At 38.1% G+C, this 70,475-nt stretch overlaps 7 protein-coding genes across 7 annotated transcripts in view; 3 read left to right on the top strand and 4 right to left on the bottom strand.

The window, feature by feature from the left end:
* The window catches only part of LOC121785920 (autophagy protein 5-like), an 8,653-nt gene extending 5,236 nt beyond the window's left edge, over positions 1–3,417 (bottom strand). The window contains exons 1-3 of the mRNA XM_042184404.1: positions 3,319–3,417; positions 1,029–1,092; positions 1–175 (exon numbers count right to left, since the gene is read on the bottom strand). The exon at positions 1–175 is cut by the window's left edge and continues 70 nt beyond it. Coding sequence (XP_042040338.1) covers positions 1–56 — 56 coding nt within the window. The 5' untranslated portion in view covers positions 57–175; positions 1,029–1,092; positions 3,319–3,417. The remainder of the gene's footprint in view (positions 176–1,028; positions 1,093–3,318) is intronic.
* Positions 3,418–33,594: 30,177 nt separating this feature from the next.
* On the top strand, positions 33,595–36,283 carry LOC121786015 (protein REVEILLE 1-like). Its single transcript, XM_042184521.1, has 6 exons — positions 33,595–34,029; positions 34,352–34,477; positions 34,569–34,680; positions 34,765–34,826; positions 34,996–35,355; positions 35,437–36,283. Exons 1-6 carry the CDS (start codon positions 34,018–34,020, stop codon positions 35,992–35,994), a joined length of 1,230 nt encoding a protein of 409 aa, XP_042040455.1. The 5' UTR covers positions 33,595–34,017; the 3' UTR covers positions 35,995–36,283.
* A 978-nt stretch (positions 36,284–37,261) lies between these two features.
* LOC121785933 (UTP--glucose-1-phosphate uridylyltransferase-like) lies at positions 37,262–42,877 on the top strand. The gene is made up of 21 exons (XM_042184418.1): positions 37,262–37,419; positions 37,524–37,571; positions 37,947–38,038; positions 38,199–38,289; positions 38,816–38,876; positions 38,953–39,030; positions 39,110–39,160; positions 39,270–39,343; positions 39,694–39,766; positions 39,859–39,916; positions 40,033–40,079; positions 40,154–40,219; positions 40,666–40,698; positions 41,375–41,427; positions 41,569–41,644; positions 41,732–41,788; positions 41,919–42,002; positions 42,093–42,191; positions 42,266–42,370; positions 42,460–42,531; positions 42,622–42,877. Exons 1-21 carry the CDS (start codon positions 37,337–37,339, stop codon positions 42,646–42,648), a joined length of 1,428 nt encoding a protein of 475 aa, XP_042040352.1. The 5' UTR covers positions 37,262–37,336; the 3' UTR covers positions 42,649–42,877.
* Positions 42,878–43,580: 703 nt separating this feature from the next.
* LOC121786563 (homeobox-leucine zipper protein HDG11-like) lies at positions 43,581–46,385 on the bottom strand. Its single transcript, XM_042185207.1, has 10 exons — positions 46,273–46,385; positions 46,075–46,192; positions 45,765–45,956; positions 45,264–45,692; positions 45,068–45,160; positions 44,795–45,004; positions 44,524–44,707; positions 44,185–44,450; positions 44,018–44,107; positions 43,581–43,922 (listed from the first exon to the last, which is right to left on the bottom strand). Exons 1-10 carry the CDS (start codon positions 46,383–46,385, stop codon positions 43,581–43,583), a joined length of 2,037 nt encoding a protein of 678 aa, XP_042041141.1.
* A 7,910-nt stretch (positions 46,386–54,295) lies between these two features.
* Positions 54,296–57,765, top strand: LOC121786168 (isocitrate dehydrogenase [NADP], chloroplastic). Its single transcript, XM_042184728.1, has 16 exons — positions 54,296–54,449; positions 54,888–54,931; positions 55,039–55,148; positions 55,236–55,273; positions 55,355–55,432; positions 55,508–55,561; positions 55,649–55,750; positions 55,901–55,992; positions 56,089–56,192; positions 56,345–56,413; positions 56,505–56,620; positions 56,744–56,778; positions 56,923–57,065; positions 57,173–57,295; positions 57,395–57,484; positions 57,573–57,765. Exons 1-15 carry the CDS (start codon positions 54,401–54,403, stop codon positions 57,474–57,476), a joined length of 1,239 nt encoding a protein of 412 aa, XP_042040662.1. The 5' UTR covers positions 54,296–54,400; the 3' UTR covers positions 57,477–57,484; positions 57,573–57,765.
* A 178-nt stretch (positions 57,766–57,943) lies between these two features.
* On the bottom strand, positions 57,944–65,010 carry LOC121786167 (aarF domain-containing protein kinase 1). The gene is made up of 16 exons (XM_042184727.1): positions 64,741–65,010; positions 64,578–64,661; positions 63,850–63,990; positions 63,682–63,752; positions 63,256–63,349; positions 62,608–62,685; positions 61,062–61,128; positions 60,706–60,791; positions 60,567–60,617; positions 60,207–60,254; positions 59,910–60,030; positions 59,609–59,789; positions 59,186–59,323; positions 58,984–59,096; positions 58,368–58,427; positions 57,944–58,288 (listed from the first exon to the last, which is right to left on the bottom strand). The coding sequence occupies exons 1-16, from the start codon at positions 64,900–64,902 to the stop codon at positions 58,176–58,178; spliced, it is 1,608 nt and encodes a 535-aa protein (XP_042040661.1). The 5' UTR covers positions 64,903–65,010; the 3' UTR covers positions 57,944–58,175.
* Positions 65,011–66,027: 1,017 nt separating this feature from the next.
* Positions 66,028–66,864, bottom strand: LOC121786866 (MADS-box protein FLOWERING LOCUS C-like). The gene has a single exon (XM_042185471.1). It carries the CDS (start codon positions 66,862–66,864, stop codon positions 66,028–66,030), a length of 837 nt encoding a protein of 278 aa, XP_042041405.1.
* Between the last annotated feature and the right edge of the window lie 3,611 nt (positions 66,865–70,475).

Genomic DNA, 70,475 nt, shown 5'->3' with positions numbered 1-70,475 from the left:
CCGCCCCACACATACTGCTGCGCCTCCGTTCCTGCGCTTTTGCTGCCCGTTATCATTCCTCTGTCACCGAATGAATTGGATTCCGCAAATCGGGTGTCGCAGATCTCTTTTTCCTTTCACTATTTCTTTTCTTTTCTTTTTCTTCTTTACTTCACCGACTGAATTTGCGACAGTCCTGAAGTCGAAAGAGTGAAGAAACAGTTTTTCTCTTTTTTTTTTAATTAGATCACCATTGAATATAAATATTTCCACTCAAGCCCCTACTCCTTGGGTATTTTGCTGTTTGCACCCTTAATGCTTATGTTCACCATTTGTTTTGGCGCCAAAATCACGACTTATTATTACTCCTTCCGTGCTATAAAAATATGTGCATTTAAAATGACCCAGGAACTAATGTATAATTGATAAAGTAAGGGAAAACGAAAGAAGGTAGTTAAAATAGTGTTTAACGAGTTGTAAAGAGGACCATATGTTGTAAATAAATTGATGTATATGAGTAATGAGTTGAGGATAACTTTTCATAAATGGAACGTCCGTATTTTTATGGGACGAACATAAATGAAAAGGGCACATATCTTTATGCGACGGAAGAGGTATTATTTTATTTTTTTACTCGTCCTAGATCAACCCACAGCAACGGACAACCTTTAGTAAATACTACATCTGTCTAATTCAAGATGTCCACATTTTCCTTTTCGTTTGTCTCATTCATAGTTGTAAATAAATATCTCTCTTCTAATTAAAGTACTCTCTCTGTCCTGCAATAAGAGTCATATTTTGCCATTTTCATCTGTCCCTGTACCACCCCCACTCGATCGTCCGCTGGCCGAGTAGGCGATGTCACAATTTCGGTACTGTAAAGTATGGCAATTTAAAATTTTCATTTTCTTAACCATTCGAAACCAAATATGCATATCATTAATTAATATTTACAACTACGGCGGAAGTACCTTGGTATAAAATTTAGTGCTAAAATGTCACAACTAACAATTCAAAAGATCTATCACTAATAGAGCTCAGTGACCCACCAAGGATGCAGCGCTGAGACAGACATGAAGAAACATCAACTAGTACTCTCTAGTGCCGTCTAACCTGTAGCACACTCAACACTTTAGCCAAAAATTCTCTTCCAACAAAATCATGTACAACTTAAAATTCTAAAAAAAATTCTTATTATTGTTTTATTTACCAATTATTACCACAACTATCATATTATTAACTTATAAATTCTAACATAAATTGGCCACCATATCTCCAATACCAACACATGCCCAAAAACAACAATAAACAATATCAATCGCAGAACATATCAACAGTTATCAACATTTACATAGCATCTAGTATTCGACATGATAACCAAATACCAACATTCATCACACACTAGTACATATAGCACATATACAGTTCAATCACATTTTCACATATCCAAACATATATAGCCCCATTCAGTGCTTCGTGATAGACTAGGGTACGCGGACCAGATCAAAATCAGATGCAGACAGATAATCAAATCACCCATGAGGGTGTATTTCAGACAGATCAAATATCAAAGATCGGGTATCAGATAGATTGGATGACAGACGATCCTCGCTTCGGTTATCCAGAAGACGAGTGATAATGCAGCGTTGTTGTCCTATGGCATGCCAATTGTACCCACAGAACACACTCAAGCACGGGGCGTAAGTCCAGTCAAATATACTTTATTTCCAACAATTTCCAACATCACACATCGGTACAGAAAGATATGACATCATTACAGCTAACAGATAGATAGGCATCATCACCGATAATCGTATTTATGTACATCTCATCAGCATATATTTATATCACGTTCACTTTAACGTCCATTTCCACATTTATCTAATCTAGTTTGCAATCACAATGATATTTATTTTCTATTCAAATTCTTATAATTATTTATCACATAATCATGTACATTACTCACTTTTTACATTTTCTTACCAAATCATTCAACAATTCATCGTACTTTCATATTTAGTTCATGAGTCTTGTATCATACTATTTAATCATAATTAACCGAGTTCACAAGTCACATATTCGCATATAATCACATAAAGCACATAAGGTCATTTAATCATCACATTAAAGCACATAAGAGAAATTAGGCCTGAGTATGCTACTTGACAGGCTTATGAGCATAAGCTCTTTTATCACATTCCCGTTTTAGTCACTTCGCACCATTTTTCTCTTCCGATCCTTTTCTTCCCTTTCGGTCATCGCTGAGAAGCCTCTCGCTTTATTTACTAATCACATGCAACTCATATTAATCTCATGACCATTCATTTATTTGATAAACTCTATTATAGCTTTATTTCTCTATTTAGTCTCATTTCTTATAATCTTCGACTTTCGATTCTACCTTTCTAATTATCAATGGATAACTCTCTTTATACCTCATTATCATCCTTAAGTATGCATTTACACTTTAACCCTATTTATCTAATCCTTTCCCCTCTTTGTAGAAACTAGTACTATTCACATAGTACCATTCACAACTTATTTCCACCAATGTTATAAATTCAGTAAAATACCAAATGACTATAATAAATTCTAAGATTAATTATACACATTCTATATACCATAATTTACAACATATATCAATTTCATACCTTTTCGTACCATTTAATTATCCAAATATATTTGTTAAACTCTCTGTTACTATTCACAGAAAGTATGTACATGTAATTAATATTTTATCAATACCAATCTTATTTAGTAAATTCTCAATAATTCACATTAACATCCATATTCATTCCAAATCATATTTCCATGATCAAGTCATCTCAATCAACTCACTAACAACAACAATTCAATTTCCCCTTAATCTTGATCATTTTATCCAGTATTAGATTATGCTTCAATCATTAAATTTTGTCTCATTTCCATGCTAAATCCACTCATATACTCACATTTATTCATTAGTCATCACAATATTCAATCCTTAAGCTTCAATATTCCAATTGCTTTTCTAAAATATACCAAAAGATATAAATTCTAATAAATTCACTTCACTACATCTTCCCTAGTATCCATTTCTAACATAAATTTTACCATTTGACAGCACCAATATAAGGATCTATAAGCTAGGGTTTCTATCCCGTAAGGAACTTCAAGCATAGATTCTAATTAAACCATTCTAAGGGCAAAAATTGACATTTACGTCCCCCCTATAGATCATCAAATTTGAAAAATAAATCACTTCCTAATTCTTCTCAAAATGAACGAAATGCGGCAGCCTAAAAACTCAATATTCATCCATTTATATGCTAAAAATAGGATAGGAAGATGAGGAGCTACCTTGAAAACCTCCAAATTTCTCGTTTACTTCAACAATTTGACAAAAATGAGTGAGAATGGAAGAAAAGAGCTTGGGCTTCCTCCTATGGTGGAGCACGGTTTTTTTTTTTCTTTGAGAAAGAAGGTGAATAGTAGCTTGGGATGATATTTATTGCAACTTTCATGGTACAATTACGATATTTTAATTTGTTTCTCAATCTTACTCAAATTACAATTACAATACGTAATTATAATGGTACAATACCTCTAATTAACTTTCAATAATAATTCTTAATTAATTTGGCCTTTTCGCCCTCGAAACAATCGCCGAAAGCCCTGATTTATTGATTTTCTAATCGGAATAGCAATTTCCACATAGACCCCCTTTTTCTTTTTTTCTTTTTTAGGTATTGCAGTCCCACAATAATAGTCATATTTTACTTTTATTATAAATGGTACGTAGACCCCCACATTCCACAAACTTGGGGGATTGCTATGATTATGTATTGTACCCCTACTACAATATTCTTTATTCTATGTTCATGATAAAGCTAATTTCATGCATCGGTCTAGGGGTTTTATTTCGTGAAATTACTGGGTCTAACGCATGTTTTAAGCCAGGTGTGTGAAGGTTTTCGCTAGATCCATGAAAAGAAGAGGACGCTTGCATAGTCCTAGGAAACTGGCGAAAGAGCGGACATTATGAAAGAAGTTGCTTGACGGAGGAAGCCTCGGAGTTGAAGGGTAGAATAGGGATTTCTACGAAGACTCTAGAAGGCTACGTCCGCATCTATAAAAGGAAGAAGCATGCAAGCTGGAGGGATCTTCTCGGTGGAGGCCTCACGAACAGCCTGTTGCTTAGTTCACTTTTCACATACTTGGTTCTAATTCGCGGAGGATCTCGGGTTCGCGCTGGGGTTCACATTTAGCTTTCCGATAGTGTTTGTGGGTTGTAACACCGTCCTTCTTTGGGGCGAAGAAACAATTTATTTCTGTTTTTTTTTTCGTTTCTGCTGAATTCGCCGAGCTTCGCTGTTCGAAGCTCGGTCCTCTTTTGTTTCTGGATATTTCTCTACTTTCATGCAAGTATCGTTTTCGCTTACGTCGATCGTGATGATTTCTGTCGATTGATTGTGTTTACTTGAATTCTGGAGTTGGATTGTTGGAGTTGGTTGTTTTCGTGGTTATTTTCTGGATTATTGCAGGTTAATGGTGAGATCTGGAAGAATGGAGTTTGTTTGTGGATGAATCGGGGTTTTGTTTTGCTGATGTTGTGGAGTTGTTTGTGATTGTTGGAATTTGGAGTTGATCGGAGCAGATCTGTGAGAATCGGAGTTATGGAGTTGATTTTGTTGGTTGTTGAGTTCGGATGGCTTGGATCCGGAGTGGATTAAGCGTCTGAAGTGATTCTGAGCAGGAGTGTTTTAATTTTATGCCTAGCTTACGTGTTTTCATTTCATTTCGCCTAGTTTATGTAGATCTGATGTATTTCCGATTCATAGCAAGTTTCCGGCGTCCAAATCTTTATATTATGTTTGAATCTAGGAGTGTGCTCTGTTTTCTTCATCTGCGAGTTTAGTTTAGTTGCAAAGTTGCATGTCGTAGTTAGTTGGAGCAAAGGTTGGTTATCTGCAGCTTTTTACTGTACTTGCTATTTCTGGAAATATGGTCCCCACTGTTAGTTGCTTACTGTTTAGCTAGATTAGGTAGTCGTTTACTTAGTCTAGGGAGTAATTGTGTCTTTCGGTATTGATGTCTGATTCCAGTAAGTTTTCTGTGTCCTAGGTCTAGCGTTTACATTTCTTGCCTAGATCTAGTGGTAGTTTAAATCTCAAACCCTTTGTGTGGCAGCAGCCGTTTGTTTCCATAGTCTCTTAGCACTACTTTGCGAATCCATCTCTGTGGGATCGACCCCACTTCCCTATACTAATTCATAGTATTCGGGTTGAGGGATTTATTTTTGAAGGGGAGTCGAGTGTGTCCAACGACAAAACACTGTAGTTCTCTAGAGTTCCTGGACCCAGTGATCCAGCGGATTTAAGGAGCGTTGTGTCTGGACCGAGCTTTGCATTAATTCTCATATGTGCACACTCGCTTACTCCTGAGTCTAGTCATTCGACATTAGAGTCGAGCGAGACCCACTTCAAATGGCGCCGTTGTCGGGGATGGATGGCGTGCTTAGTGTTAGTGTTCACAGTCTGTGGTGTAAATAGTTTTGATTTGTTTTCTTTCTTTTTTGTTTGCAGTTTATGAGCATAGGCTCAAGATCTACCTACTGGAGCAACTCATCTGGGTGGAAACACGGCCAGTTTGATTGGCGGGTTAAGGATACAGTCTCTACTGTGACCACCAGATCAGGGTTCACCACGGGAGGTCCGTTTCCGAGTGAATCCACTAGCGACGAATCTTGGACGTCATCAGGACGCGAAGATCCAGAATCACCACCCGAATCAGAAACAGAGTCAGAAACAGGGGAAGCAGAGGAAGTAGTCATGGCGCAGGTGGTAGACCCGGATCCAGAAATCGGCTCTCTCACGGCCCATTTAGATGGAGAACCAGCTCAAGCTATAGTGATGAATCCACGCCAGAGGACTATCGAGATCAAGACAAACGTACTCGGCATCTTGCCGACGTTCTCTGGGCGTAGAAATGAGTGTCCGTATGAGTTCTTAAATGAATTCAGTAAGTTATGTGGTATTCAGAAGAGGCCGAATGATGCAACAGAGGAGGATTATCGCCTACGAGCGATTCCGTTTACCTTGAAGGGGGAAGCTAATACGTGGCTATTGAGGTTGCCTCCGGATTCTATCCGCACGTGGAGGGACTTCAAGTTAGAATTCTTAGATTATTTCTTCCCATCCAACAAGACGAATGCACTTAAGAAAGAAATACTAGAGTGTAAGCAAGATTACGATGAATCGTTGAGTCAGTATTGGTCGAGATTTAAGGGGTTGTTGGATGCATGCCCGAATCACCGAATGATAGAGGCAGAGACCTACTCTCTGTTTTACGAAGGAGCCACTCCCGAGTCAAATGACTTAATGAACTCCTCGAGTGGAGGAAATTTCACAAGAAAAAGGGGAAGTGAGGCAAGAGAGATCGTAGGGAAGTTGATTGACGCTAAGAAGGCGTACGATAACCCTAGGAATGCAGTGAGAAGAGGATCGGTGCATGCTGTGAGAGAACAAGAAGATGACAAAGTCGAAGCAAGGATGGATAGGCTCGAGAAGGCTCTTTTGAACGCGATTGAAAAGGCGATTCCACTGGTTTCACAAGGGAAGGAGAAAACTCCTGGTCCAGGAGATAATCAAATTCAACAATATTACGGGACCCAGGAAGGAGATTATCAGGCCCAAGTCAATGCAATGGGAAGTTGGAATCCCGATGGGAGCTGGAATCCAGGGAGACAGAGAGATGCGCCCTGGAGAAACCATCCAAATTTCAGATGGACTGACAATGAACAGAATCAGCCGGCACCGCAACTAAGTCAGCAGTTTGCACCTCAGCCCGAAAGACAAGGTAATTGGTCAGGAAGGAATCAAGAGGGGCAGGGCAACTGGAGTAATCGGAACCAAGGAGACCACTCGAGCTGGGGAAACAGGAATCAGAGCAGTCAAGGGAACTCTTATGTACCCCCACTCCACAGGAATTTTCAGAACAATTACCAAGGCCAAGGAAATCAATACAATAACTCTTCAGGCGGTCAAGGAAACGCTCGTCAGAATCAAGCAAGTGGACCGACTCTAAGTATCGGCCCAGGACCCAGTCAGCCACCGAAACCACCAAAAAGTATCGATGATATGGTGCACGACCTCGTCAGTTCTCAGCAACATATGCAAAACAACCTGCAATCGAACAATGACGTAGTGCACAAGCTTCAAGATGCTCAACAGGAGCAGAAAGCAGCCATGGATATGCTGGCTAAGCAATGCCGTTTGGCCTGTGCAATGCGCCAGGCACTTTTCAGCGGTGTATGATGAGTATCTTCTCGGATCTTTTGGAGGACTGCATCGAGATTTTTATGGACGACTTCACTGTGTACGGGAATTCATTTGACTCATGTTTGGAGTTTGGATATAGTATTGAGAAGGTGCCAGGAAAAATATTTGGTTTTGAACTTCGAGAAATGCCACTTTATGGTCCCTGAGGGAATTGTCCTTGGGCACGTAGTCTCGGAAAGAGGTATACAGGTAGACCAGGCAAAGATTGAGGTGATCTCAAAACTGCCTTACCCGACGAATCAGAAGGAGGTGAGAGGATTCCTAGGGCATGCAGGATTCTATAGGAGGTTCATAAAAGATTTCGCAAAAATTGCTCAGCCACTCACCCACTTGTTGCATAACGATGTTGATTTTGTCTTTGATGAGGAATGCAAAAAGGCTTTTCAGTTGTTAAAAGACAGGCTAGTATCTGCGCCTATTATTAGAGCGTCCGACTGGAATCTACCCTTTGAGATTATGTGTGACGCAAGCGATTATGCCGTGGGAGCGGTGCTAGGTCAAAGAGTTGATGGAAAAAGCTATGTGATCTTTTATGCTTCAAAAACGCTGAATCAAGCTCAGAGAAATTATGACACTACTGAAAAAGAAATGCTGGCGGTAGTATACTCATTTGAGAAATTTCGCCCGTACTTGCTTGGGTCGAGGGTGATAGTCTTCACCGACCACGCGGCTATAAAGTACCTGTTGGTAAAGAAAGAATCCAAGCCGAGATTAATCCGATGGGTGTTGCTTTTGCAGGAATTCGATTGGGAAGTCAGAGACAAAAAGGGAACAGAAAATAAAGTAGCAGATCATCTGAGCAGGATATTTCAAGGGGAGACCGAGGAAGCAATACCGGACGCATTCCCAGAGGAACATTTGTACTACGTAAAAAAAATTCCTCGGCCTATCAGCTGGGAAGAGATTATGGTGTTAACAGGTCCAGGGGATGCCGAAAAAGGGAAATGTCATCAAAACGCTGAGCCATGGTTCGCAGACCTGGCAAATTACTTAGTCACTGGAGAGGTGCCCAGTTCGCAAGTAATTTCCCGGGCCCAGAAGATGAAATTGAAAAGCGAGGCCAAGAACTATTTCTGGGATGACCCGTATTTGTGGCGAATGGGAGCCGACCAAGTAATTCGGAGGTGTATTCCGGAGTGGGAACAGAGGGATGTGCTGAATCATTGCCATGCCCTAGCTTGTGGAGGTCACTTTGGACCTAGGAAGACCGCAAGGAAGGTGTTAGATAGTGGTTTTTACTGGCCTACATTGCATAAGGATGCGTTCGAGTTTTGTCAGAATTGTGAGAGGTGTCAACAGACTGGGGGAATCTCCAGAAAAGATGAAATGCCGCAAGTCCCGGTGATCGTTTGTGAAATTTTCGATGTTTGGGGAATGGACTTCATGGGTCCATTTCCATCTTCATACGGGAATACATACATACTAGTGGCAGTGGATTATGTTTCGAAATGGATAGAAGCCAAGGCGACCACATCTTGCGAAGCTAAGGAGGTATCGAAGTTTCTTAGAGCTAATATCTTCAATCGGTACGGAGTGCCCAGAGCTATAATATCTGACAATGGGACGCATTTCCGCAACCGGACTATTGAAGCTTTGATGAGAAAGTATGGCGTCCACCACAGACTGTCTACACCTTATCATCCTCAATCTAACGGCCAGGCAGAAATATCCAACAGAGAGATAAAGGCGATACTGGAAAAGACGGTTAATCCGTCTAGAAAAGACTGGAGTAAGAGGCTTGGAGACGCACTATGGGCTTACCGGACGGCGTACAAGACGCCTATTGGGATGTCACCATATAGGCTTGTGTTGGCAAAATGTGTCACTTGCCCGTGGGAGTAGAACACCGAGCATATTGGGCGGTCAAGGAGATAAACATGATACCCGAATCTTGCGAGGAAGAGAGGAAATTGCAGCTGCAGGAGTTGGAGGAGCTAAGGCTGGAGTCATATGAATCGGCAATGTGGTACAAAGAGAAAACAAGACTTTGGCATGACAAGAACCTGCGAGTCAAGGAATTGCAAGTTGGGCAGAAAGTTCTCCTATTCCAATCCCGGCTCAAGTTGATGCCTGGTAAGCTGAAGTCCAAATGGGTCGGACCATACACTGTTGTGAGTCTTCGTGCAAATGGAGCAGTAGAGATCCAGGGAAGTGCTCCAAACTCTACTTCATTTCTTGTCAATGGCCATAGGGTGAAGGTATTTAGGGATAATTCGGAGATGTGTGTAGTGGACGAAATGCCACTACGCGCACTCCCTGATATCGCCTAATCGGTCTGGGAAGTGAGTGTTCTTAGAGAATTTCCTAGGTCCAGCATCCAAGAAGTTTTAACATGTCCTGACCTAGGGAATCTTGAGAACACTTGAACATAAAATGTAAATATTTAATCGCTTTATTTAAAATCAAGAAAAACCCAAACAAATCAGAAAAAAAAAATAATCTTCCAAAAATATTTTCGAAATACTAGACTCCTTAAGGAATGTTTTTGATACTGTCATACCCTAGACCCGGGGAGTCTGGCGTTTCATTTTTTTTAGTTTAATGTTTTTCTCTAAGTGTGATTTTGCAGAAGGAAGTTCTTGGGCAGGAAATTGAGAAGTAAAATTTTGGAGGGAGTTGGCACCGGTTCAGATTTCAAAAGACACATTTATGGGAGGCGTACAGTCGCTAGCGTCATGCCTGCAACCCGCCTGCAAAAACCGTCCTCGCCCATACTTATCGGATAATAACCGTGTTCTTTTATTTTTACTTACTTACTCTCTCTCTCTCTACATCCCAAATTCTCTAGGTTTTTTTTTCTAACCCTAATCAAAGAAGTTTCCGTCCAAGTCTTTGTCAAAAAAAAAAAGAGATTTTGTGCAGAATTCTCCATGGATAACAAGCAAAGTGCCTGGAACACCTCAGGATCCGCCGATTCAAGTGCGGCGGCGTTTATGGCAGACATGCTACAAAAATTTGGGGGACCAGAAAAGGCGATGGAGGCGTTTGCCATGTTCGAGGCTGTAATGGGGAAGTCCGTACCAACCGCCTCAACATCCTCCGCACCACCACCAGAGACCGTTCAAGAAACCACCGCTGAGCCGGAGGCCGTCGCAGAACCCACTGCCGCCGTTTCAGAACCAACCGCTGCAGAAACTCGCGAAGACGAAGCAGATCTGGCCGCGGGGTTGGAGTTGTTGGCCGTAAGTGCACCCAGGTTAGGATCTGCCACTGAGGGGGAAACCCCTGTTTTAGAGGATAGAGTGGTTGGTGTTTCTGAGGGGGAAACCCCTGTTACTGATAGCCGTGTTGAGGAGGAAACCCCTGTTTTGGAGGAGTTTGTTGAGGGGGAAACCCCTGTTCATAGAGTTGAAATTCCAGAGGGCAACGAAGCCCTAGATGCTGAAAGAGATGAGGAGGGGGAAACCCCAAAAGTGGTTGGGGGCGACGAAGCCCTACTTACTGAGGAAGATGTCAGAGAAGGGGAAACCCCTGAGAAGTCTGCGGATACAACAACCCACGTTGGAGAAGGTTTGGAGGGGATAGAAACCCCTGTTTATTTTTCAGGGGCAACCCCATTGTTGAACAAGGAATGAGAAGCCCTCGGTGCTGAGAATGTCCAAGAACCCGTTGATGTCGAGTTGGATTTGATAGTGGATCTGACTGATGTTCCCGAAGGGACCGATTCACCGGTTAACGCAAGGGAAGCGCGGAGACAGGCTCGTCGGAGCCTGCTTGATGAGATAGATGAAACCGTCCAGCAGACGGAGGAAGAAATGCTAGGTCCAGAAGCCACAGCACCTGAGCAGGCAGAATCTCCCAGACCGAGCAGAGGGGAGAGTAATGCAGAGGAACGCCGCCACGCGGCCGAGAAGAAAAGGAAGGGGAAAAAAATTGCTCCTTCCAAGACCAAGAAGGCGAAAGGGAAATCCACTGAATCCCCACTTCCTCGACCTGCCAAGGTACCATACGCTGCAGAGCCCGAGGATTCTGCTGGGTCTAGTGACTCTGAAGAAGAACAAGAAGAGGAGCTCAACTTTGAGCCAACTGAGATCTGGATTACAAGAGAGCTCCTGGACGAGATGAGAAAGTTTGACGACCCGAAACGCGCAACCATCCACAAGGAGAAGAGTGCCCAGGGCAAGTACGCTAAGTCTGGAAAAATGTACAGCTCATCGGAGCTCAAGCAGATCGCTTGCAATGATGAATTCCGAACTTATATCGACGCAATCGGCTTTGATTGGTTGCTCAAGCACAGCACCGCCGAAGTTCCAATCGACCTGGCAAGGGAATTCTTCTCCACCTTCCGATTTAAGTCCACCACCGATCTGAATGCTGACTCCATCAAATTCCGGCTCTTCAATGAAGAGCATGTGATGAGCATCCGTGAATGGACTCTACGGATGGGACTGTTTACGCGCACAGAGGATGATGAGGGTTTGTGGAGCGAGAGAATGATTGGTCTGCCGAAGCTGACGCCGGGATTCAAGACGCAGAACGCATGGGAGTTTGTGGCTCACCCTAGGGTAGGTCAGTTCAAAACCAGCTGGTCGAAGGCCCACCATATTGAGAACAGGGTCCTGCGATTCGCCCAGACCTTCATTAGCTACAACCTGATGGGCACAGCCAACAACGCTCTGACGACCCCCGACTTGTACTTTACTTGGTGCATGGCCAAGGGAGTCCGTGTTCACTTGGGCTATTGGTTAGCCCAAGCCTGCCATCAAGTGACAGCCAACCCTTCCCGACATCTTTACACATGCCACCTTCTAGGGGCTTACCTGCAACGCAGCGTTATTATGAAAATCCACAAGTCCTGCAGAGAAGTGAAGATGTGTCTACCCCCGGAGGTGTTCAACGTGGACTACTTTTTCAATAAGGGGCTGCTCATTACACAGGGAAGGGACGTGTGCTTTTATGAGGTTGGTCAGTCGGAGGCGCAGACGAAGCAGGAGCCTGAGATGGTGGAGGCGAAGGATACTGCTGACATGGAAGCCGGAGCCAGGATAGAAGTAGATGAAGTAAGGAAAGAGGTTGGATGGATGAGGTCAGAGATGAAAATGGTTTTGGAGGGGATTGTGGCCCTACGGGGTAAAGGAAGGGACAGTGCTGAGGATGCAGAAGTCAGAAAGTTAGTTGAGGAAGTGAGAAACGAAGTAGAGAATGTGAGGAAGGAGGTAATCGGTGTACGAAAAGAAGTGACGGAGATACGGAGGGAAATGGGGAGAAGTAGAGAGGAGGCCGTAGCCCTGAAGGGGCGTATCACCGACCTAGTGGCAGAATCGTCAAGGCTTTCCGACAAGATGGCGGAGGCCGTCGCACTGATGATGAAGATGACGAAGTGGCTTCAAGCGAAGTTCCCCGAGACACCGAAGGGACTTCCAGAACCTAGCGACGGTTCCAAGACGCCGGGTCAAGGGAGTCTAGCTGTGCATAAGCCGCCACAAGCCCAAAGGCCTCAGACCACCCCGTCTTCCTCCAGGCCCGTGCTTTTGAAGAAAACCGTACCCCGACCCACAGAAGATCAGAAGGAGACGGAGTCACCGGCAAGAAAGAAAGTTAAAATGACCCAACAGACAGTGCCACCCAAGTCTGGCTCCAGCGGGGGCCAGAACCCGAATTGAATTTCCCCCAGAACCAAGTAACTTTTACTTTTCTGTCTTTTACTTTTTGTTTTTCTTTCGCTTGTGTTTTTATATGCCAGCATGCATCGTTCTGTATATATGTGTTATACCTTCCTACACTTAGCCCAATTTTTGGTCTAAGTGTGAGAAGGGGTTGTTTTATTTTGGTTTTGTATGTTGCGCTTTCTCCCACTTAGCCCGATGTTCGGTCTAAGTGTGAGAAGTTTGTTTTGTTTTTGTGCTTTGTTTGCGTTTGTGTCTGTTGTCTGCTGTTCTTACTTCCTTTTCCCCCCTTCACTAGGATAGCTTGGGGACAAGCTTGAGTGAAGTGGGAGGGGAGGGGAGTAAGTATGGTGTTTGTGTTCTTTCTGTTTTAAGAGTCTTTAGGATGTGTGTTTCGCATGAGCTAGTGAGATAATAAGGCAGGTTTCCCTTAGTGAGAGCGATTGAAGAGAGAATGCATGTCAACTTTGACACCTTCTTCCTTAATAAACCAAAGGTGGTCTGAATGAAGTTGGGACGATGGAAAAAGCCTTAGATAACCCAGCTGTGCAGCCCTACTATAAGAGCGAGTTATAAGCCTAAACACTTTTTTGTGCTAACATGTAAATTGGGCTGCCACTTGATGCTTAGGGAGTAGAGTATGAAGGAGAAAAAAATGGGTTTCGGAGGTATAAGCTGGACGAAGTCCAGGAAAAGGTGGAATAAGCTGGACGAAGACCAGTGAAGGAGTAAAAAAAAAAAATTTGGAGGTATAAGCTGGACGAAGTCCAGGGGAAAAGGGGATATAATACAGGAAAAAATAAAAAAATAAATAAATATAATATCAGTATCCTCAAGGGCAGGAAGCAATTTCAACCTGACCCAGGAAAATCAATGGGAAAAAAAAAGAGAAGTAAGAAGGGTAAAACTCTCATAACCCAACGCATCAGTGGCATAACTTTAACTGGGGAGCGTTTTGATCCTAACATACCTGGTGAGGAATGAGTGATCGAGCGAACCTAACAGCTGGGTGTCAATAGGCTATCTTGACGAACTGACGGACCGCTTAGGTAGAAGAGGGAATGGGGAAGATTTGAAGACTGTAGACGATCGGATTGAACTTAAGCTTGTGGGGACGGTTGCCTAAAAGTCGAACCTAGTTCATGTTTGTTTGTGTTTTGATTCTTTGTGTTGTTTTCTTTTATAAGTCTGTTTTTTTTATTTTGCCAGTTGTCTAGGTCCAGGAGTCTGTTTTTGTTTTTGTTTGTAGAGTCGTTCTTGGGGACCGTGCATTGAAATTCGCCTTATTTCTTTCTCTTGTCTTTCATACTTGAGGACAAGCATGGTTTAAGTGTGAGCAGTTTGATAAGGCTAATTTCATGCATCGGTCTAGGGGTTTTATTTCGTGAAATTACTAGGTCTAACGCATGTTTTAAGCCAGGTGTGTGAAGGTTTTCGCTAGATCCAGGAAAAGAAGAGGAAGCTTGCATAGTCCTAGGAAACTGGCGAAAGAGCGGACATTATGAAAGAAGTTGCTTGACGGAGGAAGCCTCGGAGTTGAAGGGTAGAATAGGGATTTCTACGAAGACACTAGAAGGCTATGTCCGTATCTATAAAAGGAAGAAGCATGCAAGCTGGAGGGATCTTCTCGGTGGAGGCCTCACGAACAGCCTGTTGCTCAGTTCACTTTTCACATACTTGGTTCTAATTCGCGGAGGATCTCGGGTTCGCGCTGGGGTTCACATTTAGCTTTCCGATAGTGTTTGTGGGTTGTAACACCGTCCTTCTTTGGGGCGAAGAAACAATTTATTTCTGTTTTTTTTTTCGTTTCTGCTGAATTCGCCGAGCTTCGCTGTTCGAAGCTCGGTCCTCTTTTGTTTCTGGATATTTCTCTACTTTCATGCAAGTTTCGTTTTCGCTTACGTCGATCGTGATGATTTCTGTCGATTGATTGTGTTTACTTGAATTCTGGAGTTGGATTGTTGGAGTTGGTTGTTTTCGTGGTTATTTTCTGGATTATTGCAGGTTAATGGTGAGATCTGGAAGAATGGAGTTTGTTTGTGGATGAATCGGGGTTTTGTTTTGCTGATGTTGTGGAGTTGTTTGTGATTGTTGGAATTTGGAGTTGATCGGAGCAGATCTGTGAGAATCGGAGTTATGGAGTTGATTTTGTTGGTTGTTGAGTTCGGATGGCTTGGATCCGGAGTGGATTAAGCGTCTGAAGTGATTCTGAGCAGGAGTGTTTTAATTTTATGCCTAGCTTACGTGTTTTCATTTCATTTCGCCTAGTTTATGTAGATCTGATGTATTTCCGATTCATAGCAAGTTTCCGGCGTCCAAATCTTTATATTATGTTTGAATCTAGGAGTGTGCTCTGTTTTCTTCATCTGCGAGTTTAGTTTAGTTGCAAAGTTGCATGTCGTAGTTAGTTGGAGCAAAGGTTGGTTATCTGCAGCTTTTTACTGTACTTGCTATTTCTGGAAATATGGTCCCCACTGTTAGTTGCTTACTGTTTAGCTAGATTAGGTAGTCGTTTACTTAGTCTAGGGAGTAATTGTGTCTTTCGGTATTGATGTCTGATTCCAGTAAGTTTTCTGTGTCCTAGGTCTAGCGTTTACATTTCTTGCCTAGATCTAGTGGTAGTTTAAATCTCAAACCCTTTGTGTGGCAGCAGCCGTTTGTTTCCATAGTCTCTTAGCACTACTTTGCGAATCCATCTCTGTGGGATCGACCCCACTTCCCTATACTAATTCATAGTATTCGGGTTGAGGGATTTATTTTTGAAGGGGAGTCGAGTGTGTCCAACGACAAAACACTGTAGTTCTCTAGAGTTCCTGGACCCAGTGATCCAGCGGATTTAAGGAGCGTTGTGTCTGGACCGAGCTTTGCATTAATTCTCATATGTGCACACTCGCTTACTCCTGAGTCTAGTCATTCTACATTAGAGTCGAGCGAGACCCACTTCAAATGGCGCCGTTGCCGGGGATGGATGGCGTGCTTAGTGTTAGTGTTCAGAGTCTGTGGTGTAAATAGTTTTGATTTGTTTTCTTTCTCTTTTGTTTGCAGTTTATGAGCAGAGGCTCAAGATCTACCTACTGGAGCAACTCATCTGGGTGGAAACACGGCCAGTTTGATTGGCGGGTTAAGGATACAGTCTCTACTATGACCACCAGATCAGGGTTCACCACGGGAGGTCCGTTTCCGAGTGAATCCACTAGCGACGAATCTTGGACGTCATCAGGACGCGAAGATCCAGAATCACCACCCGAATCAGAAACAGAGTCAGAAACAGGGGAAGCAGAGGAAGTAGTCACGGCGCAGGTGGTAGACCCGGATCCAGAAATCGGCTATCTCACTGCCCATTTAGATGGAGAACCAGCTCAAGCTATAGTGATGAATCCACGCCAGAGGACTGTCGAGATCAAGACAAACGTACTCGGCATCTTGCCGACGTTCTCTGGGCGTAGAAATGAGTGTTCGTATGAGTTCTTAAACGAATTCAGTAAGTTATGTGGTATTCAGAAGAGGTCGAATGATGCAACAGAGGAGGATTATCGCCTACGAGCGATTCCGTTTAACTTGAAGGGGGAAGCTAATACGTGGCTATTGAGGTTGCCCCCAGATTCTATCCGCACGTGGAGGGACTTCAAGTTAGAATTCTTAGATTATTTCTTCCCATCCAACAAGACGAATGCACTTAAGAAAGAAATACTAGAGTGTAAGCAAGATTACGATGAATCGTTGAGTCAGTATTGGTCGAGATTTAAGGGGTTGTTGGATGCATGCCCGAATCACCGAATGATAGAGGCAGAGACCTACTCTCTGTTTTACGAAGGAGCCACTCCCGAGTCAAATGACTTAATGAACTCCTCGAGTGGAGGAAATTTCACAAGAAAAAGGGGAAGTGAGGCAAGAGAGATCCTAGGGAAGTTGATTGACGCTAAGAAGGCGTACGATAACCCTAGGAATGCAGTGAGAAGAGGATCGGTGCATGTTGTGAGAGAACAAGAAGATGACAAAGTCGAAGCAAGGATGGATAGGCTCGAGAAGGCTCTTTTGAACGCGATTGAAAAGGCGATTCCACTGGTTTCACAAGGGAAGGAGAAATCTCCTGGTCCAGGAGATAATCAAATTCAACAATATTACGGGACCTAGGAAGGAGATTATCATGCCCAGGTCAATGCAATGGGAAGTTGGAATCCCGATGGGAGCTGGAATCCAGGGAGACAGAGAGATGCGCCCTGGAGAAACCATCCAAATTTCAGATGGACTGACAATGAACAGAATCAGCCGGCACCGCAACAAAGTCAGCAGTTTGCACCTCAGCCCGAAAGACAAGGTAATTGGTCAGGAAGGAATCAAGAGAGGCAGGGCTACTGGAATAATCGGAACCAAGGAGACCACTCGAGCTGGGGAAACAGGAATCAGAGCAGTCAAGGGAACTCTTATGTACCCCCACACCAAAGGAATTTTCAGAACAATTACCAGGGCCAAGGAAATCAATACAATAACTCTTCAGGCGGTCAAGGACACGCTCGTCAGAATCAAGCAAGTGGACCGACTCTAAGTATCGGCCCAGGACCCAGTCAGCCACCGAAACCACCAAAAAGTATCGATGATATGGTGCACGACCTCGTCAGTTCTCAGCAACATATGCAAAACAACCTGCAATCGAACAATGACGTAGTGCACAAGCTTCAAGATGCTCAACAGGAGCAGAAAGCAGCAATGGATATGCTGGCTAAGCAATTGTCCCAGATATTTAATTTATTTTCTTAGTTTACTCATGTCCCTACCGACTTTTCAAATTTATTTTTAACGTGGTTTTGAATAAGTTTGGGGGATGAAGTAGTGGACTGTGAGTTTAGTAGTTTTTGCTTATTTTTTTATAATATTTTGTTTTTGTTAGTTTTGTTTTTATTTTTACTTTTGGAAAAACCCGAGGTGAATATTGTCATGAGCATAACATAGAAAACTTAGAAATACTCATGTTTAGGGACATCAGACCGAGTTGTCTATGATGAAAAGTTCTATTATGTTTCGTTTGAGTTGACTTGATACATTGATTTGAGAGTTTTGTGAAAAGTGCATAATTAGTAAATTGCTTGTTTGTCTTGAATCGTGCTTATATCTTGTAAGATTTGAGCCATAAATTTCTTTCTATTGTGATTTATCTACATTCATGCACTTGTTTCTAAAACTTGCTCTCAGTCTGTCTAAGTCTACATTGTGTTTAAATGATAAAAGAGGACGTTAGGTCATCCTTCTTAGTTACTTTATATATCCAAATTAATGACCTTATTCAAAATATTTTTCCTAACTAGCCATTTTGAGCCTCTAAAGCCATTTTATTTGGAAGCTAAATTGGGAAAATAGCCATACACTCTTGGGGAAATTTAGTTTATATTTTGTTAAAAGAGTTGGAGAGATAAAGTAGAAAAAAAGTAGTGTGTTTAAATGTGAAAGTTGCATAGACATCAGTATTTTGAAATAGAAATTTGGTTATGCATAAAAGAAAAAAAGAGAGAGAGGGAGAAAGAATGAAAAGGAAGAAAAATTAAAGGAATTTGGGAAGTGGAAAGAAATCTGAACAAAGTTTTGTCCAGAATTTACTGATATTTGAATTGTTGGTTGGGTGTTAAATTAATGTAGTAGAAACTGATCACTTTTGCTATGTTGTGTTTATTCACTTTTTAGCCATATTACATCATCTTACCAAAGAGCCTACATTACAAGCTAGAAGAAAGACCTTTCAAATTTTTTATTTTAATCATAAAAAATAGAGGGATTGGACTTTGAGCAAGCCTATGGTAAATTTTGCATGTTGCATAATCTGAGAGCATATATTCTTTACCTTATACACTATGAGAGTGAGCGATAAACACACTTCTAAACACTTGTGAGCACATGTACTTCAATGTGATCAACGAGCTAGTAATGAAAGTGCACTAATAAGCTTTGCTTGATTTGATTTGTATTCTTGTCAAACTCTTTATTTTTTTTATAAATTCTGAAGCAACTATGAAGTGTAGTCCTTAACATTTGTGTTTCTTATTTAATTTTTACAAGTAGTTAAGTTTGGGGGAGTTGATAAACAAGGGTTTTGCATGTTTTTAAGGCTTAGATTTGGCTAGTTTTAAATGTCAATCATGCAAATTATGTTCTTAAATTACATGTGTTATATATTTTGGTATTTTGACGTGTTTGTTGATAAATGATAGAAAAAGACAGAAAAAATGTGCAAAAGTATCAAGGTGCAGCAGCCTCTATTTGATCCCATTCTGCCTACTACATACCATTCTCTTCGTCTTCGAAAGAGCTTCGCGTGGGTACCTTGAACATCTAGATCAGAGTTATGTGGAGAAAGTTATGGTCATTTTACGAACATTACGCAATGCAGTCAAAAGTTGACGGAAATTAAAGGAAGGAAATAAATTGTTGTCGTATCTCTCCTATTAATTGAAGGGCTCGAATTTACCATCTTTCCCATTATTTGGAGGATAATTTTTATTAATTCTGGATCCTTTTCAAGCCTATATGTACCTCATAACCTAATTCATAATATTCATCTCAGAGCATCCAATCATCTCCCTCTCTATACTTCTCTCATCTCATATTCCACATATTATTCTTTTATTGGAGCGGAACCCTGCAGATCCAGACAAGAGAAGACTGAAGACTGCATAATTCAACCTTGGATTTTGTTTTGTTTTTCTTCATGTCTAGTACTTTAATTGTTATTTTTGTTTGTATATGAGTATTAAACATCTTTTATAGAATTTTTGGTAAACATGCTATGATTTTTTAGTTATTTATTCAATTATTTTTCCTTGTTAGCTCTTGTAGTTATTTCAATTTCTCTTGTGCTTCTACGTTTGTTTGATTGGTCATCTTATAAATGCATGTGGATTCTACTAGAATAATCGGGAGATGAGTAGTTTAATTTGAAAGATGAGAAATTGACGTCTTTGTCAATATAATCGGGAGATTTGAGCCTTTGAATGAAGCAAATTTATCTTAGGAGCTTTTAGGACTTGTTGTTTAGTTCTAGGAAGGAGACTTCGGTTCTAGGTAGCAATCTACAAATTGTATGCTTCGGGAGAAGATATAGTTTTACATTTGTGATAGCTTAATAACTCTAGAGACCGTAATTCAAGGAAGTCGATTGCATATTAGCTTTTGATTGTGGTTCCTAAAACTCTACATTCCTTAGCCAGCTTTGTATTATTTGTGTTTATGTTTTCTGTTATTTTTTATTATTTATGTCTAGTTTATACAACTAAATCCAAAAATCTCGTGTCTCTAAATAGTTTATATAATAGACAATTGCAATCTTATTCCTTTTTTAATATCTTGATACTAACCTTTAGATATATTAAATCTATCTTGTATACTTGCAAATATTTTTGCAAATATTTTTAGTGCTAATATATAATGCATAAGCTTAGTATTACGAGTATTTGACTTCAAGCTATTGAATTAAAATTTTATAAAGATTATGAGTATTTGAATAAATTAGTAAATAGTGGAGTAGTAGTATTTATATATAGACAAACTAACTTTTTAATTGAATATTTTTTTGTTATGATTTAATTTGTCTTTTATTTAAACATATATTGGAAAGAATACAATACAATATTCTTGATGAGTCGGCGAATTTTCAATGATGATAAATGCTCGTAAAAATAAATTACGACACAGAGAATTTTACGTGGTTCGATTTACTGAGGTAAATCTACGTCCACGGGGAGAAATGGGGGCAGGTTTGTATTGCTTGATCTGCCAATTACAGCTTACAACACAGACTTGCTATATGATTATTTCTCTAGAGAGATTCTAACCACTTTCTACCAGGTCTAAGTTCTATTTATACATTGAACTAAGATCGTGGCTTACATCATCACTCTAGGTCGTGGAGGTCGTGTAGGTCATGGCCTAAGATCGTGGCCTGAGTTGACGCCACGTGGTAGTGGGTGTGTTGGAAGTTGTGGAAATCCTGCATGGGTCCACTAACTCCTTGTTCGGTCGAAAACTGAGACCGAACTGCTTTGGTTGCCGATCTGAGAGTAGAGCTTGATGCCGACCTAAGAGCAGAGCTTGATTGGTTGGCTTTTGCCGAGCTGTAGGCTGAGGGCGAACTCTTACTGAGACCGAACTGCTTTGGTTGCCGATCTGAGAGCTTGGTGCCGACTTGAGAGCAGAGCTTGATTGGTTGGCTTTTACCGAGCTGTAGGCTGAGGCCGAACTCTTTGGTAATGCCGGACTCATACTCTTCCTTGGGCTTTGGGCTGATGGGCCGTCACTGCTGTTGGGCTTGTTTAGTCCGTACCCCATCACTACCCCCCCCGAAAGACGAAGTGAATCACTTCGGCGAAGCGAGTCACTTCGGCATTCTGGATAAAGGTACGGGGGAGGCTGACGTCAGGGGACGTGCCTTGCATGTGACTGCATTAAATGCGACAGTAAAATTCGGCCGTTGAATCCTGAAAAGGTGGGATTCGAAACGGTGCGACGATTTTGAAATCTTCGCCGAATCTGATAAATATGCTCTTTCTTCCTCATTTGAACACCTTTGCTGTTGCGTCTTCTATACTATCTTTCTCGAGAAATTTTCTTCCGCTTTCAAGAGCTTCTTCAGACTTTCTTCACTTTCAAAAAGTAAGAAAAATGTCTTCTTCTTCTTCTTCGGTGTCGGGTAGCGGTAGGAAAGGGGATAAGGGGTCTTCTAGCCGGAAAGAATCCGGGGAGAAGACCGTAGAGTATTTTCACAGTATCTTGAGTAAGGATACTGTGATATCCCTTCACGAGAAATATTTTTTACCTGGGGGGAAGGCGGTGGTTCCCGACGATGATCATAGGGCTAACGACCCGCCGGAGGGTTATGCCACCGTTTACGAAGCCTGCTTAGAATGCGGGCTTCGTTTTCCTCTTCCCCCACCTTTTGTAGAGCTTCTTGATTTTTTTCAACTCCCTTTAGGTCAGGTGACTCCGAACTCTTGGAGGCACTTATCGGCTTTTGCTGCCGAACTGCGTAGGCTAGATAAGGATCTGTCTCTGAGGGCAATCCTTAATTTTTTCCAGTTTAAAAGGAAGGGATCTTGGTTTTACTTGATCCCCTTACAGCCTTTTAGGGCCTTCTGCAAAACCAAGTGGCCGAAATGGCAAAACCGTTTCTTTTTTTATAATAGGACTTCGGCTCCGGGCTTTCCTTGGAGAAGGCCGAAGTCCGTGATTCCCCATCCTCGGTTAGAACCGTTGGCCGAGCTCGAGGGCGAGCTCAATAAGATTCCTATGATTAGGAAACAGTATTCGGAAACTGAGCTCGTCAAGGGCGACCTCGTGTTCAATATCTCGTCTTCGGACGAAGAGGCCGAGGGTGAGGATTTCTCTTTATCTTTATGCTCTACTGCTTTAACGAAGAAAACTAACCTTGTTTTCTTGCTTTTTGGCAGTGTTCATGCTGAATAAGGCTATCCGAAAGTCCTCCGAGCTTGAGGAGCCGGAGAAAGAGAAGGCTACCAGCTCGGCGCCTGATGCCGAGAAGAATCCGAAGAGGCAAAAGACCTCTTCGGGTCCAAAGAAGCCGGAGTCGACTTCGGCAAGTAGGAAGGGGAGGACCCAGAAGCCCCCGAGAGCGCCAGAGAAAGACGTGGTCTTGGCGCCTCCTTCGGAACATATCTGTGAGCCATTTTTATGGCCCACGGACTTCGCCGAGGTGAGTTGTCTTCTTGATTCTTTGGCCTGGCTTCTGTCCTGTATTTTTGGTGCCCTCTGTTGACTTTTTTCCTTATCCATTTTCAGAGGAACGATATGCTCTCCAAGCTCGTCGCCGTCGAACTCTCCAAAGCGTCCAATGACTATGCCGAGATGCAGAGGAAGTTGGCGGCTGCTTGTCATCGGGCCGAACAGGCTGAGGCTAAATTTGAGAAGGCCAGAGCTGCTAGGATTTCGGCCCAGGATGAAGCTCAGTTTGCCAAAAACCAGCTCGTCATCCAGCGAGAGCAGGCGAAGCGGAGCGATGCTGCTGCCGTGGTTGCCCAAGGGGAGGCTCTCCGTGTTTACACGGAGAAACTCTTTTTGAGCAGCCAGTTCTCGGCCTTTGTCGGTAGTCTGGTAAGGCTAATTGCCGATAAGGGCGAGCAGGGGGCCGATGTCGTGCTGCCTCTGTACAGCCGAGAGATAGCAGCTCGGCTTCAGAATCTGCCGCTCCTTGAGGAGCTCGCTTCATCCTCGGTCCTGCTTTCTGCAGACCGAGTCCGGAGTTGTCGAGCTGATCGGGACGAGAACCTGGAGGCTATCTTTGCCTCCGTGGGACCCGTTTCACCCGCTTCGACTTACAACGGAGAGGGTGAGGCCGAGCCGCTGGAGCGGGAGGCCGAAGTCGAGCGAGCCGGGCATCCGGAGAAGGAAGCCGATCAGGAGACGCAGCAGATCGGCTACGGTGGCGCCGAGCAGGCTGAGGAGAGCAAGGAGGCAGAGGCTGAAGCTGAAGCAGATGAGAAGGAAGCTGAACCTCACCGAGAAGGTGGAGACGAAGCTAGCGAAGTATGATTTCGTCTCCCTTCTCTTAGTTTAGTTTCTTCCTTTATGTAAAATGGCCTTGAAGCCCTCCTTGTATAGAAAAATTTTTTTCTTATGAATGAAAAAATTCTTCTTTCTGCTCTTGTGTCTTCGTATAGCCTTTCGTACTCTCTTACTCCTGTTGTGGTTTACTACCTGCTCGGTAAGCTGAAATGCCGAACTGACGTAGCTGCTTTGTATTCTTAACTCTCCAGGAGCTGGAGGTACTTCACTGGAAGCGGCTGTACTCTTCGGCTTTAGACGAAGCTGAGAAAAGAGCTATAGCCGATCAGACGAAGAATGACGAGCTTCTGGCTCGTTTGGTGAAGCTGGATGCCGATAATAAGGACTTAGAGTCCGATAAGAATGATCTGGAGGCCGAGCTGAATACGACCATTGCTGAGAGGACTGCGTACGAGGATTACATCCGTGTGCGCGGGGGAATGACCATATCAGATGTTCAGAGTCGAGTTGACGAACTGTGGGAGGAATATAATGTACTCCGGAGGAACAATGCGCTGGAGAGCTCGGCTTGCCAACAAGTCGTGACATCATTGCGGCGCTGGGCTTCTCGGTACAACATTGTTCTTTCTCGGCGCCCCTCCATAGAAAGATTCCTTCGGCATATCGTGCCAACAGATGCTCGCACTCCAGATCAAACCTTTGATTCACTTGCTCAAAACCGTACTCCAAGTCAGCAACGAACTCTGGAACAGCCGGAAACGTCAAGACGAGAACAGGCTGAAGTTCGTAGAGGAGCTGTGATTATGAGTGAGCAAGATCAACAACTGCTTCGTGAAGAGACTCTTCGCCGCCGAGGTGCTAGGGCTTCCCGGGCTCAGAGAAGAGGTGGCAGGTCGATTAGAGCATCTCGTCGACCTGCTTATTCTGCAGCTGCCTGGAACGCCCGAACTCAGCTTCACGAGGATTTTGTGAATAGATGGCTCAACTTTAGCAACCCTGGACAGTAGAATAGTCCTTTGTAATAGCGTAACGCCATCTTGTAGGGTAGCGGAGTTGTGTGCCGAACAAGATTTGAAAATGAAATTTTGTTTTTGTTTTCGCTTCTAACACTGTGTATTTACAGCTTAGCGAAAAAATTTCATCGTACTTGTCCTCGGTCTTATGAAGTAAACTTCTTTGACCGGACTTGTCTTTGGTCTGATGAAATAAACATCTTTGACCGGACTCGTCTTTGGTCTGATGAAATAAACATCTTTGACCGGACTCGTCTTTGGTCTGATGAAATAAACATCTTTGACCGGACTCGTCTTTGGTCTGATGAAATAAACATCTTTGACCGGACTCGTCTTTGGTCTGATGAAATAAACATCTTTGACCGGACTCGTCTTTGGTCTGATGAAATAAACATCTTTGACCGGACTCGTCTTTGGTCTGATGAAATAAACATCTTTGACCGGACTCGTCTTTGGTCTGATGAAATAAACATCTTTGACCGGACTCGTCTTTGGTCTGATGAAATAAACATCTTTGACCGGACTCGTCTTTGGTCTGATGAAATAAACATCTTTGACCGGACTCGTCTTTGGTCTGATGAAATAAACATCTTTGACCGGACTCGTCTTTGGTCTGATGAAATAAACATCTTTGACCGGACTCGTCTTTGGTCTGATGAAATAAACATCTTTGACCGGACTCGTCTTTGGTCTGATGAAATAAACATCTTTGACCGGACTCGTCTTTGGTCTGATGAAATAAACATCTTTGACCGGACTCGTCTTTGGTCTGATGAAATAAACATCTTTGACCGGACTCGTCTTTGTGTTCTAATTTGGCGATTTTCGTCGCCGGGATCGAACTTTCCCTTGTCCTAATTCGGCGAGTTTTATCGCGTGGATCGGACTTTCCCAGTTAACCGAAGTGGTCTTATGCAGTAAACCTCTTTGACTAGACATGGTCGTCCTCGGTCTTATGAGGTAAACTGCTTTGACCGAACTTGGTCGTCCTAATTCGGCGAGTTTTATCGCGTGGATTGGACTTTCCCTTGTCCTAATTCAGGCAAGTTTTATCGCGAGAATCGGACTTTTGTTGCAGTTCGTTTCAGACGAAGTGCTTGATTCTTAAGCAGAATTGTGGTCTTGTATCCTCTTTAGAAGCTTTGACACACAATCGTGGGCTTGTTGCAGCTCGTTTCAGACGAACTGCTTGTTTAAGCTGAATTGTGGTCTTGTATCCTCTTTAGAAGCTTTGACACACAATCGTGGGCTTGTTGCAGCTCGTTTCAGACGAACTGCTTGTTTAAGCTGAATTGTGGTCTTGTATCCTCTTTAGAAGCTTTGACGCACAATCGTTGGCTTGTATGTTCTAAAAAGGGGATCAGCCTTTGAAGAACGAGATACCTCAGTTTTATTTGTAAGAGACGACACTCACATAGACAGACACAACGCACGTAGAGACAAGAACAAGTAAAAAACAAAGAAAACACATAAGACTGACTGACCGGACTGTCTCTTACAAATGGAACTTCTTGAGGTTGGAAACGTACCATGTTCGGGGTACTTGTGCTCCTGACGCGTGAGTCAATTTTTAAGACCCTTTGCCGAGGACTTCTGACACCCGATATGGACCTTCCTATGTGGGCTCGAGTTCGCCCAGCTTTTCTGCTCGGCTTACTTCGTTGTTTCTCAAGACGAGATCTCCCACTTGAAATTGCAGCTTCTTCACCCTTTGGTTGTAATACCGGGCTACTTGCTCCTTGTACTTGGCTGCTTTTAGGCAGGCCAATTCTCTTCTTTCTTCGGCAAGATCTAGTTCGGCTCTCAGTCCATCACCATTCATTTCTGAGGAGAAATTGAGTTCGGGGACTGGATATGCCGATCTCAACCGAATCACGGCTTCAGTGCCGTACACCATCGAGTTCGGCTCCGGTGTGACTTCGGCCATTTCGCCGGCCTCTGATTCCGGCTGCTGTGATTGCTATGCTTGATGGTGCCGAACTGATTGCTCGGCACTTTTAAGCGCAATCTGCGAACACACTTGCTCTTTTTCGATCACCTCGGATGACCGCTATCTCTCCTTTAGTGGAGAAGGTGTTCGGCGAGGATGCCTCTGATCGCTATGACCGGGCTTCTTTTTGTCTTCTCTGGATGAGCTGTCTAAAGACCGTTTTCGACGGTCTGCCTCATCGGCACGAGAAAACTTGTCCGCAATGTCCCACATCTCTTGAGCTGTTTGCGGACCGCACTCCACGAGCTTTCTGTAGAGAGCTCCGGGCAGGATTCCATTTTGGAATGCCGAAAAGACAAGTAGATCATTGAGATTATCTACTTGTAGGCATTCCTTGTGGAATCTCGTCATAAAATCGCTGATCTTTTCGTCGCGACCTTGACGTATAGAAAGCAGCTGAGCCGAAGTGATCCGGGCTTCCGCTTTCTGAAAGAACCTCCTATGGAAAGCATCCATTAGATCTCGGTAGGATCTAATGCTGCCTTGGGGGAGGCTATCGAACCACCTTCTTGCGTTCCCGATAAGCAGCTCGGGAAACAGCTTGCACATGTGGACCTCGTTGAGACCCTGGTTCGCCATGTTATATTGATAGCGTCCCAAGAAATCATGAGGATCCACGAGTCCGTCATAGGTCATCGACGGAGTTCGGTAGTTCTGTGGTAGGGAAGTTCGGGTAATATCGTCCGAGAACGGAGTCCTCAATGCTCCGTACATGGCGAACCCGACATTTCTTCGGTATGGAGGAGATGGAGTTCTCCTGTGATTCCGGTACCGAGGATTCTTTCTTCTGGAAGACATGATACTACTGCGGTAGTGACTGTCTCGTATGGAGGGAGAGAGAGAATCCGCCGTTTTCGCCTCCGGCTGCTTTTGGCTTCTCTGCAGGAAGGTTAAGAATTCCTCCTGCTTTTCAGCCAAAAACAGCTTGACAGCCCCGTTCAAATCGGGCTGCTGGGAAGACTCGGTGTGACGGCTTTTGGAGCGGCTTGTTCCTCCGCCATGAGAACTGGTGGTGGATTTATCCCTAGGCTGTTTTCCAGACCTATGGGATGGATTGGCTTCCTCCTGGTTCTCACGGGCAGGAATACGGGTACTCTGCGATCTGGTATGCATTTTTTGGGTTGAAAAAATGGTCAAAAATTCGCTTTATCACAAATTTGGTTCTCTGTTTCCCACAGACGGCGCCAGTGATGAGTCGGCGAATTTTCAATGATGATAAATGCTCGTAAAAATAAATTACGACACAGAGAATTTTACGTGGTTCGATTTACTGAGGTAAATCTACGTCCACGGGGAGAAATGGGGGCAGGTTTGTATTGCTTGATCTGCCAATTACAGCTTACAACACAGACTTGCTATATGATTATTTCTCTAGAGAGATTCTAACCACTTTCTACCAGGTCTAAGTTCTATTTATACATTGAACTAAGATCGTGGCTTACATCATCACTCTAGGTCGTGGAGGTCGTGTAGGTCATGGCCTAAGATCGTGGCCTGAGTTGACGCCACGTGGTAGTGGGTGTGTTGGAAGTTGTGGAAATCCTGCATGGGTCCACTAACTCCTTGTTCGGTCGAAAACTGAGACCGAACTGCTTTGGTTGCCGATCTGAGAGTAGAGCTTGATGCCGACCTAAGAGCAGAGCTTGATTGGTTGGCTTTTGCCGAGCTGTAGGCTGAGGGCGAACTCTTACTGAGACCGAACTGCTTTGGTTGCCGATCTGAGAGCTTGGTGCCGACTTGAGAGCAGAGCTTGATTGGTTGGCTTTTACCGAGCTGTAGGCTGAGGCCGAACTCTTTGGTAATGCCGGACTCATACTCTTCCTTGGGCTTTGGGCTGATGGGCCGTCACTGCTGTTGGGCTTGTTTAGTCCGTACCCCATCAATTCTCATGTAGAAGGTTTTCACCTAGTTGGTAGCGAGAAAACTCTTATCTATAATGGACATTGGAAGGGGAAAACTATAGTACACCATTCTCCACCACATGTATATGTATATATTCCCACCTTATTTTATTTTAATATTTCCAACTGTTTCATGATATTTTGTGGCCACAAGTTCGTACCCGAATTTTGGCGGATATATTCATTCATGTGCCTTTTTTAAGCACTGAACGTGTATTAAATTATTAAATACCCATATAACGAAAATTGTGGAGAATCAATCCATTATATTTTAGGAGATCTTCGCATCAAGTACGATTAATGGAAAAAAAGCGTCATACAATAAAGTAACACAAAAGTAATAGTAGTACTATTGTTTCTCATGAGGAAAATAGATGGGGTCGATTTTGACGAAATAGTAATACTTGGTAACATTTAATTAATCAATTTCAATCGCATCAATAGTGTTTAAAAATTACTAATTCCTGTTGCGGTTTTTCTTTTGTGGAGTATTTTTCAAAAGAAATACTAGTGTTCAGTACTATACGTGAACTAATAACGGATTTAAAAGTTAATTAGATCATTAGATGTACTGGTAGTAATACTATTTTATTTAATTTTCTTGTAATAGTCAAAATTATAATTTAATTATTTAATATTTAAATCTAAAACTGTTAATGAATTTGTTAGCTGTTTTTAGCTTTTTTTTAGACAGTTTTAGACATGTTTTCAGTTTATGGTTTTTACCTCCATATGATTCATATTGTTGTCTAACCAAGTAAAATTAAATGGAAAATAAAGATTCATCCTCACCAAGAATTGACACCAGTTTTGAACCTCGAACAAAAGAAATGATGCCAAATCATTTCACTATTCAAAATTTCTACGAATGTATATACCATTTCTATCCGCCGGAAGTCATTTGAAAAAGAGTAAAAGAAAATGGTGAGGGAATATTTGTTTAACAAAAGAGAGAAGCTGAGTTGTTTAATCCATCCTCGAAGGAGCTATTCAGTTTCTAAGATAAAATAATATCAAGATATCATCTAGGAATGAGTTGCAAAATTATTTTAGTCATAGGGGTTAGCTATGACTAATTATTCCATGATTATCCATCTAGGATTGAATTGTAGGATTGAATCTTATGAACCAAACACACTGTACGAAGTGAGTTCACATTCAGTCCCTAAGCATGAAGAGTTAAAAGCTGAAGAAGAAAGGAAGAAGCAAGAAAGGAACTAGCCGTTGGAGTTAGTTAGTTTGTTAGGAAAGAGCCGTTGGAAGCTCTTGTTTCTTGATTCTTGATTCCATTCCGTTAGTGGCAGTTACCACAATTGTATGAGCTTTAAGTAGCTCGGTTTTCACTTGTATTCTAGTGTTAGGAATCAATCAATAAAAGAGAATCCTTTTTCTCCAAGAAATCATATGTCTCTCTTCTTCTTCAGTTAGTGTGTGTTCTCTGTGTGTGTGAGTGTCCATACTGAGTGTGTGTGAGTTACTCGGAGAGTGTGTAAGTCTTGTGTGTTGTGTTAACAAGTGGCGCCGTCGGTGGGAAGTTGAGGCTGATTTGCAGAAGTTCAGATAGTCTCAGAGATGGCAGAAAGGCTAGATGCAGACAAATTCACAGGCAAAAACGATTATGGCATGTGGAAAATGAAGATGAAGGCAGTCTTGATCCAATAATGCTTGGCAGCAGTTCTTGCACCTGAAACAGAGAAGGGAAAAGACTCCTGCTCTTGATGAAAAATCTCAAGCCAAGTTTGATGAGATGCAGCTCAAAGCCCATTCTTCAGTCATCTTGTGCCTAGGTGATAAAGCGTTGAGGGATGTGCAAGAAGCCAAGACTGCAATGGAGATCTTGGAGAAATTAGATGAAGTCTATTTGGCTAAATCTTTAGCAAATAGGCTTTACATGAAGAAAAGGCTACACTCCTACAGTTTTACTACTGAAAGATCAGTAATAGAGCATCTGGAGGAGTTTAACAAGATCATTGATGATCTTGGCTCTATTGATTCAAGATTTCAGATGAAGATAAGGCTATCTTGACACTCCATGCCTTGCCTAGCTCTTATGATCAACTGAGTGATGCCATCATCTATGGCAGAGATAAGCCAATCAACTATGCAGAGGTGTATTCTACTCTGATGGCCAAGGAACTTCAGAGAAGTGCCAGCAAAGGCTCTGATGTGAAAGCTGCAGAGGCCTTAAATGTCAAGAAATTCAACAAGCAGAAATTCAAGAAGAAATTTGAAGATTCTAAAGCCTCCAGCTCTGATGCTCAGAAAGAAACCAGATCTTGCCACTGGTGTAAAAAACCAGGGCACTTAAAGAAGGATTGTTATGCATGGAAGAGGAAGCAAGCCTCTGAGGGAAAGGGACAAAATACTTCTAATTGTGTGGAGAGTGTAGATCCTCCAGCTCAACTTCTGAATGTAGTTGATAAAGGAGCCAGTCGGAGGTAGATCATGGACTCTGGGTGCAGTTTCCGTACGTGCCACAAGAAATCTTATATCTCTCTTCTTATTCAATTAGTGTGTGTTCTCTTTGTGTGTGAGTGTTCATACTGAGTGTGTGTGAGTGACTCGGAGAGTGTGTAAGTCTTGTGTGCTATGTTAACACACACTATATATTTAATTCGGGGATATAATCTTACGAATCGAATGCCCCCAAAATATATATGAAAAATTACATTGAGATAAGCTTTTTGAAGCTCAACACAAGTTCCCCGTATCAATATAAACCGTCTCAAAATTGTGCACAAATATTAAGCTTTTGGTTTGTGATGCATTAATTAAATCTAACATTTGAGAGATGAGCCATGAGTGCATCCAGTGCTTAGAGCTATTTTAGTATGAAAAAAATATAAAAAATAAAAATCTTTGAAATATTTATCAAAGTCCTAGAACTGCGCACACATGATTTTTTTTAAAGTCCAGAGACGGTTTATATCCAAAGGCCAAAATATAGGGATCATTTTTATAGTTGATTTTTAAGTTTAGAGACTGTATTCTTTTATCTATTTTTTTTATATTTTATTTTATTTAATATGTTAAATACAATTTTATAAAATCTCATACTCCATTCGTTTTATAAAAATATGTGCACTTTCCACTTTTGTTCATCCCACAAAAATATGTGCATTCCAATTTTGGAAAGTTATCCGAATTTATTACCTCTATATGTCAACTTATACCACCATTAAACACTACTAATAATATAAGTCTCATTATCCACTAATGCTACTTTAGTTAGGTTCTTTTCTTCTTTTTTACTTTATTAATTTTATCATAATTCTCATGCTATATTAATTGTCTATAATTTGATGAGATAGAGAAAGTATAAAGAGAAATAGGAATACAACCGTCTAATTTGTAGTAGATGTATATATTTATTGCATAATTATGCACAGGTTGTATATGTAGCTTTCCTCACATAAGTTAAATACATGTGGCTGCAATTTAAAATTTGTGGGGCGGCGAATGGCGGTGACGTGGCAGCAAAAGTGCAAAAAGAAGGAGTCGCCACCACCTGGCTGGCCCACCTGCGTTAATGTATAGAGAGAGACATAACATTTCCTTCATCCTAATCTACACCTCTTTCTCTCTCTTGTTTTTAAGGCTGTAGATCTTTTGGCCTTTTCTTATAAATATCGTTTGGGAAAATTAAATCTTTGGAAGATGTGTTAGTTTTACTTAAAATATTACAATCTCTAACTTTTAGAAATTATAAAAAAATTAATTATCTGAATTATATATATATATTAAATTTATCACTACTCTTAAAAAATCATTAAGGTATAAAGTGAAGTACTAATAGTTTCATTTATTACATTAACTAACTTTATTATGATCAATAGATTATACAAATTACTTTATGTACAAGTTTTTTTTTGTTTTTTTTAATGATTATCTTGGATTCTGATTGAAAGCAAATTTTCTTAATTATCACGTATATAGTTATATTCCTTGTTTTCTCACGTATTAACGACCTTTAGAAGAAAAAACAGTTTTAATTCACATGGATTAAATAGCGTATCAAAATTTCAAAACCAAAATTGGAATAGTTCATTTATAGGCTTTTATTATTTACAATTTTTTGAGGACTAAGAGCATCCACATCCGTGCTCTTGCCAACGAGCATAGATGTGGGTCCGGATCCACTTTTACTCCCTCCTCTTAGGCAAGAGCACAACACCCACATCCGTGCTCTTCCGCAAGGACATGCTCATGGGTCTCATCATTCTATTATTCAATTTAAATAAAAACATTTCCACAATATTAAAATGTATTAAAAATAACCTTAATAATATTACAAATTACAAAAAAATTAAAAATTACATAATTAAAACCCTAAAAATTAAAATTTTCTTCATTAAAGTCTTAAAAATTAAAAATTACATAATTTAAATCCTAAAAATTAAAAATTACATAATTAAATTCATAACATTAAAAAAACCCACTACTCGTGGCTGAATTTCGCCCAAATGGATGATGAATATGTGTATTTATAGATGATTTTGAGATTACATTTTTTAAAAAAAATTTTAAAAAAATGGTAATAAAATCTGTATATTTTTTGGAATCCAAAATTTTTTTTAAAAAATTTTTGGTATTATTTTTGATTTTTTTAAAAAAAGAAAAAAAAGAAAAATAAATGCCAACGGCCAATAGAAATACGCCACGACGCTCTGCTCGCTGGCACGGACGTGCTCTTAGCTAAGAGCAGCACCGTGCCAGGGGCAAGAGCACAGCGGTGGACAGCAATGCCGTGTCGCTGGCACGGACAGACAGCGGTCTGCTCTCCGCTGTGGATGCTCTAAGATATTTTTAAAAATATATTTATGGTTAGTAACCTTTTTTTTTTAATACTCCTTTATGGTCAGAAGGGGGAGTATTAAATAAAGTACTGAGATCTCAAAATGTCGAAGGCACTTTACTACCTCAAAATATCCAAAAATATATCGTTACTAAAATTTGTGCAACAAATAGTCAAATTCACTATTCATCTGCAAATTCCATATTCAGCCATTCCTAGGTTACATCTCCATTAACATCTCACCGCGTGGCAAACAGCGTATGGCGAGTACCTATTTCCCTAGTTATACGCGCGAGTAGGGTACAGCAGGGAGGGAAAAAGCGAAAGAAAAAGCAAGCTGACATCGACTCGCCACGTGTCTCAGCCTCTCTTTCAGTCTGAGCCACAAGTTTCCACGGATTTCTCGATCGTTCTACCCAATCCACCCCCAACATTCTGTTATTTACGATTCGACCCCAATGACGTGGCTTCCCTCTCCGCTGCTCTGCTCCTTTCCCTCCTCTTAAATCTGACCCAAAAAGAGCGTCATTTTTCTCTGCTTCACACCTAACACTCTTATCCCTTTGCAACTGTATCTTCCATCTCTCAGCTTTCTTGTTAGCTCCAGCGATAAAATTGAGCCTCTGCTCTTTCACTCTTGATCTTCCTTCCCTGCTATATCTCTGTTATACTGATTTTTTATTGGATTAATATCCGATTTTAAATGTGTTTCTGCACATCTCAACCTCCTTTTTGTGTGTGAATCGACAATTTTAGTGAGGTTTGTATTTGGTCGAAGAGAGCAGAATTCTCTATTGTCCTGTTGAATTTGTGGATGGACATATTTGGTTTTTCTGCGATCAAAAAGCTTGGTGGATCTGTGAGCTGTTAAGAATTGGGGGAATTTGGAGAGAGTGATTGTTTCTGCAGCTATGGTTGTAAAGGTGAGCTTTTTTAGCTGTTGATTTTTGTGCTTGATCTGTTGATGTGGATTGTAAAGGATGACAGGCGAAGAGGCCAGAAAAATTTATGTTTCGTGGTTATGTTTTTATGATCAAAATTTGTGATTATTAAGATATAAACAAAATTTTCATTAACTGTAATTTGATAATTTTTTTGGTTGACTTTTGAAATTCGAGGTTAACGATGAGTGAATTTTGAGGAAGAAATAGGGGAAATGTGCTTTTCTTTCTATATCTGTTCATGTGCACTTTGACTGTTCTTTCTTGAATCTGCTTGTTGATTTTGAACGTTCTTTCTTTGTAGGCATACATCGATTCAGGCTCACCTCTGCCTACGAGAGAAGAGCTTTTACTCGATTTAGATGGGCAAGACGTGAAGGATGTCCAACTAAATGAGCAGTTTGCTGGTGGGGATGACTTTGCTCCCAAGGTTTGGATGGTGAATAGTACTTCTTAATTTTTGGTAGCTTAGATGTGATCACATATCTTATCTGTTTCTTTTTCATATTCTGGTTGTGTAGGTAAGGAAGCCGTACACAATTACCAAACAAAGGGAAAGATGGACAGAAGAAGAGCATAATAAGTTTCTCGAGGCGTTGAAGCTTTATGGCCGAGCATGGAGGAGAATCGAAGGTACTAATCCAATCGAATGTATAACGTTATATCTTGTCGATGTTGGATGTTTTCTGAGGTTATGTGTGTGTTCGTTTTTCGCAGAGCATGTAGGTAGCAAAACTGCGGTGCAGATTCGTAGTCATGCTCAGAAATTTTTCTCCAAGGTTATATGCTCTTATATAAGTTATAAACACTGCATAATATGTATATCTCGCCTTTCAAGTAAGTCATATGTCTATGGCATAAAGGCGAGCAAATCTTAATCTCTAGTTATTGGAGACTTCTCGTAGCAAGTTGACTGTATTGATAGTTGGATGTTGATTGTGTGTTTAGGTTGCTCGTGAGGCTAATGTGGGCGATGGAGATTGTGTGAAGCCGGTTGAGATCCCGCCTCCTAGGCCTAAGAGGAAACCGATGCACCCTTATCCTCGTAAGCTGGTTTCCCCAGTCAAGACAGGGATCTTAATACCTGAAAGATCGGTATCTCCAAACCAGTCTCCTAAATCCGTGTTATCTGTGGTGGGTTCGGAACAATCTGGTGGAGCTGATTCGTGTATGCCTAATGGAAGCCTGTCTCCAGTGTCATCTCTTGCTGCTCATGTTTCCCCGAAGCTTCTGCAGGAGGATGGTGTGTTATCGTCTCAGTCTGACCGTGAGGATGAAAATTCGAGTACAGATGAAGAAATAGCAGTGGTAGTTACTAGCTTGATTCACTTTTTACAAATTAGAATGTATTTGGTATAAATCCTAACTAAATCTGTTTACTAATGCTAGGAATTGGACCTTTCGTCCAGAAAGACTTGTGTAAACGAAGCAGCTGCGCAGAGCTTGAAGCTGTTTGGGAAGACGTTATTAGTAGTGGATTCGACTTGGAAGCCCGAAGCATCGGATGATGATAATGATAATGATAAAAGAGCGGAAAGTTGTTCGTATCCTTTGAGGGTAGTGCCTACTAATACTAATAGTTATGAGGATGGTTGGAGATCATTGATGCAAGTGCACAGTAGTGAGATGAAGAGTGATCTTTTGTACATACAATATAGAGGCGAGTCGTCCTATGCAGCTCCTTTTCCATGGCTGAGTCTTGCATCACAGTCAAGTGGGGAAGTGCATAGCCCAACCCCAATCAGAGCTGAGTCTAGTGAGGGGTCCTCCTCTAATTCGAATACTGGTGCAGCAGCGGCCTTCACTTGTTACAACAAATTGAGCAAGAGGAGTCCAGCAAACTGCGGGAGGGGGTTCGTGCCATACAAAAGATGTTTGAGGGAGCAGGATTCCACAGCAGAAACTGTTCAAGAGAGTGAGAAACAAAGGATCCGCCTCTGCTTGTAGTGAAGGCCAAGGCCGTGACTCCGACCGTAAGTAGGTTCGGTTAGTGTCTGGTGTTGGTGACTATTTGAGTCAATTTTTTGTTCCTCGTTTGCAAGAAGTCTCACAGCCTAACTGCGCAATGTATGTATGGTAGTAGTTACTCAGTTTTCTTCGTAAATGGCTTTGAATATAGAGGTACACCGCAATATTAAAGGTTACCAATAATTTAGGTACCTCTATGAGATTCTTGTAATTTTGTAATACTTTAATGATTCTATTCCTCGATCGTTTGCAGATGCACGAATCTTTACCCTTTGTTATCGATTCTATTCGACTTTTTCCACCTCTATGCATAATTCAACCAATTTCGTCCTATATTCTAAACAACTAATATGCCTTGCTTTTGTACATTTTTTATGAAATTCATACAGCCACGATAGAAAATTTATCAAAGTATTGAATTAAATAGTGGCGGATGCGATTTCAAATTTTGGCATCTTTCAACGTTTTTAAAAAAGAAATACTACTACTGAGCTATAATACGAGCTATAATACATGTGCTGTCTAAATTTAATTGAAATAATCATGGAATGAAGCTGCTCAATATTGGGTTTTGTATCATAGATTGATATTTTATTTCACATCATTCTTTGCTGCAGCGATGCACCGTGCACGTTGCGTGAATAACAGTAGATCTCACTCATAAAAAAATAAACTATAGTTTTATTGTGATTTTCCATTAGATTTAGTTGGTTGGCACTTGGCAGTGTCCAATAAACAACCGGTTAGTGACTTTATTTTAGACTGATTAGTAAATTTTCAATTATTTAGGCTAGGAGTTTGTTTTATTGTATATAAACTTGAGTAAATGTTTCACTGCTAAATCAATTTCGATACAGATATTCTCTTTCACTTAGTAGTTCCGATTTAATATTTAATTTTAGTATTATACTTTTATATCTTCGAATTTAATAAAAATCTAATGAAATTAAAAATCATTAAATTGTCAGTTTTCCATCCATAATCGGAACGGTCTACCCTCATGCTGAGCCGGTTATGATTCTATCTCCGGCCGGACTGGCGACAATGCTACTAAAAGGCATTGATAAATTCTGACCACCTATTCGAAGTGTTATTCGCCTGGATATTCTCTCTATGCCTTTTACTAATTCTGTGGGCACCAAAAATTGAAAAAGCGGAAGAAAATAAAAGGAGAAAGGAAAGTGCCACGTTTCGATTCCCAAAAATTACTTCGGAGCCCCTCCTGTTATTTATAAATCCACCCACACCTCATTTCATTTCTTTTCTGGTTTCCTTCACCACCTTCTCTCTCCGATAACCGACTGATCGTTAATTCGAGGAAATGGCGACCGCTACTCTCAACGCTACCGATGCCGAGAAGATCAACAAGCTCAAATCAGATGTTGCCTCTCTCAGCCAGATCAGGTTCCCCTCCTTTACCTTTACACCTACCTCTCTCGATTGAGGCATTTTGGTTGTTGGTTTGTGCTCATCGTATTAATTGATTTTGATGTTTTATTTTGCTCAAGTGAAAACGAGAAATCTGGATTCATCAATCTCGTAGCTCGCTATCTGAGGTACGGTGTCTTCCTGGATTATGCACTTGCTTTTTTAGTTTTTTTTTCCTTAAAAAAATTTAAATAAATGCTGCGTAATGCGAAATGAGGAAGTGATTTCTTCGAATCTTGTTGAATTCATGTGAAATTTGCTTCGGTTGGCAACTTGAGTTCCAGATCTCATGTTTTAGCGATTGCAAGACGTGGCATCTTAACATTCATTATAGTATCTTATATCGAATTATAGATATTTTCTTCTGTGATCCTCGTGGAAAGGTTTTACAGACTAACATGACGCGAGCTGAAGTATGAAAATCTAATTGCACTATAGCTGGATTACGGTTTATATGAAGCTAATTTGTTCTGGCCTTTTGTTTCCGTGGATGGATCTTGAAGTGGCGAAGCTCAACATGTTGATTGGAGTAAGATCCAGACACCAACTGATGAGGTGGTGGTGCCTTATGATACCTTAGCCCCTGTGTCTGAAGGTGCTTGCGAGTTTTAAAATTTTTATTTACCAATCCTAGGTTCATTACGACGATTTTAGTGTGGATAAAGTACCAAACTGGTGTTGATTGGCTGGTTTAGAATAATGACAAAATAATTAAAACTTTTTCCTAGTTTGATTAGCTTAGTTTGTTATTGCAGATGCTGCTGAGACCAAAAGCCTTCTAGACAAACTTGTGGTGTTAAAGCTCAATGGAGGCTTGGGAACTACAATGGGATGCACTGGTCCAAAGTATGTGTTTACTGTTTACATTTTCAATTAATCAATTTAAGTGGCATTACGTGGTGATCTGTAATTATTGTAAAGACTATTTATATAGGTTTACACCTTACTGTAGTGGTCTTGATATTAGCTATTTAAATGAATAATAGTATGACAATTGTGGCTGATGATGACAGATTAATGACATCTGTTGTAGCAAAAAGTTTATCATAAATTTCACCATTTGCATACTGTCTTCCTTTATTTGTTCGACATGGATGATATTGAAACAGTTTTCTAGGACTGTGTTCCACTCTGGTGCTTTTCAAATTCTATTAGAGAATAAGAATACTAGTATGTTGCAAGTTTAGAGTCACTTTAGCTTGTTTTAGACTACCTTTTTTTATCTGAATTCATTATATTTTGACATAATTGTCGATTAATGGTTTTGTAGTTGAACCTCTTTATAACATACGGATTACAGTATATGTATCTCCTTAACTTTAAGTTTTAACTACACTATTTGAATATGTAACTGACATGGTACTGTGATCAGGTCTGTTATTGAAGTTCGTAACGGCTTGACGTTTCTTGATCTGATTGTCATCCAAATCGAGGTATCGTGCCACGGCTACATATTCTTTGCCTGGTCTCATCAAATAACCTGTGACTGAAATATTTAGTCATGTGCAGAGCCTCAATAAGAAATATGGATGCAGTGTACCCCTGCTTTTAATGAACTCATTCAACACTCATGATGATACATCAAAGGTGAAAATGGAAATTCTAAGGAAGGTTTTTCACATGCATATTAAGTCATTCGCTGATTTTTCTTTTCTGCAATCTTTAGATTATTGAGAAGTATGCCAACTCCAACATTGAGATTCATACATTTAACCAGGTATATATAGTTATCTCCATTCTCACTAATTCAATGATTGATGTACAACTTCAATATGTGGCAATTTTAACAATGTTATTTATAACTCTCTGGCCTCTGCATTTTCCAGAGCCAATACCCTCGCCTGGTTGTTGAAGATTTCAAGCCACTTCCCTCCAAAGGAAATACTGGAAAGGATGCGTGGTATGCTATGTTATTTTACTCTATGTTCTGTACCTAAATTTAACTTATGTTGGTAGTGTCATAGATATGTATTACCTTTTGATGGTAAATTTTTAGTTTTCTGAAGTCGGGTTCGTAATAGATGATTTGTTCATTCTTCGACCTTGACAGCTGTTATGTTGCATTTGTATGTGTGTAATTTTAAGGTTGTGTATCCTTACACTATTAGCTAGATTTGTTCAGTACAACATATACTCGTCACTGTATACTACTTCTATACACATTCCTTTTCTTTAGCTTCGCATGCAGTGTACTCATATTTTGTTTGCGACTTTTTATGTTTCACTTAGTGATGCATATTGCTAGTACAGGTACCCTCCTGGTCATGGAGATGTCTTTTCGTCTTTGAAGAATAGTGGGAAGCTTGATGCATTGCTGTCAAAGGTCTAGCCCTACAATGCTACCACTTCGATGTGCATTATGGTGGACATATATACTTACCCCTATATTTGTCTTGTTTTGTTTTTTCTTCTCAGGGCAAAGAATACGTCTTTGTAGCCAATTCAGATAACTTAGGTGCCATTGTTGATCTGAGTATCCTTGGTCGATGAAATTGCTTTTAAATAATTGCATTATGCACTGGTGTTTTGTTTTCTCTTTTTCGGCAATACAAGGATCCACAGATCTGTATCCTTAATTTACTGTTACAGAAATTCTCAAACATTTGATCAATAATAAGAATGAATACTGCATGGAGGTAACCAAAATCATTCCTTCAGTTTTGGTTCATTCGAAGTAAATTTTGTAGCTTAAAGTGATGATATTTTGCAGGTCACACCTAAAACATTAGCTGATGTGAAAGGTGGTACTTTAATCTCATATGAAGGGAAAGTACAGGTATCTTTCTCAAATGAGTTTGCTAGTCTTGCTTATTAGTCTTAAATCAAACTGGAACCTAGTTGACTTGGCAAAGGCCTGGGTTTCATAAGAAATGTACTTATGTTGCTAGCTAGATTTCAATGATTGTTGACATGGGATAAGCTAATTTACATTTTAGATTAAGTAAACTGAGTGCTATTCTTGTTAATTTAACTGAAAAGGTATACAAATATTTTTTTAATTGTCTCTTCATCTTTGACATTATTCTGAATCAAATGCATTGTCATCTGTTTGTGCTAACTTAGGGTCATTAGTGGAAAATGTCCATAATGAGTTTATGGAGTTGGTCGCTTAATTGCTTGGCACTACATGCCATTCTTCCTGTCTGCTACTATGTATCGGGTTTGCAATGTTCAGTGATAAATTGCTAGTTAAAGTAACTGTATTTCTTCTTATTGGTGCAGCTTCTGGAAATAGCTCAAGTCGCTGATGAACATGTGAGCTTTATTCTCTCTCTTTCTCTCCAAACATGTTAAAAGTACATTGTAGGTAACCTATACATATCAACTTGATGAACTTGCTCCCTTTGAAATATTGGAACATTGTTGTTTTCTTAGTGCATTTCTTAGTGCATCTTACTTAGTGAGAAAAATAGCTATTACTAGTTGATACCAGTTTTCAGTTTTAATTTCTTGCCCCCAATCCCCATCTTTTAGTTATGATAGAGAGGCTTTGGTGGATATATGTATAATTTTGGAATCAGATAACGGGTGAATCATCAACACCTGATGAGATGCTGGCTCAAGTTGTCCTAGGATAGATAGATACACTTGGAATATAACATATGTTTACTGCAATAAAACAAGCATAAAATAATGAAAATTATATACTACAGATATAATAGGCTAACCAAATTTTGTAAACAAGGCTAGTTTTGAAACTATGAATTATTGAAATATAAGGACAAATTGTGGTTTCATATTTAAGATAGAGCACAGTGAAGGGTCATCTTGCATCTATATCCTTCTAATAATGCGGATCTGGTTTTCAAATATGGATTGCAGCAGGAAAGTATATTTTGCTATAAAGCAACGCCTATCTTGAGTATCGATTTACATTTTATGCCAGTTAGCTTTAGCTGTAAATGCTGAGTCAATATTTTTTTTGATGCAGGTCAATGAATTCAAGTCAATAGAGAAGTTCAAAATTTTCAACACAAACAACTTGTGAGTCTTAAATCCAGACTCAGGCTAATTTTGTTAAGCAATTACCTATTGCACACACGCCATGGCAGGGATCTCTCTCAATTTATGCATTCAAAATTTGTAAAGCTACACTTGACAATTCATGTAACAAAAATTATGCAGGTGGATTAACTTGCAGGCTATCAACAGACTTGTTCAAGCAGGATCACTGAAGATGGAAATTATTCCCAACCCTAAGGTATCCCGTTTATTTTCTCTAAATGGTGCCTCCTTTATTGCTAATAAGGGGATCTTTTTTTTAAACTTGTCTCTAATTACTTTATAGGAGGTGGATGGGATCAAAGTTCTTCAACTTGAGACTGCTGCAGGTGCTGCGATAAGGGTATGAGAACACTTATTCTCCTTCAAATTTCCATATGTATTTTCTAGTTATGGTCTGGTTGGTGTTTGATTGCCTCTGAAACTGATGCAATCTCTTTGTCTGACTCTCTTTTCTTTCAAACTTCCTCAAGTTCTTTGATCATGCTATTGGAATCAATGTGCCCCGCTCTCGCTTCCTGCCTGTAAAGGCGACATCCGATTTGCTTCTGGTCCAAGTAAGTCATGTCAAATGTCGAAATTTTTTATTGGGACTACATCTGATGCTGTTTGCTAATAGAAGTAAATTCAAACCATTTGTTTTACAGTCTGATCTGTATACCTTGAACGATGGCTTTGTTACTCGGAACCCAGCAAGGGCCAATCCAGCTAACCCATCTATTGATTTGGGACCTGAGTTCAAGAAGGTTGAGATTCATCTGCACTATTATTTTCACTTTATGGGCCTGATTCTTGAATCTAACGGTGACTCGATCTACAGGTTAGTAACTTCTTGAGTCGGTTCAAGTCCATCCCCAGCATCATTGAACTGGATAGCTTAAAGGTGACAGGCGACGTATGGTTTGGAGCTGGTGTTACCTTGAAGGTAGCAAAAACATTAGAATTTGAATCATTCATCTTTAGCAACTTCATTCCATTTCTGAGCTTCGATTGATCGAATTTGGGTCATTTCAGGGGAAAGTGACTATTACTGCCAAGTCTGGCGCGAAGCTAGAAATTCCTGATGGAAAGGTGATCGAAAACAAGGTAACTCTTTTCACTTTGCAATGCAATGCAATGCAATTGATAACAGTTTGGAAAATGACTATATTGCTTGTTCGTTAAACCTGTGCACAGGATATCAATGGACCCGAAGATATCTAAAGAAGTCATAAGATATAAGAGGCTCAGCTGAGTTCAAGATATAGGCGAGTTCTCGGAGATGTTTTTTTTTTGTTTGTATTATGTAAGATGAAGAATAAGTGGGATTTCATATGTGCTACATAATATTGTAGTTGCACTGCTGCTTTTGTCCTCCAGTAGGTTGCTGCTGCTTCTTGTAATGGGAGGAGTAATATAATCATGTTTTTTTGTTTGTGTCACTTGTTAAAAAGATCTATTTGCCTTATTTATTCCAATGTTCAACCCCTGTTGGAAATAACTTTTATACGTTATGCATTCCAAACAAATTATCGATTGGTCTCTAATCCAAAATTTCAATCTCAATACAAAGTAAATCTTCCAATTTTCAGTCAAGAACTATAATTTGACAATACAGGTATGGTTTTTTACCACAAAACATTCATTTTATATATAATCCTATTTATGTTTTCGGCCCTATCTCACTTAAAGATGTCAATTGGGCCAATCTGCTTGAGTTGTTAAGTTTTTGGATATATGTCATTCGGGTTATAAATTTTCAATAAGGTGAAGGGAGTATAAGTTTTTTAAGTAATGTACTTCCTATTTCTATGGATAATTTTATACTGCTATTTATATAGATATAAATATAGGAGTACAATCTAATGAGTGTTATTTCAACTTGAAATTGATATGTAATTCAATATAAGGCTCATAGTTATAATTCACAATCACGGTATATTATGAAGAAGTGAAGATATCAATTCACTAAATTCAGTATAAGGCTCATATATAATGTTCAAGGACAAAAGAACTATTCTTCTACCATCCTAAATACATGATTTATGTATATCTAATGTTGAAAACATGATATATAAAAAGATAAAACGATCTTGTTATGATAGTGTAACAGTCAGAGAGACCAAACAAGCGAAACACCTAATTAGTTGATAAATCTAATCAGAATAATCAAGTGCCAATTTAATCTTTTGAACTGTGGAGCTTATAAGAGTGTGCACCGTCGCCACAGACTCCATATTTAGTTGCTTGGTTAATGTGTTACGGCACACCAGTATTTGAAATGCAACTGTAAGGAGTGATCCAACTCCTTTGCTAGCACGGCCATCGTCGGAGATGATGAATCCCGATGGCAGGATTGGCACTTGCATCTCCTCCTCGCCATTCACCACCGAGATCATAGCTGCTAAATCTATTGGGGTATAGATCATTGTTCCTCCCAGTGTGTCAATGCTACTCTCTTGCAACATCAACATCTTCGTTTCTTCTGGAACAAAAGGCTGTCATACCCCAACAACAATCATACATATATAACATATCAGTATATGAAATGAGACTATGCATCATTAAGTGTTGGAATGATTTTAAATATAACCTGGATGATGGAGATGCAATTTCCAGGATTTTTCCCGGTTGGGATGCAAGCAACGGCATGCACAGGATTCCCACTCGATAACACATCCCACTGCATAGCAACTGCATTAGTCCTTCTACATATATCTCATAAAGAGGCATTAGTATAACTTGGAATATATAATATACCTCAGCTCTTTTGTTCTCATCTTTGAAGAAGTTAAAGAGATTCTCTTTCGAAAGGGGGAGCCAGAGCGAGGTTGCTGCACTGACGATGAAGCCCTCAGGTTGGCCGGCTCCATTACTTCTCCTGAGCGAGACTCGAACTCCACTACTTTGATCAGACAGCTGTGGGAAATCAAGCTTGTCTGACATGCTCAATACTTCACAGAAGCTCTTCTCCATTCTATGACAGAGTTTCATTACATTTTGTTTTCCTTCTAGCGAGCTAATGACTGTGTGAAGACGAAAAACTGGTTAAGAAAAGCATTGTAATAGTATATAGGAAGAAACAAGTTAATATCATACCCCCTTCAAGTTCATGTTTAGGCTTCGAAGTTATTCCCATCGAGAATGCAAATCTCTCACACATCCTCTTCAATGTAGTAGTCCACCTTTTGGCTCCGTATGCTTGGCCATTGCACACCAAGTCTCTATACATACGATGAGTCAGTGATTTGTCGTCCACTTGAACATGTTCAATCCATGTAACCTGTCAAATAGGAGAAGCTATGAGTGATATATTGTGCATAAAAGCATGAATTCTTCGTCATTGTGCAAGTAATCATATACAACTCACAGCTGATTTTCCGTTTGACATATCTTGAATTACACATCCCGAAGGAAGCTTCCACGAACGCATAGGATCAGCGTCTTGGAGCTCATTGATAAAATCATAAGATACATCTACCATCATCCAAGTGCTTGAGTTAAGCTGTCGACAGTAGCGAATGAAGAAGAATTCTCGAGGAGCCACAAGAGGCGACAAAATGTGCCTCTTTTCGTACATCTGTACATCAAAAATAGTTAGATTTTTCACATATAGCAAGGACATGTATAGGTAGGCATGTACCAGATGCAACAAACCGCCCAAGATCCCAATATCGATCGATTCAATGATCCTCGCCTTGATGACAATAGTTGGAAACATGTCCTTCCATTTATCCTGCAACAGCAACAAAACAAGAATTTGAATTGAAAATAAGCAAGTAGTCCATTTTTGAAGGAAAAAAAAGTGTTAGCATATACTAGCTAGAGTTTTACTTTACCACATCAAGAAGCCTTTCGATTAAATGTATCGCAGCCATGTCCACCTCAGCAGAATCCTTAGATGATTCGAACCGAGCACTTGTAGATTTCAAGTGACTTGATCTGGGAAAAAGCTTATCGTAACTGTCACGATGCAGAGTATACCTCCCTTCTCCCGTGGACTTGATCCACAGTGGCTCGTTCACACGAAAAAGTTCAGTAAGCTCATTCATGGCACCACATGCTGCCTCAATGAGGGTAGACTTGTCCAGATCCTGCGTTCCAGTCGAGTCATGTGGTGGCACGAAATGCTCGGAATGTGGAGGCATATGTCCATAATCTTCTTGAGGACTAACTCCCACCCCTTCTCCTCCTACAGGGTATTTCTTAAGAGAGTCCACTGCTGGATTTCCCATGTAGTTGGAAAAGTAGTCCATTGTTTGCTGATACTGTTCATAGGCATAAGTCGTTAGAAAGAAAGCATATGTATGTAACTTATTACATGAAAAATCATTAATGACCTCTTGTTTCAAGCGCGCGTTCTCCATCCGGAGTGTGTGCAAAGTGTGGGATTTATCTTCATCGGCGAGAGATGTAGCGTTACATGCTGGACAAACGACGGTCCTTAACGCTTCTTGCATCGCGAGATTCTCAAAATGAATCTTCTCGTTTTGGGACCGGAGAGCGTTGTTGTCTGCTTTTTCATTCTGAGCCTGAAGATATATATTGAAAGAAAGAAATTAGGCCAGGTGAGGTCAGGCACTAATTCTTGCTTTTTTTTAAACATAAATGAACATAAATTTACAGGTCGCATCACAGATTAAACAACACCTTAATCTGAGTTCTCTTATTCTGAAACCAGAACTTGATCTGCTTCTGGTCGAGGCCTAACTCCCGGCTCAGTTGCTGCCTTTGGTTCTTATCAGGGTGAGGATATTCCTTATAGAAACTGCACCACAAAAAAAAAGAGAATGCTTTGTCAAAACATAAACATGCAAAATGAAGAAGATCAAGGAATAGTATAACTACTCTTCTAGTTGTTGAATTTGTTGGGAGGAGTGACGATGGTATTGCTTCTTCACCCTTTGAGCATTGTACACTTCCTCTTCAGCAGATCCATTTCCACAATTTGTTGAATTCATTTCCTCTCTTCACAAATTCACCAACAAAGTTGAGAACATTATTATACAGGATAAAAAATACACAGATTTGGTCTTATTTTTGGAGGAGTGAACAAAATATGGTTGGATTAAAATCTTGTTGTACAATTGGAATAAACAACTAAGAGGGTGAGGTATACATACCAAATGTGCAATCAATCAAATGAAGATTGTGGTGAATAAAAACGGCATATACAATTCATTTAATTCTTTATTTGAGAGATTCATGTGGATTTTAGTTCTGTACAAGGAAAATAAAGTGAATTGCAACAATTCATTAGTTTCCAATTATTTCCATTAGCTTATATGAATCTAACTTTGAATACGCCCATTTATTCAAAATTTGCCAATTTTATTGATGATGAGGGGATTAACACTGGCAATCAAGAGAAATATGGTACGTCCGTACATTTACTGTCATTTATAATAGAATAAAGCTATGCGGCCACATTATGGCCAGCCATAAATTAATTAAATAACAACAAAACTTGAATTTTTTTTCAAATTTTTGGTTTAATACTACTTGATTTTACTTTTATATCATCTTCATTATATGTTGCTCAACATGTTAGTGTTGCTCTTTCGTAGTTTTTTGCTCAACTTATTACTACTGTCATTTCTTGATTGTTGCTCAACGTATACAGTAATTCGTGATATTAATGTGTTTTACGTAACGGAATTCAAAGATAAGTATCAACTCACAAGTCCATTCACACACATATAAGTTTATATCGGTAATTCTAATTTTTTTATACATGTAAATAGACTAAATTAACTCTTTATGGCCGGCCACATTATGGCCATTTAGCATCACTCTTTATAATAATAATAAAGGTAGCCACTTTTTAACGTTGGAGATATTCCCTTTTTAAGGGGTTATCACTTAAATAAAAAGGATTGACATTCTTTTTTATTAAAAAATTACTCAAAATTCAAATCCTAACAAATACAAATAAAATCTGTCCCATGAAAATCTTAGATTAGTAGTATCAATGTTTTAAAAACCGAACCGGTGAAGCTATCGTTTCACGGTTCAATTGGTCCAACCGGTTAGATCATTGGTCGGACCGGATTACTATTATTATATAATATAATATATAGTATAAAAACATTACTAAATTTTGTAAATAAGATAAAAATATATATATTTTAAAAAAAACGGAACATCAATATTATCCAAATCTGAATATGAAAAGAATTTCAGTTATTAAAAAATAAATTATAAAGCAAAATACATACTAAGACCATCAGCAATGGTACCCATCCCGGCGGAATTCCGACCGGCGTGCCGGAATTTCACGGCGAACGTCTGCCATTGTGCATGGTATTTATTTTTATAATGAAGTATGTTTTTTTTAAATAAAGTGGTTGCATTTTCTGCGTATTCGTGTCGACTATTTAATTCCGTAAATTTCTTAAATTCGAAAATTGTTTAATTTGTGAATTTGTGAATTTTTTTAATTGTGGGAAGTCCTTGGGGATGTCCGCCACTGAGCAGTGGGAATTCCTTATTATGTGGCAGTGCAGTGGAAAGTCCGCGTAACGTGGCAGGAGGTATTTTTAGGAATTCCGAGTCATTGCTGATGTTCTAACCATGTGATTTGCCGATAGAATAAAACTAAAATGCAGATATTAAATGTGCACAGTTGTCAAAAACTTTTTACTTGATGATTAACTCTTTCTAATTCCAATTCACACGGCACATCCTTTTCTATTCCTTCTCATTAACATCAATGTCTCTATCTCTACTCTTTTACTCATTTCACCATGGAAGCACTATTCTAGCTTACTTTGCTGCCAAATCGAGGGGTTCACATGCGGCCATTAAGCAGACCGACGGTGCTGGAGCGGGCTGGAGCAGCAAATTCAAAAGTATACCGGTTGGACCGATTTCCGACCAAACCGGGCGGCTCAGCCGAGCCAAAACGGCTCAACGTCAACATGGTTTAACATTTTCAACCGGACCGGATAGTATGTCGGTTCGCGGACGAACCGGACAGGGAAGTATAATTTGTTTTTTCTTTTAATTTAGTTGACTACGGCTATTTTATTTTCAACGTGAGTTATACTTTTATGTTTAAAATTGGTAACCAGTGACTATTTTGAAATTTTTTAAAAATATTACTCCGCATTAACTTTATAGAGACGTTTGCTCATTTTCGTCCATAAATAATTTTAATTATATATTCAAATTTAGACTCTGTGTTAATAGATAATATTTTTATAATTTTATCTTGGTTGATTATATTTAAATTTTAGATGGTACATCAGTCTTTGGATATGGGCTGAGAATTAAAGAAGTTCAATATGCGTTGGGCCATTGGTTGTGTTTTCTACATCCGCGATACAGTCCCATTTTCAGATTTGGTTCATATTTTAAGAAATATAATTTTTTAATAAAAATATGAATCTTATTTCTTATATTAATTTCATAACTAGATTTAGTTATTTAAAATGATAAAAAAGAAGTAAATGAAGCTTTTTTAAAGATCACTAAAATAAGAAAATGACGCAACCTATAAACTTTGATCTCGACTTTAATTAAGTCTATCGTAACGCACTTTTACATTTTAATTCATTTACGATTAAACACAAAGATATATTACTATGTGATAGTGACGTAGGGCTTTGAATTGACGTCATGTACACTACATACATTACCGATGCTGATTTGATACCTACATGCACATGTTGCCTTGGACCACAATTTCATAAATATATGAAGAATAATGTTGTAAGAGAATAAATAGGCAATTTCATAAATATATGTTATGAAGAATAATGTTTTAAGAGAACAAATAGACGATCACACAATTTCATAAATACATGAAGAATAATGTTTTAAGAGAATAAATAGACAATCAGGATTAGGGTTGGAATGGTACGGTATACCGTGTCGAAATTGTCATACCGCATACCGTATCGAAAAGTGCAGTATGTCGAAATCACGGTACGGTATACCGAATACTGCATGTCAAAACCTAACATTCATGCATTAAATAGCAAAAATATCATTTTAAACATCTAGGAAATATCCAAAGTGATAAAAATCCATCACAAAGCAAACATAGTTCATGACATTCAAAATCCATTCAATTATGTTTAATAAAATTATATAATAATATATTTTATAAATAATAAATATGTTAAATATGGTATATCTGCGGTATATACCGCCAATTACGGTATATACCATATTTACGGTATACCGTGTTATACCAGTATATACCGTAAATTTGCGGTATGATGGGGTATAACGCAGTACACCGCGGTATATACAAAATGCATACCTTTATCGTACCTAAAACTGTCGGCACGGTATGATACCGTACCGAAAAGTATGATATACCAAAAAATCGGTATTTTTTCAGTACGGTAAGTGCGGTATTTCAATATTTCGGTATATTTTCCCAGCCCTAATCAAGATTGAAAATGAGAAAATTATAATCCAAATTACTTGTATTCGAATAGCTCTATAACTCGTTTAGATTGGCCCAAATCCAAATGAATTGGGCCCAATTAACACCCTTGAACACGAAACCTGCTAACATCTACCTAGTATATAAAATAATTTAAATGAACGGCAGAGACTGGCGTCACATGTCAACAAATTAAATTGAGAAAATTCATGATTGATATTCGTTTGCTAAATACAAAAAATATATTAAAAATAATTTTGGTGGATGAATGAATTAATTAATAAGGCGTGGACGTTTCTTGTGATCTTATCCGCCGGCTTCCCTATTTAACTTTCTTCTAATATAAGGGGTGAATTTTCCATTATTTGAAAATGGAGTAGCATTTTTGTCAAAATAGTTGTTGGATTGATCTTTTATACCTTTTGTGACAGTTGAGTGTCCCAATTGGTAATGAACTCATCCGGTGCATAGTTCTTTTATTTTAATTAAATTTTTATTTATAAATAAATTAAACTTGTTGGATATATTAATAAATAAATAGGTAAATACTATATTAAAGATTAAAGTATGTATTATTCTGTTATTATCGATATTATAATTTCAAATGAAAAGACACTAGTACATCATATGAAAGGCTTGATTTTCTCCTAACCCACCAAATCAAACCAACCCTTACTAAAACTTTCAATATTTGGATTATACTCCATAATTATCTCTTTTTAGGGAATATTCATCCTAAAAAGTATGCCAAATGAAGTTGTGTAATTATTAGGGACGGATGGATCTTGGAGAATACTGTATTTATTTAAGCAGGTAAAAGATCAAATAAATTTATTAGGTGGCTGTCTGCCACTTTGCCACACAAACAATATTTTAAGTTTAAAGATTAAATTATTAATGTAGCAGTTATTCGTTCATAATTACAATGTTTATTTTTGCTTTGAAGTTGCAGAGTAAGACTATATGTTTCTTAACAAGAAAAATTGCTGTAGGTACTTTATAGTTGAAATTAATTAGTACTACTTCCCCTCTATCAACGGTTAAATATTTCATACTGGATTATAAAGATATTTCAAAATTTATTTTAATTTATAGAAAAAGTAAATTGAATTAGTTCTTGAAATTTAAATTTATATAATAATTTTATGCAGACATGCAAATAAGTAAGTGTGGTACATTTAATGACATCCATACGAAGGATTACTACACACCATTCTTTTTTTTAATGTAGAATTAAATAATGAATCAATTTTTAATAATTTTGTCAAATATACCTCAAAAATTTGAAATTTATTAAACATTCTTCAATCTTTAGTTACTAACTATATGATTATTGATTTGTATCAATTCTATCAAAGTAAGTGTGGTACATTTAATGACATCCATACGAAGGATTACTACACACCATTCTTTTTTTTAATGTAGAATTAAATAATGAATCAATTTTTAATAATTTTGTCAAATATACCTCAAAAATTTGAAATTTATTAAACATTCTTCAATCTTTAGTTACTAACTATATGATTATTGATTTGTATCAATTCTATCATGAGTTTTTCAACTTACCAATTATATTAAAAAAAAATTAATTTGTAATAGTACTCCATTATTTAACCATTCATTTTTAGATAACTATTTCTAAAAATATGTTAAACTCTCCACAACTTATGTCAATGATATTTATGACACATCGTGATACAATTTGATAGGATATCAATAATAGATTAATTCCTATCGAAGGATAATTCAAAGAGAAGGCAGACAGGGAGGAAAAACCGTGATTTCGAGAGAGATTGAGAGAAATCGATTTTCTCAACAAAAGAGAAACAGTAGATAGGGAATGATAAATATTTTATTTAATTTATTCTTCTTAATGATAATAAAAGATTTAACATGTATTTATGATATGTGTGATACAAAAAGATGTCTTATAAACTAAGAAAACAAATTAAAGTACTAAAAGTATATGTCCCGATCACAATTCCACTAATAGAGTGAAATTATGAGTAACGTATGTAAGTTTTAAAACTGGAATGAAAATAGTTAAGTTGAGAAGTTAAGATAATTGATAGTATTAAAGAGTATAAGTAAATTTAATAGTAGATTTTAAAAGTCCAAATGAAATTGATAAAATCACTAAAAGTTACTATGATGCATTACATATATTAATTCTACGGACGCAATCGAGTTGAGCCAAATATGATTCTATAACATCCTAAGTGTGTGATCAAGTAGATAACTTAAAACCTATATTTAATTAAAAAGACTAACCTCGATGCTCACAAAATCAATCATAAATCTCCCCCATAAGTTATACTCCAATATGACGATTTGCGTAATTATTTTAAAGTTAAAATGTAAGAATGTCATTAAAATGTTAAACAATTTATTATAAGAGTGTGTTGGTTGTATTGTGTATAAATCGAAGGGTGCGACGATCGAACTGATCCAAGTCGAATATTATAAGTCGAACTTAGTGTTTTATTTAGTAAATACATTGGTCAAGGCTCATAAATTTATTCGAATTTGATTTAATTTAATTTAATTTAAACAAGGTTTTGAAATTAGGCATGCATGATATTAATTACTTTAATTTATATATTATTTACCTTATTCACAATAAAATAAGAACTACTAGTATTTTATGTAATGTTTAACGATTCATCGAAAATATCTCATTAATTAGCTGCCATAATCCATATCGATTATTAATTAGATGACATAAACAATGTGACCCTGTGGCAAGCAAATTCACACATCTAGACTTTTGATAGGTTTTTAAATTATATCAATATCAATTAAAACGCTTTAATATCGTCAATTTAGTCATGCTTTCAACAAGTTTAATTGCTAGTGTGTAGTCATTAATATTCAGATATAGCTTAAATAGATATTTCGATGACGAAAGTTGCCATCTCTGTCTATAAACTGCATTTTAAACTAAGAGTGATGATTTAGAGACATAATGTCTCCAAGCCATAATACCCCTATGTCAATTTGCCATAAGCCAAATTATAATATGGACTAATATACCCTTATTTTGAATTAAATAATAATTGAATAAATAAATATATATCAATTAATCATAAAAGGGAAGACAATTCATATCAAATTACTATCTTTTATCTAAATATACATCAATCAAACTATTATCAAAGTCAACTCATATCAAATTACACTATTTTACCTAATACGCTCAATCAAAAGAATATATAATTAATTTTTTGATTGGGGTACATTTGTAACGTTTTTTAAATTTAGAATTTAAAGAAATTAATATATTGGAACGTAAAGAATTACTACTATCAAAAGTATGAAATTCTTAAATTTTAATTTGTCGTATTTTACAGTGAACTGGACTAAGAACTCTAATATTGCATAAGAAAAGGAGAAATATTAACTATGTACTTTAAGATATTTAATAGATGAGTTAAAAATGTGTAATAGGTTCAACATAATGTTCTAAAAATTAAGAATTTAAAGAAATAAAAATTTTGAATGTAAAGAGTTAAATTAAAATTATGAAATTCTTAAAATCAAAATTGTAAACTCCATTAGTAACAATGTATCATTTCTATTAAATATAAAATTGTTTAAATTCTTAAAATTTTGAAACTTTACTTTGAATCCCGATAAAAAATAATCAAATACGGAGTACTTTTAATTCATCTAACCAATATTTTAAAAATATAACTACTATTTTATATTTTTTTAATAAATTGAATCTGGAAAGTGAAGGTATATAAATTTTTTTTCCATTATAAAAAGATGTATTTTGGAAAGTAAGATATAACCTTTTACAATTTGTATTTTAAAAGTAAATGTATATAGTTAACGTTCCAGAATTAAAACTCTTATAAACAAATAATATGTTTTATAAATGTAGGAGTAATAAGGTATATGAACATCTTATAAATTTAATTACAAATAAAATACGTATAATGTTAAATTAAAAATATCATTTCCCATTTCATTGCTTCAAGATTTTGTTCACAAGATTTGAATAATTGAATTGTTAGTTGTTACAGGTAGATTTTATTTGATTTTAGAGTATATATTTGCTTAAATCATGTCATCCATATAAATTCACACAACTTTCCTAAGCAAGTAATTCTTAAATATAAAAAAATGTTTTTATATGCACAAGGGTATTATGGTATATGTACAAAACATTTATTTAAATAAAAATATAAAACAATCTAAAATGACTACTTTAACCTCATTATGTCTTAGACATTATGTCTCCAAAATATTTTTCTTAAACTAAATTGAATTAGCAGTATAAAATACTGGTTTGATTTGAATTTGTGATTTCAGATTTCAGATTTCAGAACTTATCAGTCGGCCGTAAATGAATCAATTTAAATAAAAAGTTGTAAATTAAAATTTGAATATAAATTAACTGAATATTTTTATTTTGCGATTTCAAAAACCCTCAAAGGCGAAAGCCCCACTTCACCAACTCCCCTCTCTTGCAGTATATAATTGATTTTTTCCAGTAGGCTGCTGTCACTGTGCTTTCTCCTTCTCTCTCGCCCAAGATAAAATCAGATTAACAAAAACTAAAACAGATAAGCCATGGCGATCGAGAAGATCAAGGTGTCCAACCCCATCGTTGAGATGGATGGTCAGATTCAGATCTTTGCTCCCTCTTTTTTGTTTCTTGATCTGTTGCTTGGACTAGGTTTTGTTGCTAGATTTATGCTTATGTTTATTGATTATTAGTTTATTGCTCTTTATAGAAGGTTTATATATGTGTGTGGCGATGCTTGACTGTGTTACAGATCAAGATCATCTCAATTTTGATTTGTGATGTGAATCAGAAGGTGATTTTTAACCAAAGATACTAACTTTTGAAATCTGCTATGAGAGTCTGTGTTTTTATTAATTGATTTTGTGAGTAAAAAGCTTGTGTTCAGGCTTCAGATATTTTGAGTATCCGCCGATGCTGGTGTTTTTTCGGAACTATGTCTTGTGATTCTTCGAGTTTGATATGATATAACTGTTGTTCTTATACCATGCTGAAACAATTGATTGTTTTCTTTTGTGATCTGTGCGTTTTCAGGAGATGAGATGACAAGGGTCATTTGGCAATTTATCAAAGACAAGGTATGGAACAAGATTTCATCTTTATCTTCAATTCGGCATAAATTTTTATTTGTGACTAAAAATCTGATGGTTTGGTAGCATAATCTCGTTTTAAATGTTCATTGCAGTTGATTTTCCCATTTGTGGAGTTGGATATTAAGTACTTTGACCTTGGAGTTACTCACCGTGATGCCACAGACGACAAAGTTACCGTTGAGAGTGCAGAAGCTACTCTTAAGTATGTGATCTATATGATTTGTCCTTTTTTGGATGATGTGGTGTTTTGTTACTAGGTTTTCAGCTGTCTATGTGTTCAAATTTGCAGGTACAATGTGGCGATCAAGTGTGCAACGATCACTCCTGGTAAGTAGGATTGAAGTTGTTTAGATCCTTTTTCTTGAATCTAGATCTGTTCAGAAAATCATACAAGTATAATGATTGCAGATGAAGCTCGTGTTAAGGAGTTTGGCTTAAAGCAGATGTGGAGGAGTCCAAACGGCACAATTAGGAATATTTTGAATGGTGAGTGAATTTGACCCAATGTTTACTTTAACTATGTTTTTGGACTTATGATGATTTTGATTGACCTCCATGCAGGCACGGTCTTTAGAGAACCAATTCTCTGCAAAAATGTTCCCCGACTTATCCCAGGTACACAGCTCAAATCTTTTTACTGTTTTTCAGCAGTTTTTCTGTTTGTGACTTGGTTGGGCTAATATACTTTGTGACTCACTTAAGGGTGGACGAAGCCGATATGCATTGGGAGGCATGCTTTCGGAGATCAGTACAAGGCCACTGATGCTGTATTTAAAGGACCTGGAAAGCTTAAAATGGTGTTTGGTATGCCCTTTTATTTATGGGTTTTACATTTCATCTCTATCGCTAATGTATTCTTTGTCCATATTATGCTAAATATTTGTCTTTTACCTTTGTAAGTTTTGTATGCTTCTCTTGGTCAGTCAAAATCAATTATATTTGGTCCATATGCAGTGCCAGAAGGGTCAGGTGAAACGACGGAACTAGAGGTCTACAATTTCACTGGTGAAGGCGGAGTTGCTTTGTCAATGTACAACACTGATGAGGTTTGTTTTGCCAGATCTGTTGATGCAATTTTGATTTAGAACGGTACTGTTATTGGTGACTGACTTGTATTTTAATTTTGTAACATTGTTGATTAGTCAATTCGGTCTTTTGCTGAGGCTTCAATGAACACCGCATACCTGAAAAAGTGGCCATTATATCTTAGCACCAAGAACACCATTCTTAAGAAATATGACGGCAGGTAAGGAATTGAATTATTCAATATTGTGAATGGTTTCCACCATATGTCCTTGTTTCATTCTTTCAAACTGCACACTCCATTTCAAACTAGAAACTTGTTATATATATATTACCAGTTTGATGTTTTAATTGTTACTCCCTGGCTTGAAAAAGATTCAAGGACATATTTCAAGAAGTTTATGAATCAAAATGGAAATCAAAGTACGAGGAGGCTGGAATATGGTGGGCATCTCTGCTTAATCCTTATCATATGGTTCTAACATTTCTGTTATTTGCAACTGATATGTTAGTTTGTTTAATGCAACACCTTAAGGTATGAGCACCGTCTCATTGATGATATGGTTGCGTATGCTCTGAAGAGTGATGGAGGTTACGTGTGGGCCTGCAAGAACTATGATGGAGATGTGCAGAGTGACTTCTTAGCACAAGGTGTGTAAATCAGAAACCTGAAATATTATCAATATGGACATATAGATTACACAGATGTTTTCTTCTTATATAGTATGTATCACTCTGTAAGCCATTTACACTTTATTTGATCACATTTCACAGGCTTTGGATCCCTTGGGCTGATGACCTCAGTCTTGGTACGTTTGTATCTCTTCTATTAGTTGCATCTATTTTCAAGTCTTAGCCTTTTGCATTAGCAAACCATATTAGTTGGCATGCATTTTATTGGGTATTTGTTGCAAGTTTGTATACTGAAAGATATTGTGTCACTCTCATTCCAGATGTGCCCTGATGGCAAGACTATTGAGGCTGAAGCTGCCCATGGAACTGTTACACGCCACTACAGGGTTCACCAAAAAGGAGGTGAAACCAGTACAAATAGCATTGCCTCAATCTTTGCTTGGACTCGTGGTCTTGCACACAGGTGATTTAAGTTTATTTTTTTCTTTTCCACTGTAGTTCTTGTCCATGAATTTACTTGTTACAATCTTTTCTGAATTCTGGAGTATAATAAGTAACTACATTTGGTAGGGCCAAGTTGGATGACAACGCAAAGCTCTTGGAGTTCACTGAGAAACTAGAAGCAGCATGTATCGGTGTTGTTGAATCTGGAAAGATGACCAAGGATCTTGCCCTTATCATCCATGGGTCCAAGTAAGCATTGATGTTCACCAATCACATTTCAAATCATAAAGCTGCCTCATTTTAAGCTTATCATATTGCTCACCCCTTCGTATCCCCCAAACAATTTAGGTTGGCGAGAAACCATTATCTCAACACTGAAGAGTTCATTGATGCAGTTGCTGATGAGCTTAAAGCAAAACTTTCATCCTAAGCACTGTTGTATGTTCATGATTGCCAAATCTCGATATGTTTCGAATGATTACTCAATGCCAAACCTCACATTTGTTGCTGTTTTATGTTTTTGCAGGTCTAGATTACCAAAAATCATCCGGGACGCATCTAACCAGCAGCTACTTTTCAATAATTTATCTTCCATTTCATGAGTTGGTACTTTTCATGCCGGTTTTTTATTGTTCAGATGTATTTCCAAACTCATCAAAACAGCCATTCTGGCTCATTATACTTCATCAATTGGAATACCATGAGACAACTTGTTTGAATTCTTGGCCTGTCTTTTCTGTTATAATTGTGATAGTTTAAACTGATGGCACAGATTGGCAAAAATCACTGCATGTTCATCTGTTCTGAGAAAAAATGTGGTCCTTTCTGCATAAATATCTGTTACCAAGTTCTTATCCAAATAAAAGATTTGCCTTTGGTGTTGATTTAGACATGCCCTTTCATTGAAAGTGAATTTTGGATTTTCTTCATACTAGTGGTTAAATCAAATACACTTTGTTTGCATTTCTTTGTACTATTCATATTAATCTAATACAAAGGTTACTAGTACATCATAATGTTTCCCATTTTTTGCCCAAAAATATTATGAACCAAAATTGGCGTCCACCACTAATCACTATAACAAACTTCATTCGATGCTACAAATTCTGTAACTATAAGGAATGACCTCTCAATTTGAGAAGAGAATGGGAGCTAAACTCCATATTTGATACATCAACTGTCTCAGTTTTGTAGCCAACGAGCGTCCTCTTTCATCCACGTAGCTCACGAACTCCATAATACCTGAGGTTCAACCGCATCTTACTATATGTCTGTCTTCTCAAATTTAAGAAATCTGCATAATGATTCAAAACTGCCTTACCCAGAATTACCCTCAGCTGAATGTATCTTATACTCGTCTTCAATCTGGATCCAACATACACTGCACAATCTCAAACTTAATTCACTTACCAAGATATCCAATGCTTGAATCAAGTGCAGAAGAGACAAATATTTTTGCAATATCAGCATTTTGGACTTGGATTTTTGGAAATTGCAGCTCTCATAATCAAGTACAGAAATATCCTTCTAGGTCTTATAACAAACAACATGCCAACGGATGTCATTTAATGTCAATGAATGAAAGACAAAATGAAGGTCACAATCAAAATAACCTGTCAAATATCCTCTAGCTAGCCAACCAGAATATTAGTCCACCCAATAGATTTATTTGATATATATATGAATGAACCTCATTATAGGAAGATTTTGATTCTCACAACTTGGCATAGCCCACCCATAAGGAGCAGTTAGGTATAGTAGTGATGACTGATGACAAAAATAAAAAAAACCAAAGCTGGAATATAGAAAAGCAAGACACATGACATTTCTGAGTCAAGAAGATAATATAATTATGCATTGAATTTCCATGTTATATCCACTTAGACTATTCAACTAATCAAACAGAACTGATATTGAACGCCGAACAGTTTTTTTACCTGATTCAGAACTTGCCTCAGCAGAGAGACCACGGAAGGCACATTTAGCATAAATCAGCAGTCGGGTTTGTTGAGGAGCACCTAATTTGCTAATCAAGGACCTTAGCAGCCCACTTTATGGAATACAAGAAATAGCAATGAGACAATTTAATAAACCTTACGATCAATTGTGACAGTTGCATAATATGGAATCAGGTCTTACTCGGTCCGCAGTATGGTTAGAAACTCAGGGGGCAATGACTCCATGAAAGAAGATACGTCCTCCATTTTTAAAGATTTCACTTCATCCTTTAAATGTTTCTTCTCTTCAGGCGACATTCCTCTCCCAAGCACTGATTTACTTCAGTTATTTAAATGTAATCAGCATTACATCCACATATAATGATAAATCCGAATTGTAGCTCTTAAAAAATAGAATATGTACACTTAGCCTTGGAAGCAAAAAGGAAGAAAGCCATAAAAAGACAGTTCTGACTTATTTCATTTAGTTCAGAACATGAGCATTTAGGTATCAAAGGATAAATCCATCATTGAATGCAAAAAGAAAATGGTGATGGGGACTTAGAAGTGGAACTCTCATCCATGATAGAAAAAATAAATTAAAGGAGGAAGCCATAGAGAGTACCTATTAATGGTTCTTCCAGTAAATATAACAGGAAAATATTTGGCATACTTCCCAACACCAAAGGTTTCACCCAGCTGCTGTATTTTTTGTGAATCAAGTCTAATTAAGGCATCCCAGAGATGGCAATAGCTTTTTCTGAATTCTTCAGGCAACTGTTTATAGATCCCATGATCCAGAATGACTAATGTACATATATGTATGTGTTAAGCAAATGCAAAGTCAATTTTAAAACCAAGAGTATATATGATAAGATTACACTCCTACTGAAGGAAAGGTTTCGAGTAGAAATGCTTAATTGTACCTAATGAAAAGCCACTGTGCCCCTCTGGAGAAACTAATATGTTTCCAGGATGCGGATCACCATGGAGGAAACCATGAACAAATATCATCTCAGCAAAGACATCTATGAGGGTTTTGGCTACCTAAAATGTCAAGTGAAACAGAATAGAAGAATGAGAGTTTCTTATTCATAGAAGATACCAGCTTCTTAAAACTTACTAACAGACATCAGTCAGCTATAGAGAAATAACAGTCATAAGGCATGCCCAGCAGTCAAGGAAAATAACTATGTCAAATGACATGTCTCCCACAAACCAACCTCAAGTGGATTGATTCCCATTCGCTTCAAATATTCCAAATCATCAATCTGAAATCAATGAAATTCATGTTATCAGTGGCTTCACAGAAATAAGCACATCATGCTTCAATGCATGTGAAATATACTACTTACTTACATATAATGCAGAGATTCCCATTATTAATAAAAGAAAGTTGCCGAACCAGCACAAATAGAGTATTTCATCAAATGTTCATGTATTTGACAGAATTATGAGGATACTGAATCATTACAAGTGAAGTTCTTTAGCTGACTGCTTCCTCCTATTTTTCAGGTTTAAACATTCTTTTTGGGTGGGGTGGGGGGATCTAAAAAGTTAGCCTGTTAGCCTGTTAGCTATACCTTATGTCCTTCACAAAATTCCATTGTCAACACCTTCTTGCATGTGAAATCCTGTCAATATAACCATGACAGTGAGATCTAAGATGAAAGGAGCAACTTTTGCATTGATTGACTCAAGAAATAAATGCATATACTTAACCCAATAAACATAAGGGAACTTGACCATCTTGTTGCTTTTAAAATTATTTGCTGCTCTCTCTGAGTTTTTAGCCTCTTGAATGAAATCTATAGAACACAAAAATGAAAACCATTCAATCATTTAAGCGCAACGAGGGTGCAAAATATTCAAGCACACATTTTGAAGGCCTCAAAACTTGTGATGGAACAAGTTTTGATAGCATTAAGTTGAAAATGAAAATGGATAGATACGGCCTAGTCCAATAAAAAGAACACAGATAAAGATGGTGATACTAAGCTAAGTTTATAAGAAATTAAAATAATCCAAGAAGAATCACAGTGCATGTCTGATGACAAAATTTACCATGATACACTCACCAAGTTCAGACGCAATAGACTTTGTAAATTCTGATACCATCCACTCGAACCTGTACTCCGGGAACAACTAGAAAATGCAGCAACTAATGTTTTAGACCACACTGCCCAGAGAACTGGCTCATTTTGCCACCAAATTCTGCATTCGTTCCAATTGGATAGCTGTCTTTAAGTATCTTCATTTATGATAAATGATGTCTTTAATCTTTTCCTCTCTGCACATATATGAGCACTCCTCTCTAATTTGCCTAAGGAAAATTTATGATTAAGAAAGGAACAGAGCTACATAAACTCTAGTGTGATAACCTAAGAGGTCACGACATAAAGCTATTTTCTATTACACAATGTGATGAATCTACAAGTCTAACGACAACGGGGATGAGTCTCTTTTGTCTGGATTTTCTATCAAAACTTACAGAATGACTGCACCAGTAAATTAATGATCAACTATTCTTGGTAACCAGTGACACTAGCGAAGATTGCTGTCGAGCTGGTGCAAATATAGTTAGGTGGGCATATTTTTTTATGTTGAATTCTGACATATCAAAAAACCTCTTTGGTTGTGGCTTGGATCATAGACTTAAAATAGTTTCAAAGAATTATTGAGTGATACAAGGGGAGATTTATGTAGAGCCAGAGAAAATAAAACTGAGGGCACAGCTCATTATCATATTGAAAAAGTTGTGGCTAATATAATTGAGATGGACCAGTTTTCAAGAGCTCTGATCATCCGCTGCAGGCGTTGGGCCACTATGTAGCAGCTCATCCATTGGGAGTGATGGTAATTGATGATTAAAAGTGATGGGAAAGCGAGGGGAAAGAAAAGAAATGGGGATGATTAGAATATTGGTACTTAAATTATGAGGGCCCCTTTCCCCCTTGTTCTCTCTTTTTTCTGCAACGCCTCTCTACATTTTCCATAACAAAAACAGAAGGGGTGGGGGGGGGGGGGTTAAGACCAAATAGACTACCAGGGGGAATAATTGCCACATAATGAAACAGTAATTTCAAGAGTTGAATGAAAAAGGAAACAAAATAGACTTTTGAATTGGTTAAAGCAGTTTCAAGATCGACATCCATTATATATTGCCACAATCTTTAAACACTAGGCAAGAAACTTCTCGCACACATTAATTATCCGCTTGAAAGATGAGTGTGAGAAAGCTCAGCTGGTTTCTATACTTGAACTTTAAGGCTTTAGCATATAATTATCAAACTAAAAATAATATACTATATCTTATGAAACCCTTGTAGTAGTGGCCCATTCTTATAGATAACATAAAAATGTTAATTTGCTCTAGATTTTCTATGAATTAACCAGAAGCTTCACCTGGGAGAGAAAAATGTAGAAAAGCTAAGGATGTGAGCTAGTCAAACGGATGATATTGATAAGTTTTCATGCAATAATGATTAATGTGTTAATCTCCATGCACATCTTATAATATACTATCTGTTTGCTTTCATGCATGCCTTTGCACATACATTTTTTAAAAAAATACTCTGTCAAAGTAAATGAAAAAAAAGTTAGCTGACTGAATTAAAATCTTACCCATGCAACTGATCTGGAGAGTAAAGACATTGTAGCAAGATCAAATTTCATTTGATACTCTAATCCTGGATATTGGACCTGTGGTTTCAAAACAAAAGTGGAACCATGTATTCTCATTTAGAATTGTCTTATGTAAAAGAAATAATACAGCAATATAGAGAGATGATGCATACGTTTTATAGTTATGTACGGCAAATCATGTATTACAATTATATTTTACTATTAAATGCAGCTAAAACAACTGGTATTCAAAGATTATAGTATTAGTTAGTATTATTCTCTAAATAAAAGGGCCATGGTATACAGTATAAGAATCCATCGGAACCGAATACTGGTTTTTGCAAAATGTATTTCACCGTAATGGAAACTGATCACTTTGTGGTATGTTTGAGTCATCACCAAGAAAACAGAAAAAAATAAAATCTATTACAGAGCATAGCTGGATTGAAGCATCTTCTCAACACCTGTCAGCCATCCCCCCACTTCCAAACCCCCCAATTCTACCAACAGCCACAGAACACAACAAGCAATGTTGAATAATTTGTTAAAGTAAGTAAGAGTCCTACTTGAGCAAACTAAATATCACTGCATGTAGAGACATGGTTGTCAAACAAAAGTACTACTTCAAGTGTAGTTCCACAGATTAACCTTGACAGCTGCCTCCTGATGGCCCTTCAAGACGGCACGATGTACCTGAGCAATTGATGCAGCAGCAATTGGTTGCTCATCAAACGATAGAAATCTGATCCAAGAATCCAAATGCCATCAAATTAGATTGTTCACTGTACAGAAAACTTGTGACTGGACATGAATGTTCAATGACACTTCAAGACTATTGAGGAAGTCTTAGATTAGAAGAATTAATCTTTTGAGTCATTTACCAACCAATTATGAATAATAATCAAACTTAATTAACGAGAAGCTGCGCATGATCTACTTTACATGATATGCTTAAATTTTAGACCCATACAGTGGATATGCATAGAAGAAACAAGTACAAGAAGTGCCAAATTTTAGACCCACACAGTGGATTTAGCCAGGACATTCAACGGTTTATAAGTCAATTAAACTTACATCTCTGACATGTCTTTCCCCAGACTCTTTACTATAACTTCCTTGACAGCTTCAAAATTACATGGAACTGCCTGAAGCATCAGTATCAGAATTAGCAAAAAATCCAATTAAAACAGTCAGAAAACCACAAAAGTTGGTTAAAAGAACTGAAATGTGACAAGTAAAAACCTGATCTTGTAAAGATGAAAGAGTAGATGAATATTCTCTAGGAACTTGTCGTGCTGCAGCAACAAACTGCCCAGCCTTTACATAGAAACCTTTGTTGGTGTCACATAAGTTTTGGATCCTTCTAGCTGACCTTAGATGGATCTTAAAATTGCCACAAAACATTAATCAAACACAAGAAACTTTCCTCCTCAATGCAAATGATAACAACAATGAAATTAACTTTATAAATATTAAAAACTATGCAGATACAGTATTTATTATCCACCATCATTTTCATTGGGAAAAAACAGATGCAATACCAGGAAGCAAAAAACTTCAGACAACACTAATAGGGAACTACCAAGAGCAACACAACACTACAAAGTATACTTAATGACGAGGAACATGATTGTGGTATGTATCATTGACTTCGACACAGGGTACTACATCCCACCACGAATGTAAATATGACAGGAAAAGCATAGTACTATTAGATAAATTAGAGTTGCGGTGTAATGCTTCAGAGAAATTCCTCTCAACACTTTTATGCCCTAAGAATATTGATTGGCAACACGAGTTGATATCGCTGCAACTTAAACCCACGCCGAGATGATAATAGCAAAATTTTATACTGAACTATTAACAATGACATGATCAAACGGAGTTATCTTGAAGGTAAAATAAAAATAAAGGATAAAACTCGAGTAACAGGGCAAACATTCGCCTAAAATAGCGGTGGATTTAAAAACCTGCGATAATGTGGATCCATACTCGTCGGAATCAGCTAGTAAACCGTGCAATGAGTACTTGTAGTCAAGCACGCAAGAAGTGATCTGCAAAATTGAAACTTTTAGCAGCATTAATCGAGTGATAACCAGGAGAAATCAAAAAGGAAGTGAAGCAGATCCTGACGGTAAAGAGGGCGCGGGAGGAGCGAACGACGCTGTTTAAGAAGCTAAGGGGAAAATTGGCTGTATCGGCAGAGTCGGAGGAGCCGTAGGCGGCGACTCCGGCGGCGGTGAGCACAAAAAGCGAGGTTTTGGCTCTTAACTTCAAACCTCCATGCCTCCTCATCTCTGGAAACTGGGTTTGGTTTCCGTAGCGGAGGAAAACAGTAAGCAGTAAATTTTACTCCACTTGAGGTTAACAGTTAACCGCCAATTGAATCGAAGATGAATGTAATTGACCATTAACAGAAATTATTGAAGGTATTTATATTAAATATTGTTTTGGGTAATATGAGGGGAATAGACTATCACATCTATAAATAATTAAATATAGTGATTAAAACAATTGACATTCAACTTGAATTACAATGGATTTCTGTCCTCTAACTTCCACAAATTGTCAAAAGTCAAGTCCAAATTTGACACTTTTTGAGTTTGTCAAGAAATGAGAGACAGCAGCACAATCAAATGGCTCCTTGAATCCCATGATGTCCTTGTAGTGAAAGAGTGGCAGAGCATCGATCAGAGACTGGTCGAGGCCGGAGACGTGCCACCGGAAAAAGCTGATGCAGCTGCCTCTTCTATGTGTGGGAAGCAGCAGTGGTGTTGATCCCTTCCCACTCTCAACTGATGGATGCTAAAGAAAGTTGTGATCAGTTTCTAGTCTCAGCTGCAATGCCTATTTCTGCAACATCCTTTTCTTGATCAGTTTGTAGGTGACCAAGCACGATACAATCGCACCAATCAACGCGTATCCACCATAGACGACACATTCTTTCTAGACGGTGGACACCGGTTTCCCGCACAGTCCAACCTTGCCAGAGAAGTTGTTCTCATCAAACATGAGGAATTGAGCTACTAAGATCACCACACCATAAACAGATTCAAGTATTGTACTTGTGCAAAGGTTTATTCTTTCTTGTCAACTTGACATCGATATTAAAACCAAAAATTCAAAGTTGGGATCTTTTTATATATAGTTGAATGATAATGTAAAACACAGTGCAATTGCCTTCTTTAATATCAACAACATACATTTATCATTGAACTCCATCATATACAGTTAATTGACAAAATTCCATAGTGGCAAATATCCACAGAAGGAAAAGAAATAAAAAATGGGATTCCACAATTAGCAGCAGCAGCAGCATGATTCTAGTGCCAAAAATAGCTAGCTAAGTCACCACCATCATCCCTAGCAAAGCAATTCACATCCATTGAAAGCCGTTGAGATTTTGACCCGCACACCAATTCACATTCTGATTCCCATCCATGGATAGCAGTAGCCGTAGTTGAGATAATTGTGATCAACGAACGGCTGCGGCACCGCCGGAAGTTGACCGTTGGCCATAACATCAGCAACAGAAAAGGTGTAATCTTGCGGCAGATTCAGAGGAGCATTGGCCCTCGCAAAATCCATAACATCCCCAATAGAAAAGCTGACATCTTGATCAACAATCCCTCCCAAACCGACCAAATCAAGCACCACATTGTCGTTGCTCTTCTCCTTTTCCATCATCGCCAAAGCCTGCGGGCAGTAAAAGTCCGTCACAGGAAATTGATCATTGGTGTTCGCAGCCATCGACAAGATTTCATCTTGATCAAAAATGTCTTCCAAATCAAGCATCTCATTACTGTTTTCCTCCTCCTTCATCATCGGCTCCCGTTTCAAGAAATCGATTCTTGACCGCAAGGCCTCAGCCTTGGCGCGCACTGCGCCGCTCAATTCCAGCAACTGGGACTCGTCCATATGGTTAAGGCGATCGTCCCAGGTGCCGGATTCGGCCTCCGCATTCTTCTCCAATGCATTCCCCTGGCGCTGGTTGAAGAAATCGGAGACCCCGAAAGCCTTAACGGCGCCGGGATCAGCCTTGTAGGAGCCGATGAGGCGGCGGATTTGGGCGGAGTCATCCGGCCAGATGAAGGTGGAGTTGGTGGTGGGGTCGCGGATGATCATGCAGGCGGGGACGTCGCAGAGAGTGGTGAGTTGCTCGACTTTCTTCTTTAACGCTTCCTTTCTCTTCTTGAAAGTTAGGAGGCGAGATTTCTTGTTCTCAATGAACTGCAATTTCAGCTTCGCGCGACCCATCGTTTTGATTTCTGAGAAAAGAGAGAAGGATTTGATTTTCAATTTTGGAAGTGCTGCTTCAATCCAAAGCTTTATATAGGGTTTCGTAACACCGAAATTCACTTTACTGTTACCATAAATACTTGACTGTAGTTACCAACTTACCATATTAACTAAATACTCTTTCTTTGCAAACACAATGTTTCCTAATTAAATTCAGTTTGAAACAATAGATATCATCAATTCGTAATGTTAGCATTTCGTTGTTAAAAAAAAGTCCATCCATCAGTTAATTAACAACCAATTTTGTTGTCGTATTTTTTCAGTAGCAATGTACAAAAAAAAAAACAGTAGAATTTAGAAAAGAGTGATGCTAAATGGCCATAATGTGGCCGGCCATAAAGAGTTAATTTAGTCCATTTACATTTATAAAAAAATTAGAATTACCGATATAAACTTATATGTGTGTGAATGGACTTGTGAGTTGATACTTATCTTTGAATTCCATTACGTAAAACGCATTAATATCACGAATTACTGTATACGTTGAGCAACAATCAAGAAATGACAGTAGTAATAAGTTGAGCAAAAACTACGAAAGAGCAACACTAACATGTTGAGCAACATATAATGAAGATGATATAAAAGTAAAATCAAGTAGTATTAAACCAAAAATTTGAAAAAAAACAATTTTTTTGTTATTTAATTAATTTATGGCTGGCCATAATGTGGCCGCATAGCATTATTATTTAGAAAATACAAGTGATTTGATTAAATAATGATTATCAAAGTATGGCCCTTGTATCACACCGGTTCTAAAATTTGATTTGTTTCAAAATAAATGCTGAACTTTATAATTTATATTTTTATTTAATTTTATCCGGTGTGGCAACCAATATTAATCCTACTCCTAAAATATTTTACCAGTTGCCACATCATACAATATAGGGTAGCATGGCTGCAAGAACTGAGTGCAATCAATATTTGAAACATCCACAAAAATGAAGAGCTGAATGAATATAGGAATACACATTGATGGCTGCAAGAAATAAGTGCAATCAATTTCTGATGCGCTCGGATGGTTTCGCTTGGCCATGTGTAAGGACCACAATCTGCACAAACAAGAAGATTCAAGGTTAAGATTTACTACTTGGCATGAAAGATCAGCACCAAAGATAGAAACACCACATGTTGATATTCCAGATCAAATTTCAAATATACTATCATTGTAGCTCTTGACCATGCTAGCAAAACTCTTCAAAGGCTGGCCATTGAAGGCATGAATCTAAAACCAGAGAGAGACTGATGATAATAGAGGGAATGGATTTTTATAAGGGGTTATATTTACATCAACCAGCATATACTAATCCAACAACCATGATTGTAAATATGACAGGAAAAAAGCATAGTATTCACAATGGTAAAGACGAGCTAATGGTAGATGATAAATTAGAGTTGCAATGTAATGCTTCAGGGAAATCCCTCTCAACATTTTTATGCCCTAAGGATATTGAGGCAACACGAGTTGATATCTCTACAACTTAAACCCCATGCATAGATGATAATTGCAAAATTGTGAACTAACATGACATGATCAAACGGAGTTAACCGCCAAAAAAATTCGTGGTTGAATATAATTGACCTTTATTTAGTAACATAAATTAAAATGACACGAGTTTTAATGTATAATTAGTAAAATAAGAGAGATGGAGGAAAAAGTGGTGGAAGTAGTGTTAGTAGATTGTACTAGTAGTAATATTTTTTGTCTTCAATTAATTTTTTTTATTGTTTTATTTTATTTTATTTGATACCAACAATTCAAAATGAAATATAAAAATGAGCTAAATAATAAAATGTGGACGGTGAGAAAGAAAAATGGAGATATGATGAGATGAGTTCTTCTTATTGTAATTTGTGAATGCACTATTTGTCAAAAATCCTTGCCGACTTTTTCCATGCGCTCCTTCCGAATTTGACACCTTTTGAGTTGATTCCATCAATAACGCAGAAATAAAATGAACATTTTACTTTACACATACCAAATCAAATTGAACGTTTCCTCAACCTCAATCAGACAACGAGCAAAAATATATATTGATTTTTGATTAGCTTTAATAGATAAATATTAACTAAATTAATTTATTACTTGTATTTACTAAGATGAATTGAGATATTAAAAATTCCAATATCCTTTGATAATTTTTGAAATTTAGTTGGAAAAAGATGTTGATGATAAAACCAAAATTAATAAATTATAAAATATGAATAAACTTAGAATTTATTGTTAGTTTGTGCACCAAGCCAAGTTAGAAAAAGATTCACGCGGAAAGCCACCCATTGTTTTACTCACAAAATATGCTTCTCTTTTTTGCATTTCCACATTTCGATGGTTTAGAATCAAACTGCTCTACAAAACAGATTTGTATCCTTTTTTACATATTCTCCATCGTCTCTCTTTATGTGGTCTTTTTCTTCTACATTAAGATGGTACATACCTAAACCATATGAATTTGTATAGTTGGAGCCCGCGTGAAAAGTTTTTGAAGGGACTGTGTTTTTTCAGAATTTATTTATTTATAATTTAAGATTTTGATAAGATACTTTTCTACTATTTAATTGATGATAAAATTTTACACAATAATTCACTATAAATAAGAATAGTGGTATTTCACTTGTTTCAATAGGCATTTTTGGGTTTGCCATTTTTCATATGTATTTTTTTTATTAATCCAAAAGGCTCAAGCCACTACTATGTTTTAAAATTAAATATGTGTTCTATTTTCTTTGCAGATAGGCCTACTTGTATATAGTATATCTATTAATTTTACAATACTATTGGACATGAAAGTGGTTAGATATGTCAAGTTAATAACAAAAAGTTACTTTCGTAAAGTATCTTATGTTATATCTTGTAGTTATGGACATGCTCTATTTTTGTCCCCAAATCAATTTAAATAATCGTCGCGTAGCAGTTGTATTCGTGTGTTTTTCGCAACTACTACGTAATAAGTATTGGCATATTAGTGTCATATTTTCACATTTTATTTCATATCCTAGTCAGTTCGCGTGAACTCATTTATTAATAAATATTTCACACCTGAAAAAAGAGCCTAAATAATTAATTGAGTCTACAGTTGTAGGCGTAAATATATACATCTAAAATATTCAATTTTTTTAAGGGGATTCAAAATTTCTATTTGGTCTAACAAAAAAAGTTGTTAGAAAGAGAGAGTGCAATAAAATTATGTCCCGCCATATATTTAATAATCTTATACACTTTATTTTAATACTTTCTCCTTACATTTTAACCCTTCTAATATTGCAATTTCACGCTATATATTTATTTAATATAAATAGATAACTTTTCAAACAAGTGAGAGACCAGACCGTTTCTATTTTCTTGCCATTTAAAAGAAGAAAAGAGTCGTTTACATAATTAGAATTTGACTGGTCTCAAATTAAGACCACGCGTTTTCTGTGGTTAATAAACCTAAATATTGAACGAACATGAAGTCTGACTTGCTGAATCCCAAAATTAGATTGCAGCCTCTATTTTTCTTACACACAAACTTGGAATTCTAAAATTATAATGAGATTTACTTCATGGATTGCCATATATATATATGTATATA

The sequence above is a fragment of the Salvia splendens genome, chromosome 22 (genome assembly GCF_004379255.2).
Source record: "Salvia splendens isolate huo1 chromosome 22, SspV2, whole genome shotgun sequence".
NCBI classification, from domain to species: domain Eukaryota; kingdom Viridiplantae; phylum Streptophyta; class Magnoliopsida; order Lamiales; family Lamiaceae; genus Salvia; species Salvia splendens.
The sequence above is the reverse complement of the archived record's forward strand: the minus strand, read 5'-3'. Positions and strand labels throughout refer to the sequence as shown.

Excerpts from the sequence above, each read along its gene's own strand:
- LOC121786015 (XM_042184521.1), top strand. Across the intron at positions 34,681-34,764 it reads AGCATGGAGGAGAATCGAAG|AGCATGTAGGTAGCAAAACT; the intron begins GTACTAATCCAA and ends CGTTTTTCGCAG. Across the intron at positions 35,356-35,436 it reads CAGATGAAGAAATAGCAGTG|GAATTGGACCTTTCGTCCAG; the intron begins GTAGTTACTAGC and ends TACTAATGCTAG.
- LOC121785933 (XM_042184418.1), top strand. The coding sequence starts at position 37,337 with ATGGCGACCGCTACTCTCAACGCTACCGATGCCGAGAAGATCAACAAG. Across the intron at positions 39,161-39,269 it reads AGATTCATACATTTAACCAG|AGCCAATACCCTCGCCTGGT; the intron begins GTATATATAGTT and ends TGCATTTTCCAG. Across the intron at positions 41,645-41,731 it reads AAATTATTCCCAACCCTAAG|GAGGTGGATGGGATCAAAGT; the intron begins GTATCCCGTTTA and ends ATTACTTTATAG.
- LOC121786563 (XM_042185207.1), bottom strand. The coding sequence starts at position 46,385 with ATGAATTCAACAAATTGTGGAAATGGATCTGCTGAAGAGGAAGTGTAC. Across the intron at positions 46,193-46,272 it reads CAAATTCAACAACTAGAAGA|TTTCTATAAGGAATATCCTC; the intron begins GTAGTTATACTA and ends TTTGTGGTGCAG. Across the intron at positions 43,923-44,017 it reads ATTGCATCTCCATCATCCAG|CCTTTTGTTCCAGAAGAAAC; the intron begins GTTATATTTAAA and ends GGGGTATGACAG.
- LOC121786168 (XM_042184728.1), top strand. The coding sequence starts at position 54,401 with ATGGCGATCGAGAAGATCAAGGTGTCCAACCCCATCGTTGAGATGGAT. Across the intron at positions 56,621-56,743 it reads GAGTGACTTCTTAGCACAAG|GCTTTGGATCCCTTGGGCTG; the intron begins GTGTGTAAATCA and ends CACATTTCACAG. Across the intron at positions 57,066-57,172 it reads ACTCGTGGTCTTGCACACAG|GGCCAAGTTGGATGACAACG; the intron begins GTGATTTAAGTT and ends TACATTTGGTAG.
- LOC121786167 (XM_042184727.1), bottom strand. The coding sequence starts at position 64,902 with ATGAGGAGGCATGGAGGTTTGAAGTTAAGAGCCAAAACCTCGCTTTTT. Across the intron at positions 63,753-63,849 it reads TTTCATCTTTACAAGATCAG|GCAGTTCCATGTAATTTTGA; the intron begins GTTTTTACTTGT and ends CTGATGCTTCAG. Across the intron at positions 59,790-59,909 it reads GCACAGTGGCTTTTCATTAG|TCATTCTGGATCATGGGATC; the intron begins GTACAATTAAGC and ends TATGTACATTAG.
- LOC121786866 (XM_042185471.1), bottom strand. The coding sequence starts at position 66,864 with ATGGGTCGCGCGAAGCTGAAATTGCAGTTCATTGAGAACAAGAAATCT.